Source organism: Leucopleurus acutus, assembly GCF_964270905.1.
Source record: "Leucopleurus acutus genome assembly, chromosome: 11".
NCBI lineage: Eukaryota > Metazoa > Chordata > Mammalia > Artiodactyla > Delphinidae > Leucopleurus > Leucopleurus acutus.
Genome location: NC_139152.1, coordinates 98537174 through 98608391, shown reverse-complemented (window position 1 = coordinate 98608391; position 71218 = coordinate 98537174). Strand labels below are relative to the sequence as shown.

General features: G+C 50.1%; 2 protein-coding genes across 2 annotated transcripts in view; both read right to left on the bottom strand.

Moving 5' to 3' along the window:
• Window positions 1-14838: 14838 nt before the first annotated feature.
• Window positions 14839-47451, bottom strand: SAMM50 (SAMM50 sorting and assembly machinery component). The gene is made up of 15 exons (XM_082850850.1): window positions 47280-47451; window positions 42277-42387; window positions 40751-40852; window positions 39836-39923; window positions 36700-36806; window positions 36090-36220; window positions 35765-35852; window positions 33255-33383; window positions 32684-32755; window positions 31799-31885; window positions 29225-29295; window positions 26217-26284; window positions 21239-21385; window positions 20406-20547; window positions 14839-15044 (listed from the first exon to the last, which is right to left on the bottom strand). The coding sequence occupies exons 1-15, from the start codon at window positions 47298-47300 to the stop codon at window positions 14999-15001; spliced, it is 1410 nt and encodes a 469-aa protein (XP_082706976.1). The 5' UTR covers window positions 47301-47451; the 3' UTR covers window positions 14839-14998.
• Window positions 47452-61296: 13845 nt separating this feature from the next.
• PNPLA3 (patatin like domain 3, 1-acylglycerol-3-phosphate O-acyltransferase) overlaps window positions 61297-71218 on the bottom strand; it is a gene marked incomplete at both ends in the record, with an annotated part of 16859 nt that continues 6937 nt past the window's right edge. Inside the window, 5 exons of the mRNA XM_082849739.1 lie at window positions 61297-61438; window positions 62657-62789; window positions 63909-64124; window positions 67801-67861; window positions 68914-69123. Of these exons, the coding sequence (XP_082705865.1) occupies window positions 61297-61438; window positions 62657-62789; window positions 63909-64124; window positions 67801-67861; window positions 68914-69123 (762 nt within the window). The remainder of the gene's footprint in view (window positions 61439-62656; window positions 62790-63908; window positions 64125-67800; window positions 67862-68913; window positions 69124-71218) is intronic.

Here is a 71218-nt window from a genome sequence, read left to right as displayed (position 1 = left end):
GATGGATGGATGGATGGATGGATGGATGGATGGATGGATGGACGGATGGACGGATGGATGGACGGATGGATGGATGGATGAATAGAAGGATGGATGGATGGACGGATGAATAGAAGGATGGATGGATGGATGGATGGATGGATGGATGGATGGATGGACGGATGGACGGATGGATGGATGGATGGATGGATGATGGATGGATGGATGAATAGAAGGATGGATGGTTGGATGGACGGATGGACGGATGGATGGGTGGAAGGATGGCAAACGATTGATGACAGGAGGTTGGTGGTAGTTGTTGCAGGAGATTACTCCTGCCACTTGGGACTACTGTGCTGTTTGCATCCAAGCAGAAAAGGTTTTATCCATGGATGCAAATTATTTATGGCTCCTTCAAACACTCAGCCCCGGCGACAGATTTGGTGATGAGGAAATGAGAGAGTAAGGTGTGACCTGGAAATGCAAGGAAATATTAGGAAGCAAAGCTTTACTGTCACTTGCTTTCCGGCTGCCTGTTCAGGAAGGAAACGGGGGGGCCGTGACAAAGCCTGTGCTGGTGGGAGACTTGGGGTCTAGTATTTGAGGAGGGGCCAGAAAGGATCAAACTGCATTGACTCCAAACCTCCCAGGAGCTTCTCAATCATTAATGCACACCAGTCGCCTGGGGACCGTGAGAAACTGTAGGTCCTGGAGGAGAAGGGCTGGACCGGGCCTGAAACTCTGCATTTCTAATGCACCCCATGCCTCTGGCTTTTTAGTTCCTGTGTCACACTCTGAGTGGCAAGGCTATACCATACTCTTTTATTAAAGGGTCACCGTGGGCTTCTGGGATAAGACAGCTGCCCGCCAGAGACACCACTTGTTTTTGAAATTTCGAAGTGTATGATGCTAAGAAGACTCCCCTTTAAAGCATCAGCTGTATTAAAAAGACGCACAGCACCAGTCCTACCATGAAAAGAGCACAGTGGGAACCCAAGAGACCAGGCCTGGGCCCGGGAGCTTTCTGGCATTCCCAACGTATTTTTTTTGTTTTGTTTTGTTTTGTTTTTTTGCGTTACGCGGGCCTCTCACTGTTGTGGCCTCTCCCGTTGCGGAGCACAGGCTCCGGACGCACAGGCTCAGCGGCCATGGCTCACGGGCCCAGCCGCTCCGCGGCATGTGGGATCCTCCCGGACCGGGGCACGAACCCGTGTCCCCTGCATCGGCAGGCGGACTCTCAACCACTGCGCCACCAGGGAAGCCCCCAACGTATTTTTATTTTATTTTTTTTAATTTTTTGGCCGTGCCTCGTGGCATGGGGGATCTTAGTTCCCTGACCAGGGATCGAACCTGCGCCCCCTGCAGTGGAAGCACAGAGTCTTAACCACTGGACCTCCAGGGAAGTCCCCGAAACGTACTTTTAAATTATCCAACTACTTGTTTCAAATAATTACTGTTTTAAAATGTATGCTGGCGGCTCTGCTTTTTGTGAAAGGGAGACCTGGTGGGAGCCGGGCCGTGGGATGGCGAGGTGCAGACCCCTGCGAGCGAGGAGACGCCTGGGCCATCTGCGCGAGGAAAGGGCACAGAAGGCCATTGTGAGACTGGTTGGTCATCCCCCCACCAAAGTGTAAAATTCCCTTTGAAGCCCAGCTCCTCGTTTTAGTAAAGGAGCCATTGTCACTGGAACCGGGCTCCAGAGGCCAGGCCGAGGGTCTCTCCCATCCTGACCCCCTTCGCCATCTGCCTCTCTTTTCCCTTCCTGACTCTCCTGCTGAAAGAACGTTCTGTTCTCCACCACCCCCTTCACTCCTCCATCCCGGGCTCCGTACTTCCCAAGGCATGTTACCTAGCGACCTGGTCATGGATTGAATTGTTTCCCCAAAACCTATTGAAGCCCGAACCCCCGTGCCCGGGACTGTGACCTTATCTGGCAATAAGGTCTTTGCAGATGTGACGGAGTTTAAGGTGAGTCATTAGCTGGGCCTTACTCCACAGAGCGGCAGAGCCCAGGTGAAGATGGAGACAGAGATGGGAGGGCTGCGTCCACAAGCCAAGACACACCAAGGGTTCCCTGCGACACCAGAAGCTAGAGAAAGGCATGGAAGAGTTCTCCCAGAGCCTTCAGAGAGAGTGTGTCCCTGTGGATGTGGACCTTGATCTCGGACTTTCCGTCCACAGCCAGCCCTGAGGGAGCAGAGAGGTGCACCCCAGGGGACCACACATACTTAGAGGACAGTCTGCCATACTTGGCGAAGTCAGCCGGCCCCCTGCTGGGAGATGGGGTCACAGGGGTTCCTCCCTCTCCCCGGTCTGTCAGTTTGTTGTCTTCACACCCTCTACCCAGTCCTCCTCTGTAAGAGCCCAAGCTCACAGCCCCGCATCTCTCATCTGGACCGAGGAAAGGATCTGCTAACCAGTGAAACCCAAATCGAATCAAGACACCCCCTGATGGAATTTTTCAAAGGCTCACCAGTGTCTCTGGCCTGGCAGATGAGGCCCTCCGTGGTCCCATCACCACCTAACTCTCCAACTTTGCGTCCAATTCACAGTTGTCCTAAACAAGCCATCCTCGACCCCAAGGCTTTGCACACACGGTTTGCTCTCTTCCCACCTTGCTTCTCTGACCCGACTCCCTCCCAGGCCCAGCTGGTCATCTCCTTCTTGGCATCTCTCCAGTCCCTGGACGCTTTTCTGGTGGAGTCTTCATGCTGGGTGGCAACGGGTGTTTGCGGCATTTACTTAATCCTTCATTTGCTTGTTCATTCATTCAACAAACGTATCGAGTGCCTGCTCGTATAGAGCTTCCATTCTAGGGGACAGAAGCTCACACATGCGCGTGTGCACACACACACACACACAATTGGAATAGTAGGTTGTCATACGTGAAGGGCAGATATGGGTTTATGGGTTTATGGGAATTCCCTGGCGGTCCAGTGGCTTGGACTCCTCGCTTTCACTGCCTCACTGCCAAGGGTGTGGGTTTGATCCCTGGTCAGGGAATTAAGATCCCACAAGCCACATGGCCAAAAAAAAAAAAATATATATATATATATGGGTTTAAACACCATGCTGATGCTAATGATTCCGACATTTCCCTCTCTGGTCCAAGAGCCGCTGGGTTCCAGATCCACGAACCTCAGAGGTCAGCGAACTACCAGCGAAACCATCCAGCCTGTGCCTGTTTTGTAAGGCCCGAGAGCTAGGGATGGTTTTTACGTTTTCAAATAGCGAAAAAATATCAACAAAAGAATGTCTCCTGGCAACTCTTTGCTCTCTTAACAATCAGATTCTTTGCCACTATTGCAGATTTTAATATAGGAATAGTCATTCTCCTTGGAGAAATGAACACATCTTTTAAATGCTTGACTTTTCTTTAATTCTGCTACCAATTATTTGGAAATATTAACCCAGAATATTTGAGAGAACTGTGTTTTAAATAGAAGCTTAAACTCCATAGCAGGGGCCCTTAGACATTACTGGTGCTGGACGAGGTTTACATTCGTTGCTGGATTTTAAACTTGGGCACCTGTACAGAACTTGGAACATTCTTTATCCTGAAGCTTTTTTGCCTGTGTCTAGTGATGCCTTATTAATTTCAGAGATACATTATTCATTTCCCCATGAAGCAGTCAGGAACTTGCAAGAGAATCACTAACTTCAGCCCCCATCACTGTGGTCTTTCTGCATCATCCAGGCTCCAACAGGCACCGGCAGCCCTGTTTGGGAACTGTCAAATCTAGAGGCAAACTTGTTGAAACAGCCACTTTTATGCCTGGCCTTCACCAGTCCTCTGAGCTCTGTCTGCAGTTCAAATTGATTCCACTTGTTTTCCGGGCTTTCCCATCTCATTTACAAAGAAGGCAAGCTATAGATTTTCATGTATACATCTTACGATAAACATCAAGATTGGATCAGACTCAAATCGCTAAAGAATACACACCTTTCCTATCTCATCCATGTTTTTCTTTTAAAACAATATTTTTTATAGAATCTGCCTGACAAACACACCTCAGCCGGGGGATCAAGGTCAACGTCACAGCAATCGGTCACGGTGACAGCATATGCCCTGATGTGATGGGATGAAAATGACAGCTTACCCCTATGGTCGTCTCCCTCAAGCCCGTAACTCCATCTAATCGTGAGAAAAACACCAGACAAACTCCAGTTGGTCCTACACAACCGGCCCAGTGCTTTTCAAAGCTGTCAAGGTCATCAAAAACAAGGGAAGTCTGAGCAACCGTCACAGCCAGAGGAGCTAAGATGACGGGACGACTAAAGGTCATGTGGGATCCTGGACCAGAAAAGGCCATCAGGGAAAAACTAAGGAAATCTGAGACTAGACTAGTTCATGAACACTTGTTCCTACTGGTTCATTCATTGTAACAAACGTACCCAGACTAATGTAAGGTGTTCACACTCGGGAAAACTGGGTGAGAGGTGCATGGGAACTCCCTGCCCTGTTTTCAAAATGTTTCTGTAAATCTAAAACTGTAAAACGGAAAGTTTAGTTTTAAAAATATCATCATCAATTTTTAAAGAGCAGTGGTACTTTTTCCACCTTTATCGCAAAATAAAGATTTCCAGAGCTTTCAAAGCTCACAGGAGGTCAGCTGGGGAATCTGTTATGAGGAAGCAGCAGCGTCCTCCCAAGAACCTTTTCAAATCGATCAGGTATTTTTAAAATCCTGTTGGATCAATGGTTCTTAATTTCCCTTCAAATGGATTTCAGGTGTTAACCCTCCTGCACGTTCTGGCTTAGTCAGCAGACAGGAGCAGTGCAAGCGAACCGAGGGGAGGTCAAGGGGACCCCAGGAGAGCTGCCACGCGCAGACAGGGTCACCTCCACAGACATCACGCAGCAAACGCTAAGAGCCTGATCACTTGTCACGGGGCCCTGCGGCCGGCAGGGGGAATTCGAGTCACAAGAGGCATTTGCCCTTTCTGTGCCTTTGCCTCTGCTACCTGCTGATCGATACCTGCTGCCTAGTTTTTTTTTTTTTTTTTGATTAGTTAAGCCCAGAAATGTGGGACTTATTTCCTTATGTTCTCTGACAAGAGAATGACATGCAGAGAAATAAGCTCTTTTCTAGCTCTAGGGTCTTAGACCTCAAGGACTGGGAAGGACTGTGTATCAGTTGGGGTGTCCAGAGAAGCAGAACCAACAGGAGATGACATACACACATATCAGGAGAGATAGATGGGTGGGTAGGTAGGTAGGTAGATAGATAGACAGATAGGTAGGTAGATAGATAGATAGGTAGATAGGTAGACAGATAGATAGGTAGGTAGATAGATAGGTAGGTAGGTAGATAGATAGGTAGGTAGATAGGTAGGTAGGTAGGTAGGTAGATAGATAGGTAGGTAGATAGATAGGTAGATAGGTAGACAGGTAGGTAGGTAGATAGGTAGGTAGATAGGTAGGTAGGTAGGTAGGTAGATAGATAGGTAGGTAGGTAGGTAGATAGGTAGGTAGATAGATAGGTAGGTAGATAGGTAGGTAGGTAGGTAGATAGGTAGGTAGGTAGATAGGTAGGTAGATAGGTAGGTAGGTAGGTAGGTAGATAGATAGGTAGGTAGGTAGGTAGATAGATAGGTAGGTAGGTAGGTAGGTAGATAGATAGGTAGGTAGATAGGTAGGTAGGTAGGTAGATAGATAGGTAGGTAGGTAGATAGGTAGGTAGGTAGGTAGGTAGGTAGATAGATAGGTAGGTAGATAGGTAGGTAGGTAGGTAGGTAGATAGATAGGTAGGTAGGTAGATAGGTAGGTAGATAGATAGGTAGGTAGGTAGGTAGGTAGATAGACAGGTAGATAGATAGGTAGACAGATAGATAGATGGATAGGTAGGTAGGTAGATAGATAGATGATAGATATAGTCTTCTATATAAAGAGATAGAGAGAGACAGATCCCAATGTGGGCCTCATCCGACTCATTAAGGACCTGAATAAAACAAAGGTCAGAGGAAGAAGGAATTTGCCCACTTTTTCCTGCCTCACTGTTGAGCTGGGACATCTCATCTCCTCTTCTCCTGCCCCCCAACTGCGATTTACACCATTGGCTCCCCTGGTTTTCAGGCCCTTGGACTTGGACTGAATTATACCACCAGCTTTCCTGAGTCTCTAGCTGGCAGAGAGAAGATTGGGACTTCTCAGCCACTGTAATTAAATGAGCCAATTCCCTATATGAAATCTCCTTTTTTTTTTTTTTTGTGGTACGCGGGCCTCTCACTGTTACAGCCTCTCCCGTTGCGGAGCACAGGCTCCGGACACGCAGGCTCAGCGGCCATGGCTCACGGGCCCAGCCGCTCTGCGGCATGTGGGATCCTCCCGGACCGGGGCACGAACCCGTGTCCCCTGCGTCGGCAGGCGGACTCTCAACCACTGCGCCACCAGGGAAGCCCTGAAATCTCCTTTTATATGCATGTATCTCCCATGGATTCTGTTTCTCTGGAGAACCCTGACCCTCTTTCAATTCCTGGAAAACCCCAGCCGCTTTCCATCTGAGGCCTTTGTATCGGCTATTCCCCTTCCTAGCTAGCTGTTCCCTTCACCCCCTCACCTGCTGGCTTACTTCTCATTCTTCACATCTCAGCTTAAGTCCCCCGTCTTCAGAGAAGCCTCTTCTGACACCCCAGACCAGGATCAACACATTCCCCCAGCACCTCGATGGATCTCTGAGACCCACTGCAGAGCCAGCCTGGGCTCCCCCCGACCCCACCCCCGGCGGGGACCACTAGGCTGAGGGGGAGTGGCTCTGAAGGAGGGGGAGGGGCAGGCCCTGCAGAAACAAGGACCAACAGCTGGCAGCTAAAGGTCATTTGAAATGACTGGGGGGAAAGGGGGTACCTGGGGTGAGACGGGGGGATAAAGGGGTGAGCCGACACAAGATGCCGAGAGGCATCTGGGGATAAATAAGGAGGCCAGACGTTCCTCTGAAATTGCAGGGAGGCGGCACCTGCACTGTGCCTGGCACATGTGTTGAGTGACCGAGCAAATGAGCAGAGGAAGTGGGGATTCAAGGCCGGCTCTGGCTCCTGATCACGCACTCTTCCTGTTTCCCACTCCCGGAAGGGCCAGCCGGGAGGAGGCTGTTTTCAGACAGACAGGAAATGATGCCCGGCCGGACCCAGGGCTGAGGCTGTGGGGATGGGAAGGGTCAGATTCGAGGGAGATCAGTCCTGGCGCAGCCGCTGCAACTAGTTCCTATGAGCGCTTAGGTAACGGCTCTGGACTAAAGCTTAGGGATGAATCCTGTCTAACCTTCACTACAGAAACAGCTCAGGAAATTCCATCCCATTGGATTTCAACACTTCCTCTCAGTAAGGACAGCATGTCCATTTCTACCCCTACATGATCAACGTCAATCCCTACCATGGTCTCTTTATTATGTTCTAATATTTCTAGCCGTAGCTCTGCCCACTTAGCATTTCAGGGAAATTACGTTTAGATGAGCTGTAATTTCTGGGTATGATAAGAAGATCGAAGCAATTGTGTTTGGGTCCTGACTCAATCTAGGGAGGTCACCTGTTTCACATGATGGATGGATCTAGGCTGGCTGTTATCTCAACCATGAGAAGTTGGAATATTTTAATAGACCAGCACATCTATCTACTGACAAATAGAGTAGGAAATGCTTCCTTTGTTAGAAACTGATTGACTGAAAAGAGGTGGGTGGGTGGGAACTGGGTAGAGAGGCTGTAATTTTCGTAGTTGATCCAAATTCATAGGATGAACATTCTTCTCAAAAATGACTACTGTTTATTTTCCTAGCAAGATAGTGCTGAATCTCCTTTCACACAAACGTTCTTTGTTCTTTAAAGTTATCTAATGATTTGGCAAAGGAGTCCAGTAATTTACTTGTCAGGAAAACGCCACGTACAAAGTCACAACCAGACTCGGGGACAACGGGATGGCCGTTAGCCCCTCTGGCAAAGCATTGTTACCGCTTAAAGGCGGAGGGTTTGACCCCAGTAAAGCAGTGTTGAGACAGCTTCCCACAGTTCACTTTGCAAACCGAAACGTGTGAGTATAAATGTAAAACATGCCTATGTTTTATTCCAAATTTAAACCAATCTCTTCTCTCTGCGGCACTCCCAGGTGATAAAAATTCGGGAAGACTCAAATCTCTCCCCTGCTCACAGCATCCAAGGCAGAGCCCACCCGCCCCAGCTGTCAGGGACTGTGGCTCCCGTGTGCCGGGCCCTCCACATACAGCTCCTGTTACACACAGGTCCCAGCAGCCCCATTTCACAGAAGAGGGATGTGAGCTCAGGGAGGGGAATATGGTTCACATCCGATGATAAAAGGAGGGTTTTTAATTCCCAGCTTGTCCCTCAGCAAAGACAGAGTCCCTCCTCATTCAGGTCCACACAGAGACCCTCACAATTACTCCAGTAATTACCATAGTCATCTTGCAATTGCTCTAGTGCAAATATCGGAACACCTTCTGGGGAGGACCTCCACAGGCTGAAATAACTTGCTTTGGGCTTTTTAATTTTATTTATTTATTTATTTATTTATTTATATTTTTGGCTGCATTGGGTCTTCGTTGCTGTGCGCGGGCTTTCTCTAGTTACAGCGAGCGGGGACTACTCTTCGTTGCGGTACGCGGGCTTCTCATTGCGGTGGCTTCCCTTGTTGCGGAGCACGGGCTCTAGGTGCGTGGGCTTCAGTAGTTGTAGCACGCGGGCTCAGTAGTTGTGGCTCACGGGCTCTAGAGCGCAGGCTCAGTAGTTGTGGTGCATGGGCTTAGTTGCTCCGCGGCATGTGGGATCTTTCTGGACAAGGGCTCGAACCCGTGTCCCCTGCATTGGCAGGCGGAGTCTTAACCACTGTGCCACCAGGGGAAGTCCCTTGCTTTGGGTTTTTTTTGTTTGTTTTTTGTTTTTGGGGTTTTTTTTGGCCATGCCACACGGCATGCAGGATCTTAGTTCCCCGACTAGGGATCGAACCTTTGCCCCCTGCAGTGGAAGCGCGGAGCCCTAACCACTGGACCACCAGGGAAGACCCTGAAATAACTTGCTTTGGATGATGATAGATCAGGGGTTCTCAACGTGTGGTCCATGGGCCCCTGGGGGCCCCTGAGACTTTCAGGGGATTTGCAAGGTCAAAACAATTTTTATAATAACACTAAGATGTTACTTGGTGACTCAGTTCACTGGGGTGACATTTGCACTTATGCAAAGGTGACAGTGGGTAAAAGTGCCAGGGCGTGAGTACGGGGTAGGGCAGAGCCCCAGCCCACATTTGTGGTCACTGTAACCTGCACCCAGGGACTGAAACGAAAATGCTAGGCTCGGACTTCTGTGGTGGCCCAGTGGCCAAGTCTCCATGCTCCCAATGCAGGGGGCCCAGGTTTTTGTTTTGGGGTTTTTTTTGGGGGGGCGTGGGGCGTTCCGGGTTTGATCCCTGGTCAGGGAACTAGATCCCACACGCCGCAACTAAGAGTTCGCATGCCGCAACAAAGACCCACATGCGGCAACTAAGACCCGGTGCGGCCCAATAAATAAACATTAAAAAGAAAGAAAGAAAATGCCAGGCTCACCGGAGAACATCCTCGAGGCAAAATGCTCAATTTCATTAAATCCCAGCCCTTTAACACTCTGCCTGCTGACGCGGGGAGCACAGAGGGCACATCTGTCTCAGGGAAAAGCTGTGTGGCTGGGCTGCAGGGAACCAGCCGCTCTTCCCGCGGAACATCACTGTTACTTGAAGGAATGACTGACACCCTAGGGTTATTCCGACTTGGGTTATTTTCGCAGATGTTTTCTTGAAAACGAACGAAGTGAGCTTCAAGGAAAGCAACTAACAGTATTTGCTGCCAATGAGAACGTAGGAGCTTTCATGTGAAAACTGGAATTTGGAGAAACTTGTATCCACCGCCATGATCTTGACAGCTTTCAGTACTTAAAAGATTTTTCTGATGAGATCAGTGGTGACATTAATGAACGTGATCTTTTAATTTTGCATCATCATGACATGTGTCGGTATTTGGAAGATTTGCATAATTTGTGAACCAGTATTTCCCAAATGATCAATATATGATGCTACAAAATCATGCCTGGGTAACAGACCCAGTCACAGTGCCAGATGGACCACTGGATTTGATGGAACTGAGCGTGAAAAGTCACTGATGTGGTTCCAGATTCCAAATTGCAACTAACCTTTGAAAAACCATCACTTGTTGAATTTTGGTGAAGTATCGAAGGATACTCACCGTCATCTGAAAAGGCTATTAAAATACTCTCCTCTTTTACAAATACCTATGTGAGGATGAATTTTCTTCTTAAACCACTTCAATTGCAAGAAACTGAATGCAGAAGTAGATGTGAGAATCCATGTGTTTTCGAAGACAGTAGAGAGATTTGCAAAATTGCAAAACAATGCCACTCTTTTCACTGTATGTGTTTGGAAATACAGTTTTTTCATAAAGTGTTGTTTACGTTAGCAAGCAATGAGTTTGTTATTTTTTAATGAATTACTATTTTAAAATTTTTGGTTTAATTTCCAATACGGTAAGTATTAGCATCGACCCACATAAACAAAAGCTCTTTGGGGGTCCTCCACAATTTTTGACAATGCTAAGGGGTCCTGAGGCCAAAAAGTTTGAGAACTGCTGTTATACACAATCATCTGAAGAAATCAGTAAAAAGGTAAAAAAAAGGAGGCAAAGAAATTTATATTTAGTTATTGTTCCTGAGGTTAAATGTTGGATGCTGTAAACAAGCTTTTAAAAACCATCCAATAAGTGGTTATGCAGTGGAGATCATTGACTATGTAAATATTTTATGAATGGGTACTGATGGCTTGGGAGAGAATTTCTGGGAAAGCATCATAATTGATTCAGAAAATGCTGCGTCTGGCTGGTGACGGCGCTGGGGTTCAAGTCCAGTCTGAATCACAAAGTACCCACTGCTCACTCCTTGTAGCTAATGTTCGAAAACAGGCAAAGCGATCTACAGTGTCACACATCAGCTCGCATTTACGCGGGGGCACAAAGCCTCAGAAAACCCACAGGCGGCATCCCTGTGACTGTGGAATCCAGAACTGGAAGGTACCAAACCCTAATCCTCTCCTCTGACAGAAGACCGGCTGCGGCCCAGAGGGAAGAAGGGAGTGGGTTTGGTAAAGAGCCCACAGGGGGACTTCCCTGGCGGTCCAGTGGTTAAGACTCCATGCTTCCACTGCAGGGGGCCCAGGTTCCATCCCTGGTCAGGGAAGTTCTGCATGCCTCGCGGTGTGGTGAAAAAAAAAAAAAAAAGCCCACAGGACTACAGCCGGGATCATGACTGGGGCCACGACTCTACCTTCTGACGGTTGCCCCAGCCCCCTCGGCCCCCAACCTGCCTCCTCCTCCCTGGACATGTTCAGACACTTCCCCTCCTGATGGGCCACAGGCAGGGACAATTTACATAACTGAAGCAGCCAGAGAGGGCCCACGGGCGCCCAGGCTGAAGGAACACCACTCCAGCTCCAGCCCAGTTCCCTGTAAGAATGAAGGTCTCATGTCGTCAGACCCAGTTCTTTAAGAGTAGCTAGAAATGTGAATTTTGAGTACAGCCACCTTATTTTAAACATTTCATTTCAAACGCAGTTCTCCGGTTTTTATCCTAGACTAAGGAATCCGCTCCTCTTTGATGATCTTTTTTTAAAAAATAAATTTATTTTATTATTATTATTTTTTTTGGCTGCGTTGGGTCTTCGTTGCAGTGCGCGGGCTTCTCATCGCAGTGGCTTCTCTTGTTGTGGAGCACAGGCTCTAGACGCGTGGGCTTCAGTAGTTGTGGCACACAGGCTCAGTAGTTGTGGCTCGCGGGCTCTAGAGTGCAGGCTCAGTAGTTGTGGCACACAGGCTTAGTTGCTCCATGGCATGTGGGATCTTCCCGGACCAGGGCTCGAACCCGTGTCCCCTGCATTGGCAGGCGGACTCTGAATCACTGCGCCACCAGGGAAGCCCCTGGTGATCTTTTTTTTATTTTTATTTTTTCTTCTTTTTTTTTTTTTTGCCGTGCTGCACGGCATGTGGGATCTTCATTCCCTGACCAGGGATCGAACCCACGTCCCCTGCAGTGGAAGCTCAGAGTCTTAACCACTGGACCACCAGGGGATTCTCACTCTTGGGTGATCTTTAAACACAAAGTGCATTTGAGCACATCTAGTTACCCTAAAGGTAAATTTATCTGGTCTTTAAAAAAGAAAAAGCAAATGCACAAATTAAAGAGAATTCTTAGCCTCAGGAGCTGCAGGGTATGAGGAGGGTGTCGAAGTGCAGGGCCTTTGCAGGAATCAACCTAAGGGGAAGCGTGGCCTGATCTTCATCAGCGGGGCCTGCTTGACTGTCCTTTGTTCCAGTAACCGAGACACTTGGCAGTACAGCCTGTTTCCTCACTGGATCATAAAAGCCTTGCAGACAACAGACGGGGACACGAGTGGCTCATGGCACTGCTCGGAGAGCACTTGGCTGATAAAACTCTTGTAAAAGGTCAGAGTGTGTGTACACAGACCACCACAAGTTCATAACGGGCGACGAGACCCACCACAGAGGGTTTTCTTCCATGAGCTTTGTGACTCTTAGCTTCGCTAAAGTCAGCCTCTATTACAAGTGCAAGATGACTGACCCAGTAGGTTTCCAGCAAGGGAGACAGCAGCGTTCCCCTTCAGAATGAAGCCACGGAAGGCTTCGGGGCCCATTCCTTGCACAGTGGAGTGAAAGGCTGATTGAACAAGTATGGAACTCTGTTCTAATCCCAAACACTCAGGTATTTAGAGATAAATTAAGATGCAAAGGGAATTCCCTGGTGGTCCGGTGATTAGGACTCCGCACTTTCACCACTGGGTCCTGGGTTCAATCCCTGGTTAGGGAACTAAGATCCCCCAAGCCACACAGTGTGGCCAAAAAAAAAAAAAAGATGCAAAGCCCCACTGAGTCAGGGTGGTACTTTGGGGAGGAGTCTGTGATGCTCTTCATGCTTCTTTTCTATGACGCCAGATGCCCTAGAACAGCAGCTATGAAAAAAACAAAGAAAACTGCAGCTATGAAGTTACCTCCCACAGTGAACTCGCCTGGGTTCTGGTCTTTCATGGAAAGTACTTTGTGAAGGGCTCCTGGCTTTCTGCTCCGATCTGCCCACTTAATACCACCGAGAAGGAACAGAATCCTGATTTTTACCCAGTGTCTCCGCTGTTTGCACTTCACCTTGCAAAGGAGCAGCCTGGGGAGCGTGTTTGCCGTTGAAACCCGGCTCCTGACACGGCAGACGGCCGGACCTGACGCGCTTTCATTATGGATCTGGGCCAGCGCCCTGGGGCAACCTGGCCCTGCTTGATTAAACATGTACCTTTTCAAAAACGACTTCTTTTTGGATACTCCACCGCAGCAGGAGATGAATTCACAAGGTCACGGTGTCTGAGAGGTTGTGTCATCTGGATTTTATTGTTCTTAACTTATAGTCTGAACATGACAGTGTTGTAACATGGGTTTCTTATTTTGCCAAATGCATAAATGTGAAACTGGAAACAATAAAACAACTCATGGGAAAAATGTGTATTTTCCCAGGTGCCCAACTATTAAGAAAGGTAAACTGTTTCCCCTTACACGTTCTCTGCAAAATCCCTATAGTTCATGCGGGCAGTGAGGGTGAGACGGCCCTCGGAGGCCTGAGAGCAGGTGGGTCCTTGGACTCAGGCTGCTCCTGAAACCCCAAGCGCCCTTGGCAGAGACATGAACCAGGTTATGGGAGGATGAAGGTGAAGCGGACTCAGTCCCAGCTGGGAGGGGGGGAAATATCCAACAGTAAGCTCTCTAGCTAAGGCCTATTGGGGCACCACAGGCACCCCTGGACATTTTTATATGGTACCTTTTTTAGAAGAATTCAAAGGAGGTTCAAATTTTTAAAACTCTTTTTCTAATGTGGCTAATAAAGTATATCCTGAAATATTACTTTAAGAGATACTAGGTGTGTCAGACAGAATAACGGTCCCCCAAAGATGTCCACGTTCTAATTCCTGGAACCTGTGAATATGTTATGTAATATGGCAAGGGGGGATTAAGATTGCAGATAGAATTGAGGTTGCTAATCATCTGATCTTAAAATAAGATCAGCCTGGAATGTCCAGGTGGCCCCAATATAGTCACAAGGGCCCATAAGATGGCACTGAGAGGCAAAGATCCGGAGGGAGACTGGAAGATGCTGAACTGCTGGCTTTGAGATACAGGAAGGGGCCACGAGCCAAGGAACGGGGTGCCTCCGGAAGCTGGGGCAGGCTGGGAAGCAGATCCTCCCCTAGAACCTCCAGAAGGAACGCAGCCCTGCTGACACCCTGGTTTCAGCCCAGTGAAACCCACTTTGGACTCCTGGCCTCCAGACTGCAAGGTGACTGCTCTGTGTCGAGTTACGCCTCTAGGCCTGTGGTGCTTTGCTACAGCAGCGACAGGCGCTGATTCCCGCATCTTTATAAACGATGCGGCTGTTCCCTCCAGAGAACACTCTTCCTCTCTGCCTCCCCGTCCATGACGTTACACGCAGCTCCTTCTCGCAGGGCGCTCACACACACGGAGATGACCCTGCGACCGCAGCCCCTGCGGATGCGGGCCCCTCGGATCAGCCGGAATGGAGCCAGAGCGCGCGCACCCCCAGCGGCGGGCCTGCGCCTCCTCCGAGCTCTCTGCCGATCACTGACGCATGGGAACGAACCGAAGAGCGCGGGACGAGGAGGAATCGGGAGACATCTGATGTCCCTCCCCGCGGCGGGGCACACGCGAGAGAACGCACGGCGGGCGACTTGACCTGGTCCTCAGGAAGAGCCGGCGTGGGGCACACTGGCTGCGGAAAGCAAATCACACCCACAGTGCATCTGAGTATTTGTCTCTAAAATTTATTGACATGGTTTCCCACAAGGACTGCATTCAAAGAATCACATGAAACGTGTTTATTTGGAGACAAAGTGTGTGGCACCGAGTGACTCACTGCTGCCCAAGTCCCAGAGCTGCTGCTGGAGGGGACAGAGGGTGCGCTGCGGCTACAGGAACCTTATCCCAGCTCCAAACTGGACGCCATCACAGATCCTAAAAAAAAAAAGTTTGTTGTTGTTTTTTGTTGTTTTTTTTAAGGCAGGAAATCAACACTGTGGTCCGCTCTGCTCACGCTGCCATTTGCACAATTCCAGAAACGTGCACGTCTCAGAAGCAATGCCAGGCTCTTCCTGCCCGCCTCTCAGCTCTTTCCTCCCTCCCGGCTACCCGGCTTCACCAGCTGTCCCCAGGCACTCCCTCCTTTGCTGGTTTGAGAACCAGCCTTTGGAGGATGGAAAAGGGAACAAAATGGAGACACGAATCCCCCTTCCCTGCTCCCTCCTCTACTCCTCTCTGTTTCCCCCCAATCCTGACCCAACTGGCACCTAGACAAGAGAAGGACCTGGGAGAGAAATATTCATGAAAACAGAACTCCTGGGGGGGGAAGAAAAGCTTCGTGTTTATTCCTGAGGCTACCAGAGAAGAGGCACCTTCTGCACAGCGCAGGGCAGAGAGGTGATCAGAGACGAGGCCGTGGAAGGGCCCCTGGCAAAACACAGGACACAGGGAGGCCCAGGAGGGGGCGGGGAGGATGGCAGAACCCACAGCCCCAAAGGGTTTAACCTGCCTCTTTAGAACCTGCTCCTTTGCCAGGAAAGGGAGGATGCAAAGAGGGCACGTGGGTTGCAACACCTGCTACCCGCTGACGCTGTGCTGCTCTTTCACCGGCAGACAGATCACTGAGCCCATTTTCAGATGAGCAAATGGACTGGGCAGTGAGGAGATGGCTGCGGTCATGGCAGGAGCCTCAGAGCAGAACCCTGGACCCAAACGCAAGCGCGCCCGCGGGCCCTGCTGCCTCAGCTGCCTCGGAGGACGCCCTGCTGCAGGCCTTGCTGTTTCCATGACGTCCTGGTTCAAGCCCCGGCCGCACGCAGGGTGAGAATCACCGGCCGCAGCCCAGGCAGCTGCACTCCTGAGACTCCACAGTGATGCTGGTGCGCCGCCAGGCCGAGAACCGCTCCCCCTGTAGCCCACACCGTGGAGGACGGACTCCCGTGCTGCCCACCTGCTGGCTGTGCTCGGGGCAGGGCCAGTACTGTACTCGGGACAGAGGACCTAACCCCGGGACCTGAACACCAGAAAGCATGAGCTTCCAGGGAAAAAACGTTCCGAATCCCAACCAGCAGCTGATGGAGTGTTTGCGGAACACAGCAGTTTTGCAAGTTCTGGAGAGTTTCCAGAAAAACTGGAAGAGAACAGCCCCCTCATTCAGAGAAAAGCTAATGTTTCTACTGTCACAACACTTGTGCTGTCACCCAATCTCAGAACTTACAGCACCTGAAAACTGGCAGAAAGTTTTTCTTTTTCAGCGTGGGAATGAAATTTCTGATCAATTAAGGGACTCAAAAGAGAGAACCTTAACTGTTGTCACTGACCTTCTGCAGGGTCAAGGGCGCTCACTAAACCATATCAGCAGAAGTCACCTGACCAGAAGGGACAGCTACAGTCCCCGTGTGACCCTGAGTAAACCTCACCACCGTCCTTAAAAGGCAAAGATCCAGTCAGAACCGTGGCTGTGTTTGTACAACTTCGTTCTGCTCAGATCTAAACGAGGTGTTTTTACCTTTTATATCATTAGGTCCATAAAAGTAGTCCTGCCTGCATTCGCTGTTTAGAAAAATGTCTGAAAATAGGCTGAGCAAGATCAAAATAAGTCAACCCTGGGTTTACACGATTCAGGAACAAGCAGGCATTCCAATAAAGGCTCGTCTACTCCAACTGTAAACAGGTTAAACACCTTTACAAGCACAGGTTTCCGTTCAGAGACCATATAAACGTGTCACAGGAAAAATACCCACCACACACATCCAGAACAGTGTCCCGGATGCCAGGTGCACGAGACAGCCTCACCAAACGCCCATCTTCCTGCTCTGTGTCCCGTGTGCCTATATGCCTATAATCCAGCAGGCGCCTGGGAAAAGGCCCCGAGTCTCAAGTCTCCCCCTCCCACCGGCAGTCTCAGGGCGGCCCAGCTGCGCCACTCCAGCACCACCCGGAGGCTCCCTGCCTGCACCCGGGCCGCCTCGGACTCGGCGCCAAGGGCTCATTGAAGGCCACACCAGGTCCCCCAGCGCCAGGCGCCCATCCTCCCCCAGCCAGGCCCCAGGAACGCCAGGCGCCCGTCTAGCACGGGGAATTCAGCAGGGAGCAGGCCGATGAGTGCCAGAACTCAGGGGCGCTGGCGTGTGCCCTGGCGTGTGCCCTAAGGGAACAGGCCAGAGAGGCTGGAGGGCAGAGACGGGTGGGGGACAAGAGTGACCGGAACTCAGGCCCCGCCTGCATCAAGGGCCGCCCTGCACCTCACTTCTGCTCCTGCGAAGGGTAGAAGCTGGCGCCCACAGGCAGTCCATGCGTGCACACCTTGGCTCCAGCTGCTCTGCAGCCTGGAGCTATCACCTCCCCCGGGAAGCCCTCCACGACTCCCTGCCTGGTCTTTCTCTGTTACTAACTGTGCGCTGCCCTCCCCGCCAGCTGCCTCAGTCACCAGCGCATTTCCAGGGACCACACTCGGTAAGACACAGAGCATTCGCCGTCAGAGCGCAGAGACAACGGTGTCACACGTCACCTCCGGTATAAAACTCGCCAAATATTTCAAAGCGATTTCCATTTCTGTAAAGATCTGAAATCCTAATTACAAAGCGACTGCACTCACTGGGCGGGGGACCTATGGATGTCTGGCACACATGTAACTCCCCATCCTGCTAGCTGCTTCATTTTAGAAATGAAGATTAAACCCTGGCAAGATCACTCGAACGTCACGAAATTCCAATTTTGATGACAAAACTTCAAACAGAGCCATACGCTGAGTGATGGCGAGCCCCCCTACTCAGGGACACTGCACACGAGAAGCATCTGCTGCAACCACCATGACCCCAAAACAGAGCAGCCTGGGGGGCAGAGGAGCGTCCTTATGTTCTGGTCTTTAAATAGCACTTGCACAGCATGCTTCCTCCTTTCAGAACCCACATGTGAAATTAATGGCTGCCACATATTTTTCAAATTTAACCTGAAGAGAGAGAGCAGAGTGGAGTGGTGAAGTACCCACTCCACCCCCTGCAGAGATTCGGGGAGGCAGGTAGTGGAAGCCGGGCTCCCCGAGAGCAGCACCCGGATTCCGGGAGCACAGCGACACCCAGTGGCCTCCGATGATGCTGCAGCCACACGACGGCAGCGCCTTCCAGTCTGAAGGACCGGAGGCCCAGAGCCAGCAGGGCTTGCCCAGGTCACACAGCCAGGGACGGACAGGGCAGGGGCTGGCCGCGCAGACCACCCGCAGTGCAGCCCACTCCAGACCCAAGCACATTACAGTTTGAGAAGCGCAGGCCTAGACGGCTCTACCTGACCTCATCCCGGTGTTGGTGCAGGCTCATCACCTGCACCTCTGCCGCTCCCTGCAAGGACTCACTTAGCACCTGGCTGTTACGCCAGGGAGCCCCACGCCCATGCCTGTGGTGGGAACAAGGTTTTGCAGAAAGCAACCTGCAACATTAGCTTCATTTCCTGAAGCTACGATGTTACCTAATGCACAAAGCTTGCTCTAGGGAAGGTGCACATTTCCCCACATTTCACTATCCCTGAAATCAGGCCACATCATCCCATCTACGGCATGTCTCTAACACAGCCAGTCATGTGGCGCGCACAGTGCCACTGCGGATGGCGGGGGACACACACACACCGTTTGCTTCCTTTGTGAACAGCTGGCCAGGGCGAGTGCAGCAGTAGCAGCAACAACACGAGAAGTAACCAGCTTTGCTGACAACACGCTGGGTACCGCTCTACAAGCTGCGTGTGTGCTAATTCATTCAGTCCTCAAAACTGCAAAGTAATCACTATCGTTAGCACTTAACCTACAGTTGTGAAAACGGAGACCCAGAGAGGTTAAGTAACTCACCCCGGGCCACACAGCCACGGGGCGGCCAGGCTGCACTCCGAGCCTGTGCAGCTGGGCTCCAGTGCACACTCAGCCTGAGCAACTAGACCTTTCTCAGCTTTTGCTCTGTGCCGAGAACAGGCAAGGCGTGGAGGGGAATTAACAGTCGTCAGAGCAGCAGACCCGTGAGGGTACGGGGAGGAAGGGCAGCACGGCGGCCCCGGGCCGAGCCAGCCTTCCAGGGAGAGCGGAGGAGGGCAGACTCTCCCAAAGCGATGGCCACAGAGGATCTGGATGACAGACACTGATGTGCACCTAAGAACAAAGTTTCGTTAAAAGCTTCCTAATGTGGTTTCCCTTCAAAACACCATCACCCACCATGCTGAAGCAAAGACAGGGAGAGTAAGACTGGTACAGTACTTCCTTAAACGAGGACAAACTACAACTTCACGCTGGAAGCCTGGCTATGACTCAGCATCACAGCTGAATGTAGACAGAACACCGAGAAGAAAAAAATACAGCCTAGAGTCCTGAAATGTATAGAAACACTAGGTTACCAGCAGAATGTCCGTGTCCCCCAATCCTCACAGGCTGAAGCACTAAACGCCCACCCCCCAGCCCTGCCATGTGACAGTATTTGGAGGTGGGGCCTTGAGGAGGTAACTAAGTCACCTTAGATGAGGCAACTTAATTAAGATGGGGTCCTTGGTGGAACTGGTGTCCTTGTAAGAAGAGACACCAGAGAGCCTGCTCTCTGCCCCCTTCAGGTGAGAGCCCAGTGAGAAGGCGTCATCTGCAAGCCGGGAAGAGGGTCCTTGACCCGGAACCGAACCTGCCGGCACCCTGGTCCTGGACTTTGCAGCCTCCAGACGGTGAGAGATACAAGTCTGCTGTTTAAGCCCCCAGTCCATGGTATTATTTACATACTATCATGACAATACTTCTGGACTTCTTGAAATTTCTACAATGCATACCAAATACTTTAAGAAACAGAATTAATTTCTGTAGCTGTAATCGGCCTTATACCATATTCATCCATGAATATTCAGCAGATCTTGTTCAGTAAAATGACTGGTGGAGAAGGGCCAGAAAGCAGGTCCTCTGCGGCCCGAGCAGAGCTGTGCCCACCCAGCCTCCAGGCTCCGGACCTGCAAAGTCCCCACCGGCAACACCTCATTCCGCTCAGTGCAGGACCCAAAACGGCGGCCACCACCTCCAGCCAGGCCGCCAGAGGAGCTCCCTCTACCTGATGACAAGTGCAAACAGCATAAGGTGGGGGGACGGGAACGCATCACGGCCTTTCCTCCAAACTGTATGGAGAAGCCCACGGACAAAAATCCCTGTTTTCATTCTTTTGCTAACTATTCAATTTCTCCTGAAGTCTTGAATTTTAAAGGCCGCTGGTGAAGTGATTAACTATGTCCAAAACAAAGTGACAAGACAGTGCCATGTACCTGTGGAGAGAACCTCCCAGCACGTACCTGTCCCCGCCCTGCACGCCCATGGGGACACAGTAGTTCAGCTCCAGCCGCGCGATGTTGCCCAGCCTGAGGACGATCCCTGCGCCATAAGACCAGCGGATGCACTCAGCCAGCTTTCGAATGTGAGCTCTGGGGCCCTCCCCTGAAGAGAGAGAAGAGGAGGTGTGACCATTAGCACGTGGTCCCCCGCACACGTCCTTGGACAGCCCTGGCTCTCCCCCTCTGTGTGGCCTCTGGTCAACTTTTAAGCCAGGCCTAGATACTTGAGGAGAATGCATGAAGTGAGATTAGGCCCAAACTCAAGACAGGGCTGGGGACCTGCCTTGGGTACTTGGGTACTTCCTCACCGTCCCAGAAGAACGCAGGTCCTCTCAATTCTCTGGGCCTGGCACGTTCTGTTCCCTTTAGCTATAATGGCATTTGCCCACCGCTGACGGCCCGGGAAGCCCTACTCCAAGCCTTGGTTTCCAGACACCTCCCCAAGCCAGGACATCTGAGCCCGGCCCTGAGCTCCTAGGGGAGAGACCAGGTCTCACTCAGCTCTGTGGCCGTAATGACTGGCACAGAGTCACTGCTCGAGAAATGTTTGCTAAACAGACAGGTTTCTCTTTGCAAGGCAGCATTCGATGACGATTCGTTATGCATGTTCTAGCCATTCGACCAACAGCTTCACTCTGGGCACCACATCAGGCGTTGCAGGTGTCTCAGGTAGGCACAGTGCCTACTCTTAGAGACGACGCAATCTAAATGCGACACAGACACCCACTTGTGTCCTGTGCTTTTAAACATAAGGTCAGCTGTGCCGAATGGTTGCTAAATAGTCCAAATTTTACCATAGTTGAGGTTGCAGAGGTTTCCCGCGTTGAGGAAGAAGTGAGTTCTGAAGAGCTCTCCAAAGCCGCCCTGGCCCGGTCGGAAAGGTAACGGGGTGTACAGGTGCAGGCCACCGGCCCAGTACGCTTCTCCGCCCAGGTAGTCTCCTAGTCAAGGAAGGAGTGCGGATCAAAACAAGGTCACAGGTTCAAAACCACACTGACGTCCCACCATGTACATGAGCAAGGTGTGTGCTGTGAACACAACACACTCAGTGCCCGAGCTCTGTGAGCAGCTGCCCTTATAACTCCTGACATTGTCGGCCTTTCTTAAATAATCTTTCTTCTTCTCCTGGTTTGTTTTATAATTTGCTTTAACTGGAAAAAAAAAAAAAGCTAATGTGTAACTTAGGAAAGAATGAAGCCAGTAATTTACCATATCTATAAAATGCTTGGAATAAAACAAGTAAACTCCTGGATATCACTTTTTCCACAACTGCAGATACCAGATCACTGTCACTTGGTAAATGAAATGCATTATTTTGCAAAAGTGTCAAGACCACAATATAGAGAGACAAAATGAAGAAAATGTCTCTGCAGCTTCTGGAAGTGGCCGGACATGCGATTAATCCAAAGGTACGCAGTGTCTGCTCCCTGCTGCACAAGGACACTGTCTCAGCTCAACATCTTCAGAGAAGAGGCTCGTTTTTAAAGGTTCGTGACCACTTGGGTTTTTTTTTTTGGTTACTTTTGCCAAAATTCAAGACTATCCACTGAGAGTATAATTTGCATTATTTCTAGAACTGTCCCTACCATTTCATTTTACTATAAAGAGCCACAACGTTAAACAAACAACAAAAAACCCTGAAATGCTTGTACTTTGTTACAAAATGCTAGTTGTAAAGTGCCTTAGTCCCTTTAATACAAAATGACAGACCATGAAAAAGAAAAATATGGCTGTCTCCAAGATTAACCTCAAGGAATGAACTGCTTATTCACTTAAAGGCCCCAGCATCACCTCAACCACTATTAATACTGAAGTTCTAGAGGAAACAAAGAACGGACTGGAAGCAGGAGGTCAGCTGGGTTTGCTTCTCGTTTCTCAGCAAGTGTTCCTCTCTTTTCTTAAATAACTTATTTTATTCTAATCATAAAAAGTAATATACTCATTGTACAAAATGGGATAAATGTATGGAAGTAGAAAAAAAGGAAATCCTCCTTTAATTTCTACCATTAAAAAGAGATAACCAGCTAACATCTGGTGTTCTTTCATCCAGTGAATTATAATGAATAATTAAATAAGAAAACAAAATGTAAGTCATTTTATATTTATACATTTCAGTCCTGATTTTTTTTTTTTTTGCGGTACACGGGCCTCTCACTGTTGTGGCCTCTCCCGTTGCGGAGCACAGGCTCCGGACGCGCAGGCTCAGCGGCCATGGCTCACGGGCCCAGCCGCTCCGCGGCATGTGGGATCCTCCTGGACTTGGGCACGAACCCGTGTCCCCTGCATCGGCAGGCGGACTCTCAACCACTGCGCCACCAGGGAAGCCCCCTGATATTTTTTTTTAGTTTACTATATTATAAGCACTTTCCTTTTATACTTTATATTCTTTGAAAATGTGATTTTGATGCCTGAATAATCACATATATGTAACATAAATAATGATCTACCCCTTGACTACTGTCACGTTGGTGTTGAATTTCTTGATAGTGGACATTAACCCGTGATGGGCTTCCTTGCACACACAGGTATTTTAAACCATCTTGAAGTATAATATACACATAGAAAAGTATACACATCCTAAGTGTACAGCACAGTGAATTTCCAGGCACAGAACACACCATATAATGAGCACCAGACCAAGAAACAGGTAAGTGCAGCCCCCCAGAAGGCCCTGTTCTCCTTTCTAATCACTACCCAGCACCCACGCCAAGTACAGCACTACCTGTCTACCTGTTCCCCCGACAGTACAGATCACTTTACCCACTCGCTAAACTCTGCACAGGTGGAATCATACAGTATGCATCCTCTGGATCTGGGTTTGTTTTTGGCATGTTTCTGAGGCCTGTTCATGCCACCCGGCCAGTGGCTCTAACTTGTTCATCCTCATTGCTGTATAATATTCCACAGTGTGAAGACACCACTGTTTAGTTGCCTATTCTATTGTTGATGGGCATTTGGGCTTCCAGTTTTCAGTTTGGTTCTATTATCAATAGTCCTTGTATACACACACACACACACACACACACACACACACACACATATATACGTTTTAGGCTCTTGATAAATATTGTCAAATTTTTTCATGAAAAATTACAACAATTTATATTCTTCCTCATATAATCTTACCAATAGCCTTTTAATAGGTAATTAAATGAAATACCACTGTGTTTTAATTTTCAGGAAAATGGAAGACTCCAGAACTTGCATCTAATCACTAAATAATACTTGTTATAGTGAAAAAGAAATTATGTTACTTTTCAAAAAAAAAAAAAAAAGACACACTAATAAAGCACTCTAGGGGCTTCCCTGGTGGCGCAGTGGTTGAGAGTCCGCCTGCCGATGCAGGGGACACGGGTTCATGCCCCAGTCCGGGAGGATCCCACATGCCGCGGAGCGGCTGGGCCCGTGAGCCATGGCTGCTGAGCCTGCGCGTCCGGACCCTGTGCTCTGCAACGGGAGAGGCCACAACAGTGAGAGGCCCGCGTACCACAAAAAATTTAAAAATAAATAAATAAATAAAGCACTCTAAAAACAAATGAAAAGAAATAATTTATATTTTGTACAAAAATTTAGGCCCAGAGCAATCACTATTTATAATAATATAAAGTGGGAACAACAAAGATGTAAAAAAAAAGTTAAGAAAATCAGGATAGAATATTTTACAATGTCATAACATGAATCTACTTAAATGATGTTTTTGTAGTTTTTAATAACACGTGGCGATCCTCTGATATAATGTCAAGTACTGGAGAGAGTTCCAGAAACCAGAATTCTCACACATTGCTGGACATAGTATGACTGAGACAAGCTTTCTTGAGACAATATAAAACCTTAAGGATGTTCCAGGATACTCAAAATCCTTTGACCTAGCAATTCCACACCTAGAACTTTATATTATAAAGTAAAACTTATAGATGAGCACAAAGATTCAGTTAGCTTATTCACTGATACACTGTTATATAAACGTAAGAAAAAAGAAAACAGACTAAGTGTCTAAAACTTGGATTTGGTTTAAAAAGATCGCAGTAAGGCAAGAAGATGAAATATGCAGCCATTAAAAATGATAAGGCTTTTATCTTTCTGATTCATTGCTGGTGGGAATGCAAAACGTTAGCTATTTTGGAAGACAGTCTGGCAGTTTCTTACAAAGCTAAACATAGTTTTACCATACAATCCAGCAATTACACTCCCTGGTATTTACCCAAATGAGCTGAAACCTTATGTCCAGATAAAAAACTGCACATAGATGTTTATATCAGCTTTACTCATAATTGCAAAAAATTGGATGTCCTGCAAGTAAGATGTCCTTCAATAGGTGAATGGATAAACACCCTGTGGTACAGCCATACAATGGAATATTATTTGGTGATGAAAGATATGAGCAATCAAGCTGTAAAAAGCCACGGAGGGCTCAATCACTATATTGTACACCTGAAACTAATACAGTATTGTAAACCAACTACACTTTAATTTAAAAAATATATACATACACACATAAACAAAAATTTAAGAAGTACACTGACCAAAAAAGAAAAAAAAAGACATGGAGGAAACTTAAATGCATATTATTTAGTCAAAAAGACCAGTCTGAAAAGGGTACATACTGTATGATTCCAAGCATATGACATTTTGGAAAAAGCAAAACTATGGAGATAGTAAAGGTCAGTGGTTGCCAGTAACTGAGGGGGAGGAAGGGAGGGAGGAATGAATAGGTGGGAACACGGTGAATTTTTAGGGTGGTGAAACTATTCTATAAAATACCGTAATCGTAGATACATGCTATTATGCAACTGTCAAAACCCATGAAACTTTACAATACAAAGAGTGAGCCCCGACGTGAACTATGGAATTCAGTTAGTAGTAACACATCAGTGTTGGCTCATCGATTGTGATAAGTGTCCCACGCTAATGCGAGATGTTAATAATAAAGGATGCTACGGGCACGTACAGTGAACTCTGTACTTTGTGTCCAATTTTTCTGCTAACCTAAAAGTGTTCTCAAAAATAAAGTCCATTACCCAGGGAATATAGTCAATATTTTATGAATCACTATGTTGTACACCTGAAACTTATATAATATTGTAAATTGACTATACCTCAATAAATAAACAAACAAGCTTAATGTAAACTTGTGGAAAATTTGGAAAGTGCAGAAATGCATTTTAAAAGGCTTATTAAAATTATTCATAATTCCCAGCACCCAGATAAAACCATAATTAATGTTTAGCTGTATTTTCTCTAAGTCTTTTAAAAACAATGCATGTTTATTGTTTACTGTAATATTAAAGTTATTATATATATGTATTTTAAAAACTTTTTTTTAATAAAGTGCATTAGTTTAAAAAAATTATAGTTTGTCAGTAAGAAGAAATAAGCCATTAAAAATGATAAAGTACTTATTCCTATAAAAATCTATTCATACACTGTTACTGTTACTGTAGGAGAAACAGGTTAGAACTGTTATGTAAACAACACACGTGTGCACGGATGTGCATGTCTAAACAACAAAATGCTCACACACGTCATCTCTGGCCAATGGGATCACAAGCGACTGTTGTGTATCTTCTGCTTAGCTATCTTTTCTCATTTTCTACAGTTTCCTCAACAAACACCTTTCTGTGCCTGCTGTGTGGATGCTGTTAGGTGCCAGTTCCACTGGTGAAATACGAGTATCTATTATTGCGGTGATTTAAACCAATACATGCGCTCAAAAGTGAGAAGTAACCGTAATTTCGATTTTTTCAAGTTGGTGTGCTGTGGGGAACGACAGACCTTCGCTCTGTGGCCCAACGCTGTGCATGTTGAACCCTCGCACACTTGTGGGTCCCCCGAGGTAAAACCTGGAAGAGGATGCAGATGTCAGAGCAAGGCCGATGGAGAAAGTCTCCATCGCATGACAAAAGTGCAAAAGGCGCACACTCGCTACTGGGTCGTCCACATCTCCACGTGGTGGAACATTTCAGGATTAGGAACACGCACGGGAGGATGGTAAATTTCATAAAGACCCAAGCTTGTAATCTAACCTAAGACTATACATCTAAACAAACACGTCAAACTTCTGGGGACACAGGTGAGATACAAGGCACAAATAGACACTTAGGTGGACTGTCTGTTATAAAGGAATTATCTGAAGTCTATGAGAATTCATCACGCAGCACCTTTTCAAAACAGCCTCCTACATGCTCACAATAATTAAGTTAAAAATTAATTAAGTTTTTTTAAAAAAGCAGGATACAAATTATATAATAGTAATGATCTGAATTTTACAAATAAGAGGAAAATAATACTAGAAGGAAATAGACCAAAATAGAATTATTGTTATCTTAATTTTTTTTATGTTATTACAATGATTTTTAATTAGAAAAAAAGTGTATGTTAAAATTTTTTTTAATGAATTCCTTGTGTTCCTTAATGGACTGGGTTATCATACTCTTTAAACTATATCTGAGTAAAATGAAAACAATGAAATAAAAAAATATTAAAGGGACTTCCCTGGTGGCGCAGTGGTTGAGAATCCGCCTGCCAATGCAGGGGACATGGGTTTGATCCCTGGTCCAGGAAGATCCCACATGCCACAGAGCAACTAAGCCCATGCGCCACAACTACTGAGCCTGCGCTCTAGAGCCTGCGTGCCACAGCTAATGAGCCCGTGAGCCACAACTACTGAGCCCACATGCCTAGAGCCCGTGCTCTGCAACAAGAGAAGCCACCGCAATGAGAAGCCTGTGCACTGCAACGAAGAGTAGCCCCCGCTCGCCACAACTAGAGAAAAGTCCATGCACAGCAATGAAGACCCAACGCAGCCAAAAAAAAGAAAATTAGAAATCTCATCTATTTGCTATAAAATCTAACAGCTTCTTAGAACCCGATTTTAGACCATGGTAATTACTAGATAATGAATTAAAATGACCGGAGAAGCTGTGTATGGTCTTTCCAACACGGCTGTCATGGAAGCCACACCAGCTGACGCCCCCAGCCTCTCACTGACCTGTGGTGCCACAAATGTCCCACGTCTCAGCACAAAGGGAACAGGGCACTGTTTTTCTCATTGTCCCACTGGATAAAAGCCTTTATGAATTTATTCATTTGAACTTGAGTTTAAAAGTCTAAAAATGTGTCTTTACTATCTGAGATTTCTAAGCAAAGCCTTTCTGAATACCTCATTAACATTAATTATAGAAACAAAGAGCAAGGTCCCTTTATTATTTTTTTTAAATGATAAATCACACACATTCTTTTGAAAGAATTAAAATGATCCAGGAAACACAAAAAGTGAAAAGGCTCTTCCCCTCCCTACTGTCCACTGTGTTCCAATCTCCAGAAGTGACTACTGTCACTGGTTTGGTGGTTGACTTCCAGACCCCTGGTGCTACCTGCAAACACACACGTGCACACAGAAGCTTTGCCCCTGATCAGAGGGCAAGCAACTCAACATACTTCCATGCAAACTTTAACTTAGGGGCACCTACCTCATCCTTTCTAATGATTACACAGTCCCTTTAGAATGGCTGTGTTTGAATTTAATCACTTCCCTACGGGTAGTTTTAGAATTTCTGCTGGTCTCAATAATGCCCCCAATGGACACCCTTGTACATAAATCTCTGTACTCCTATGAATGCATTTCTGTACCTTAGATTCACGGAGGTGAAACTGTTAAGTCTCAGAGTTTAGAAATTAGAATTTTTTCTACTCCCAAACTGCCATCCAAGAAGGCTGAACCAGGTTAAGCTAAAGCAGCAGTTTACCTAATGCAAGATTAAAGACAGAGCTCCTTGACCCCAAGACAATTGTGCTATTTCTACTAATAGCAACTAATAATAGCAACAATGCAACTTCACCCTCTGCTGGCAGGAGCAGAAGCTACTCCTAAAAAAGCAGGTTTTCGGAAAAGCAGGCTCCAGCGATATTGTTTGTGAGCCTTAAAAACATTCCTATTCTTTTGAGACAGTAATTCCACAGTGAGGAATCTGTCCTCAGAAAATAAAACGAACAAAAATTATTTACAAAGTTAGATTCTTCACAGTGCTACGTATATGCAAATAACGAAATATTAAAATGCTGCTTACGAAACATTGCCCATGACTTGGTGAATTGATTTACTGTATAATTTTTAAAAAGCAGGGAGGACACAAAATTGCATGCAAAATACAGTATCTCAACACTTTAATACAGATGTGTACATGAATTTATATGTATACACGCTCACACAAATACACACCCGCAAAAATACTGGCTAACAGGAAATACAGCTGACTCTTGAACAACGTGGGTTTGATCACGTGGGTCCACCTACGGGTGGATACCCTTCAACAGCAGATGCTACAGCTACACCACCAGTGGCTGGCTGACTCTGGCTGTGGAGGGAGCGTGGATACGGAGGGCCGACTACAAGCGTCACTGGGATTAGCCCTCAGGTTGTTCAAGAGTCGACCGTAGTCCCAAATGTTAACTCCGCTTATCAGTGAGCAGGACTCCTTCACTTCCTTAAATGTTTCTCTGTTTTTATATTTCTGTAACATGTATGAACTGTATTCTTTCATACTCAAAGAGAATACAAAATTGTTAGTATAATAAAGTATCTCTCTGCTCCAAAAGCGAAAAATATTAAGTATGAGGTATACTGGGTATTCTGAAATTAGCATAAACATAAAACTAAATTAAAATTTGAAATATCTGCTTTCCTAAATAGTTAAACTTCTCTAAAATATCTTCTAATAAACCAAGCAGAAAGATCCAAAGGAAACCATGTGCAAACCACCCATTCATTTATTATTACTTACCGATCAGCAATACTTGACGGTTTATCACCAATGGGTACCAACATTCCACCCCAGAGAGATGCTGAAAAAACCTATCGAAATATAAACAAACAACCGTTTTCTTCCACTGTTTCTTTCCTTCCAACGAGTATTAGCAGACAGAAAACACCCTGAGATCTGGTCGTGCCCAGTGCCTGCAGCGTGCAGAGCTCTGGGTCGGGGCACAAGGGCTGCGGAAGGGGAACACCTGGCTCCTGCAGGGGAAGAACTACAGCTCGAAGTGTTTTGTGGATACTTTTATAACTGGCAACTTCAAATCTCGAATAAAGACATACTATGCATAAGCCCAAAGCCTAAGCAGGGCCTGGATTCCGTGCCGACACAGGGCAGCTCCCTCCTCTCCGAGAAGCCAAACCCAGTGGGACAAGCCATGGCCTGAAGGGGGAGACCAGGGCCCTGGACAAGGGATTCTGCATCCACCCAGGCCTCTTTGGCTCGGCCTCAAAACCTGAGAGGACTGAGTGCGCACGGCATCTCAGGAGAAGGAAGGTAGCGGGTGCAAGACTGCTACGTTTAAGAAATGCAAAGAGACATACTTCCAATCCAACCCTCGGGGACGGAGCCCTGCCTCTAACAGGTCAGGGGCAGTGACCTAACCCTAGGTCAGGGATCCAATCTCCACACCCACGTAATCCATGCACAGAACTGACCCAGGGATGCCTTAAACGACAACGATGCTCTCTGGGCTCCCGACCCCAGGCCTCCGCCGTGGCCCCCACCTACCCATCTCTCCTGAACATCCCCACGCCTCTGCCCACCTTGTCCTCTCTCGGACATGCAAAGTCCCACGTCCTTCAAAGCTGCTCAGATGTCTCCTTTTTAGAAGCTTCCGTAGGAAGGATTACAGACGAAAACTGGGACAGAGTGGGCAGAGCAGGCCAAGCGAACGCTCTATTCTGAGAAATTCAAGTCTTTGTTCGACAGCGTGACAGATGCCGCGGAACAAAGCGAGGCGCCAGAGCCGCGCGCCTCTCGAGCAGCTCCCCCGGCGACGGGGCGCTCCCGGCACGCTGTCCTCCTCCCCCCGCCTAATGGTCCCAACCTAAGGAGGGGCAACAAGGAGAACTGATTCTCCACCTGAGACAAGCCCACCGGGCCTCGTGTCCTGCTGACCTCGGCGACCACGAGGGCCCAAGGCCCCCAGGCCCCCCCAGCTGCTCCCTCTAGCCCCAGCCCAAGCCTTCAGTGCCAGCAGGACCTGCGGACCGGCCCCCTCGCTCTCTCCTGCCCTTCCCCCCTCCTCACCCAGCTGAAACTCCACGGTCGGTCACTAGAACTCACCGACCTGTCTTCAGCTCAGCGAGCAGCACCCTGGGCCTGGGCAGCCCGCCCTGCTCCCTCAGCTGTTTCTGGGAGACCAGCTGTTGGGGAGACGCCACTGAGGGTGGAGGGCTCACCTTAAGTCGCTCTAAGTGCTACGGGCCTCATCCAAGACGCCTCCCCTGGCCCTCGAAGATAAGGCAGCACCCCCTTGGCGGCATTCTGTCCCTTAACTCTGCTGGATCGTTCTTCACGTCACCTGTGAACCCCTGCCGAACTGTATATAAATCTATTTGCGTGTAGGTCTTCCTTCACTAGCATGTAAGAACGGGAACTGTGTTTATTTACTGAGGTATTCTTAGCGCCCGACAGTGCCTGGGAGCCAGTATATGTGGGAAGGAGGGCGGGGCGGGTGGGGGCATGGATGGGGGGAAAGGAGGCTGAGAAGGAGAAACCGAGGCGTGGAAGGAGAAGCAGTCATAATGGAGCCAACAATGGCTGACAGCGCGCCATGGAGGGAGCACAGAAGGGGACCAGAAAGGGCTCGCCGAACGAGAGAGAAGCCCCTGGCCGCCTCCGGAAGAGCAGTGGCAGGGGAAAGGCAGGAACCAAATCTGAAGTGCACTGAGTCCAGGACTGACCGGCAGCAGTGATAAATGATTCTAAAACAAAAGCATGTCCCACTTCATTAAAACTCACTCCTGGTCCCCAGGGTCTAAGGAGGCAGTGGGGGTGTGGAGAGCCGTCCCTCAGTCGCCCGGGCGCTGGGAAGACTGGAGAATAAGCATGGTGTCTCCCAGCCTGGGGCTCCACTGCCTCGGTCAGAATCCAGTCACTTACTCCTAAGGTCCTGAGGGAATCAGGAGGAACTAAACCAAACTGGCTAACACAGAAACTCCTGGAGGCACCCAGAGCCCTGACAACCTAGCAAAACAAGGTGAAGACACAGAATTTCTCTGGAAGTAACAGCAGGAGACGAAGAAAGCGGCAGCCCCAGCCTCCAGACACACGTGCTTGACAGCCCTGAGCGGATAAGTGGGGAAGGGGCTCTTTTACGTACAATGACTGACGGATGAGTTTTAAAGGGACTGCTCATCGCTTCTCCCCAAGGTAGCTTCAAGTCTGGCTAAACTGAAAAGATTAAGCGCTTGACTTTCAAGCATCAGTGTTCTGACCTCTTTAGTGTTTTTGATATTTGGGAACTGAGATCTTCTAATAAGATTCCAAAAACAAGAGATAAAAACACAGGTGACAATGTTCTGGCGAGATACTCACTGAATCAAGTATGAGTTGCTTATTCAACTGAAGCTCAAAATCTTCTTTTATGAAGCTCACATCCCCTCCGGTGTAGCCTGCCAGCTCCTGTGGGCGAGGGTCCTCAGGTCAAAGGGAGCCAACAGACCTGTTACAGAGGGTTCTAAACAGCGTCACTGCGGTTAAGTCTGCTGTTCTGTATGCTTAGAAAGGCAACACGCCACTTCTGTCTCCTAGAAGCTACGTCCTAGTTGTTCTGGACGGTACCAGGGGCCTGACAGCGGTACACAATCACCAAACACACTGAGTAACCGCAGAGAATGGCATTCCTTACGTGTGAGAGCAAAACACTGGCGACATCAACACTTCATTACAGAGCTTGCTAAGGACGATACGGCTTGTTTGGCCTAATCAGTGTTTGCGGGGAAAAAAAAAATCAGCCTACCTTTTACAATTTGGCACATTTCCTATGAAAATCTGATTTCTAGCTGCTCCTCTGACACTGAGATCAGGCAAACAGAGCGTCGGAGCCCCGCTTCTCCCCAAGGTCACCTGTCAGGCCCTCCCGGCATGTGAGTTACAACCCCTGCCTTGGGTGTTCTTCAAGGGTCACCAGGGAAGTCACTCCCATCAAATCACAACTTTCCTCCTGGCCTAGTAAGTGACACCACCAAAGAGACCGGAACCTTATCCTGACTCTGTGCTCTGTGAAGGCAAAGCCTGAGCTACAGGGAGCAAATCCAGGGCTAGGAACCCCGACGGGGACGGACACCCTTGCAAGCCATTCTAGAAGGACTTTCACAATGAGAGGAAAATGTCAGTATTAAAAACGTGACTACCCTTGCATGATGCCCTATCCCTCCAGGGTCACAGAGCCTGCAGAGGTCACAGGGGAAGGAATACTACCTGGTTAACCTTCAGCAAAGCACCTCTTCTCGGTAAGATGGAAGGGTTCCGAGAGTCGATGACCATCGCGTGCTGAAAGAAATGCGGATCGGGGGTGTCTGCACGTCAAACAGGCCTCTGACACAACACCACACACTCACTGGGCACTAATTGTATGCCAGGCACTGTGCTAAGCATTCCATAACTCTTCTGACACTTAATCTTTACGGAAACCCCATATTACATGTGAGGGACCTGGGAGAGTCGGGGAAACAAGTCACATCCACTGGTTGGGCCATTCCGACCCCATCGCCGGCTCTGTTCTCTCAGGGAGCTCGACATCCTGACCAGTCAACTCAGCCAGCTCCCGACTAAGATGCCACAGTCAGCTCTTACGCACGCCACTGCCCGTTACCTCTGATGTTACTTAGAAAAAATGACATGCGGTTGTGTCCAGAAATTCAAGTGACCAGGAGGCACCATTTTAGCCTCCCAAACTGTGACGATTCTCAATCCCTCCCGATGCAGGCGAAGGCTATTCTCCCAACGTAAGGCACGGCTGCGTCAAAAGTATCTACACATCTGCCCTTACCGAGAGAGATGACTTCAGCGAGTGCCCGCTCTCTTTTCGGACGGCAAAAGACACTGTCCTGGCAAGGCAGCCCAGCTCTCGCCACACGCCCTCCCACTTCACAGTGTGGCTGGTCTTCCAAATGGGAAACTGCAGGCAAACACGGGAAACCGTCAGCCTTCCGTGCTGTGCGGACAGGGGGCCGCCCCAAGTCAGGTCCTGGGATGAGGTGGCACTAAATGGACGGACTAAAAGCTAAGACACAATGTTTTTAATGATGGATGGGAGACAGGAAGAGAAGAAGGGAAGCTGGGGAAGGAGGGAACAGAGCAGGCAGGCAGGAGGGAGGAGGGGAGAAAGCCATGGCCACGATCAAAGGGAAAAACTGCACGAGGGGCAGGGCTGTGCTTTGGGTGCGGAGACGGGGTGGCTCGTCTGAAAGCTGCATACAGCTTTGTAACTGACTGCTTTCTTTTCCAGTCTAAGACCATCGGACACACACCCCGCCGGCTGTCTGCAGCCAGGAGAGGTGACCCAGATGACCCACATCAGCCCCTGGAGAAGAGCCAGGAGACAAGGTTACACATGAGTGAAGAGCTTCCTCCCTGCGGCCAGAGAGGCCTGAGCCAAGTGAACGCTGAGGTCCGGGCAAGTGGGACCCGCCTCTTGGCCTGACCCTCTTCCCTCGAAGCCAAGCCAGCCTGTCTTAGACTTCCGTCTTAGAGAAATGTCCAGGTTGGTTGTGAACACCGAATGACGTAGTTTGGTGGCCTTGGGAAGGACAACAGTGATGCAACCCTTACAAGGGAGCCAGGCCACGTCACAGTCTCCAGAGGGAGTCCCACGCTGGGCATTCTCGTGGCACTCAGGCCCAGACAGCCCACGTGGCTTCCAGGGTGACAACGTGGGGCCACTACCTCAGCACGATTCCTCGTGAAGCCGCCACGAGGCACCGGGCCAGGCCCTGGGGAGGCAGACGGTGGGAGGGCAGGCCTGCCCAGCCGCCTTTTCTGCAATGAGGGTCCCAAGATTCAGCCACTTTCCCAATGCCTGTGGGAGGGGGAGAGCTGACGTAAAGCCTTCCTCCCTCCCTTATAAGGCGGCTCTTAACGGGAGAAACACTGCTGCTCAGAGGAGACACATCTGTGTCTCTGGATTCCCAGCAGGAGGACGAGGCAGGGCCCAGATGATGCCACTGGGCTTGCGTAGCAAGCACCTACTTGGTGCAGACCCCGAGGACACACATGAGGAGGATGCGGTTTTCTCCTCCACAGCCTCTGCTCTCAACGGCAGGGCTGCAGCTGCAGGAGCTCCAGCCCTTGCATCCCTTTGCCTGCCCTCCCTCGCGGCCTATTCCAACACTCTGACGTCCTGCATCTCTATCCCATGTGGACAAACAAGGTGCTTCTACTCTCCTGAGGATCTGCTCTTTCAAAAAGGCTTAAAAGAAAGAGATAAAAGGGGACTCGGGAGAGAAAGGTGGGGAGAAACCTCCCACCCTGTCGGTAGCCTCCGCGTCCTGCGGGAGGGCAGGGCTGGAGAGAAGAGTGTCTGCCAGGGTGTCGGCTGCCGCGTCCCCAGCACTGGGCAGGAGGGTCTGGGGCAAGCCCCTGCACATGGAGTAGGGCGGCCACACTGAGGTGAGAATGAACATGCGTCTCCATCCTGAGCTGCACCCTCCTGGCTACCTCGGAGCACTCAGTTTTCATGACTTTGGGCTGCAAGGGTAAGAAGCATGAGTGGCTGATGCGTCTCGAGTGCCCACAGGGGGCTGAGCGCACAGCAGGAGGCAAGCCTGGGCAGGGACTGGGGACTGTCAGACCACAGTCCCGGGGCAGGGGCGACGAGGGGCGTGCTGAGACAGTTTCCTGGGCCCCACTCCTGGCGATGCTCACTCGGCAGGTCACTTGGGACCATGAATTTGCAGGTGAGCCCGAGGCTGCTGGTCTGAAGACTTGGGGAACTATTTTTATACGGGATTGTGTCTCAAGGTCTTTCCTCGTTAACTAAAGCCTAGAACAGGACGGGAGGAATAAGGATGAGCTAGAAAGGAAGGAAAGAAAGAGCAGCGTTCATCGTAAAGCCAAAAAATGGTCAAACGATAGTAACTCCATGCGCTGCATCCTGCTAGACGTCAACTAACTGTAAACCAATGATGAAAGCTTCCAGAAACCTGAAGTAACTTTCACTGGCTATCAGGTTTCGATCTTAGCAGGTACAGGAAGGACAAACAGATGGTGCCCCAGGAAGTCAGGAGCAGGGAAGAAATCTGACCAGGTCAAAGGAGCTGCCACCATGGAGATCAGCCACTCTCTGGGCCCGGCACGTGCACTTGGCTGGTGAAGAGGTGGCCGGCCGGCAGGGCAGAGAACAGAGGGCGACCCCAGCAGCAGTGCCTGAGGCTCCGAGCATCGGACCACACAGTGGCTGTGCGCGCCCGGCCCCGCCCCCACTTGCTGTCTTTGGGAATCAATCAATCAACAGACTCTTTGGTCCCAGTGTCCGAAGGGAAGGACTGAAAAGCTACTTACACTGTACTCGGCTGACACTCCTCTGTCTGTCTCGCGCAGTGAGCTCCAAGGGAACTGTCCCGTAACTTTATATACGTTTACAGAGAAACTAGGAGACAATGGGACAGAGCTTTAAAAGCTGAAACAGTGATTATAACTTGTACACATTTAAATCAACAGATTTAAAAATATACTTCAGGGGTTCATCTTCATGGGGAAATCTACGGGCTTGTTGTAACACTGCAGAAGGGTCAGCTGATTCTGCAGAGTTTCTTTTCACAAACAAGCCACCTATTTTAACTTTTAAACAAGGCCACTGAACTCAATGATCTGTTTGGCTTCCTACTTTCTTTCGAAGTTTCCAGGCTGTGGTTTGAAGAAGGACAGGCCATACGAAGTTTCTTTTGTTCCATAGGAAAACTGAAAAGTCACCTTTTCTGCACGGCCTAGAAGATTAGGGAGTTTGAGGCCAAGTACCTAGGAGGAAAAAAAAATAGCAGGGGTTTAAATGGAAGGAATGATAACTGTTTAGAAAGCCTGCGTGAGCTAAGGGACTCACTCAAACAGAACAAAACTGTAGATGCGGGTCTGCCTTTCATTTGTGGTCGCTCTTCATCCTTCAAGCGTGCCTCCGCTGAGCGCACACACCTGGTGAATTCAAGAAGGCTAAACCTTCTGACTGAAGCTCAGAGAAGTCAACTCTACGGGTTTGGAGTTTACGGGAATTTCCACAGGAAACTAGTAACATGAACATGTGATATGCCCACATCACTCCCAAACAATCCACACTTATAACAAAGCATGTTATAATCAACTCTAAGATTAATGAGGACCACGGGATAGTTTACAAATAAAGGTTGAGGGGCGTGAAAGAGTTCCCAAACTACCATCAGTCGTGTCTTCAAAGCTCACGATTGGAAGTTCCACTGTTAGGAAGGGAAAAACCTGTATCTCACCATGCTGCCTTCGTTGTTCCCAACCATGGTGTTATAACTGCCCGTTAATCTCCTTAATTCAGTTACTTCAAAGGTAACGTCTAACCCGTTGGGAAGAGCATTGTCACCTAATAAGTGAAAAAGATGAAACAATTCAGACAGCTCCAGTATGCAGTTTTATGTTTGGTCCCACTGCTGTAAATGACAAAACGCTTGGGTTTAAAGCCCAAGTACATGCACACACAAAATCCCATTACACCTCGACGCCAAACGGAAGATATCAAAAACGGACTTTGCTGCAAGGAATCAGCAGCAGCAGCATTACTTAAACACACGTTATTTACATTATTTGCCAAACGTACTTGTTCCCCTACTAGTGAGGCCCTTGAGAATACCTGGGGCCTCAATTCAGCTGACATTACAACGTGGAATTCTTGTGACAAGAGGGGCCCTAGGAACCCTGGCGGAGAAGCAACACGTCGACACAGGTGGAGGAGGTGGATCTTCCTGTCCTTCCTCAAGCGGGGGGTGTGGTGCCTGAACTCAGTGCAGCTACCCCTTAGCCACTGTGGGCCCCGGGGGCAGGGGAGCAGGGCTGAGCGCCGCAGGAGCCTGGGCGCCCCTGCGGCCCTGGCTGGACACCAGCCGCATCTGGGAGCTGTCAGACTCACAGACGCCCAGACACTGGCTCGCAAACACTCAGATTCAGCTGGTCTAGGGTGGGGCCCTGACACCACTTTTCTTTTTGATTAGCAGACTTTACTGTTCAGAGCGGGTTTGGGTTTATAGAGAAACTGAGTATAAAGTTCGCACCCCCCCACACACATTTCCCCTCTCATTGTCTGCACTAGTGTAGTGCGTCTGTTACAACTGACGAACTAACAGTGAGACGTTACTACGAACTAAAGTGTGACTTGCACTAAGCTTCATTCTCAGCGTTGTACATTCTAGGTGTTCGACAAATGGATGGCGTCCATTCTTTTTTAAAAGCTCCTGGGTAATTCTAAAGGCAGCCAGGGCGGAGAACCACTGACAGAAGTGGACCAGCTGACCACATACACGTCACATTTACGACAGACAGGAGAGCGCTGAAACTAAATGCCACCCACAAGACTTGCCACGAAGCAAGCCCTCCGGAGCAGCGGCAAGGGCCACTCTGTCACGCATTTGTTCAACCAGGGGCAAGTCGCTTAAACCTCTCTGAGCCTGTTTCCTTAGCTGAAAAATGTTTTTTTCTAGAAGAATAACCGTGACACTTCACCAGGTTTTTGTAAGGCCCCAACTGGGTCGTGTACAGAAACCCTCCCCACGGAGCCCAGCACAGACACTTCTGTTATTACTACCGCGACTCCAAGGGGCAGAGACAGCCGGTGGTGTCCCAGCACCCCTTCTTGCTGCATACCAGTCCAGCGGGTCTCATGCTTCAGCACTCATCAGTCACCTGCAGGGCCCGCCGTGCCAGACGGCTTCAGTGGGATGTGCCTTTCTGCCAGGTCCCCAGGAGAGCAGAGCTGCTGGTTGGGGGTGCACTTTGAGAACCATGGTTCTCATCGTAATTGAATCCTCGCGTGTTGGCTGTGTCTGTGGCCACATAGACTTGACTTCCCAGCCTGCCCTATAGCTCCATGTGGCCGTGGGATGAGAGGGGAGAACCGTGTACAACACGTGGGACAGGCGCTCATGGAGAGTGGTGTGCCCTTTCACCCTTCCTTCCTCCTTCCTGAGGCTGGAACGTTGCTCAGCCATCGCAGGGACCAGGGGACCCTAGAGACGGTGAAGTGACAAGCACCAGGAGAAAACCACACCAGCCCCAGGTCGTGACCTCAGGGAGCAGAGCTATGACGACACCAGCCCCAGATGGTGGTCTCCCACCCGTCATGGAGAGAGATCTCTTTTGCCTAAGCCACTGGTATTTGGTGTCTCTGTTAGTCACAGATGAATCCATATTCCAGATAATGGAAATCCCTTTCATTCATATAGTATTTTATATTTTTGCAAGCACTTTCATATACTGTTTCCTTTTTTTTTTTTTTTTTTTTTTTTTTTGCGGTACGCAGGCCTCTCACTGTTGTGGCCTCTCCCGTTGCGGAGCACAGGCTCCGGACGCGCAGGCTCCGCAGCATGTGGGATCCTCCCGGACCGGGGCACGAACCCGTGTCCCCTGCATCGGCAGGCGGACTCTCAGCCACTGCGCTACCAGGGAAGCCCTACTGTTTCATTTTTATCTTCTCAAAACTATCTTCCACTCAATCCTGAAGAGTTCACCTGTTCCTTGATTCATTCCACATATGTATTTTTCAGCAGATGTCTACTCAACTCAGAATGAAGTCTGCAGCCATGTAGTAAGTCCTTCACGATCCAGTCTCCTGATCATTTTCCTGCCTTATCTTTCATCACTCTCCTTCCCCACATCTGCACTCTGGCTCTACGGAGCCCTGTGGTCCACCCAATGACCCTTTCTCTCTCTGGCCACTGGGCCTATTAAACACTCTCTCTCTCCCTGGAGCATTCCTCATCAGCCCTGCTCCCCAAACGAACTCACACACATCTTTTAGGTCTGAGCTCATGTATCACCCCTTCCGGGAAATCTCTGATCCGTCTTTCCCTCCGCCCCACCAGGAGAGGCAAAGTTTCCTCCTCCAGCATCCCCCGCTTACAGCACGACTTATCAGCTGAACTGTCCTCACTTCTCTGTCTGTCCCCGACACTGTCCCACTTGACCAGAAGCTCCTTCAGGAGACTATGCCTTGTCTGCTACTGTCTCCCCCCATGGCAGGGACTCATTAACGAAAGAATAAACACTGACCAAGTGGACAGAATTGCCCAATATCACACAGCAAATGAACAAAAACCAAAAGTGAAATCTGACTCCTACTGCCCTCCTCTTTAACACACATTTAGGTGGACTCTGCTAAGAGCCCATCCGGACACCTGCTGGGGTGGGTTATTCAGAAAAGCCTGGCTCTCTCCTTCTCGGAGCCCTGGTACCATCCAGGGGCTCAGACAACAGCATCTTCAAAGTCACCCGTCCTCCCTCGGCCTGACGTAAAGATCCAGTTACTTCCTTGAGGCCACAGGTGCTCTCTGCCTGGACACAAGGTGTCTGTGATCCTGGAGGACGGAGGGAATCAAACAGAAACCGCACCATAATATGCACCTTGACATGTATCGATCAAGACATCCACCTGTCTAAATATTCCCAGACGAAGCAATTTCTCACGGGCTTCGTGAGATTTCCTCATTACCTGTAAGAGAAAAAATAATAATAATAAAAATAGAGACTGTATTCCTCTAAGATACGGGAATGTAAATGGTGGCTGTAGCATTTAGGCCGGCGGCTTAGCATGTGGTGTGAAGTACTGATCCCCGAGAAGAGCGCCCCACTAAGACCAGACAAGTGAGCCGTTACTTGAGTAAAAAGATTACTTAGTAAAAAGTTACTTTAAGCTTAAAAAAAAAAATACAGTTTTTTAAAGTGGGAATGGCCGAACACTGCTGAAAGGTCAAGTGAAACGGGGACTGGGAGAAGGCAGCTGGGCGTGGCCTTAGGAGGCTGCTGGCGACTCCGCCCAGGCTGGGAGATGTGGTGCCGAGGGCAGAAGGACAGAAGGAAGCCATGGAGGAGAAGACGACAGTGCAACCCGGGAAAGACCCCAATGGATAAACAGAGTAAAGCCCCGAGGAGACGGCGAGGGTGGGTAACTACCAAGAGCCCACGCCCCCGGTCGCTGAGGGCCCTCAAGGGGAAGCACACTGAGTGCTAATGGGGTGCGGGAAGGGTCAACACCTACTGCCACCAGCTCTACGGCAGCACTGGGACGGCTGTGAGGAACACAGAGAGGGGCCAGCGGTGGACGGGCGGACAGACACCTCTTCTCCGGGATAAGGGCGAAAGCAAACGCATGTCAGTATGTGGGAGGCTTCTGGGAACTGAGGGGGCTCAGCCCCCTTCAGCGTAGGCGACAAGGTCATCCGTGGAGGCTGGGGCGGGGTACTCAGTGTGTGAGCACACAGAGCTTCATGGGATCTTCAGAAGGAATGCACAAGAAGGCCAAGCAGAGGGAATACTTGCCTCGATAAGGTTTTTAGCCTTAAATACATCTCCAATTTCACACATGATGATGTCATCTTTAGTCCTTCCAAGCCCATCAAAATGAACGTGTTGGACGACCACCTAGACGTGACAAGGGGACGCAGATTACTGAGTATCAGACAGGGCAAGAGGTCAGGCATCGAGGCTAAAGACAAATGTCTGAAATTAGTTTCAAAGACTTTTTTTTTTTTTAATTTAATGATCCACGCTTCTTAATTCCTCACCTTTTCAAAAAACTGGTCACTTGAACTGACTAGGTCTTTACTTCCTGTGAATGAGATCAACAAGGTCTCTGCAGCCAAGTGACCAAGGACCAGGTCAGTCTTAACCCCAGGCAGGGTGCAGAGGTCCCCTACACATCCTTCCCCAAATGTTCCCCGAGCACTGGCCTCTGGATGACGCTGACCGTGACCTGGTGTAGTAACGGCATGTATTTTACCAGAGATCTTGTGTGGATTTCAATGTAGCCTGATACATGCTGGCTCAGAGCCTCTCACCTGTCTATAAATGCTCACTTCATTCAATAAAAATGCACTGATTACCTATGAACCACGTATCACTCTGAGCACTGAGAACATAGCAGTGAGCAAAACATAAAAATTCCTGCCTCTACGGAGATTATATTCTAAAGGGGAGAGAAAGAGGCAACGCACACAGTGCCGTAGATGGCAGTGAGCACGAGACGAATCGAGGCGGGGCAATGGGCAGCGGCAGGGGTGCACGACTTACAGGCCATCGGAGTGCTATACTAAGACCTTAAGCAAAGAATTAACGGGGCTTCCCCGGTGGCGCAGTGCCTGAGCGTCCGCCTGCCAGTGCAGGGGACGTGGGTCCGAGCCCTGGTCTGGGAGGGTCCCACGTGCCGCGGAGCAGCCGGGCCCGTGAGCCACAGCTACTGAGCCTGCGCGTCTGGAGCCTGTGCTCCGCAACAAGAGAGGCGGCGACAGTGAGAGGCCCGCGCACCGCGATGAGGAGGGGCCCCCACTTGCCGCAACTAGAGAACACCCTCGCACAGAAACGAGGACCCAACACAGCAAAAATAAATGAATTAATTAATAAACTCCTACCCCCAACATCTAAAAAAAAAAAAGAATCAATGAAAAATGTGCTTACATTTCTCCCACTGTATTTAATTTCAAAGGCAGCCAAGTTTAGAAAAACTTTTATTCAAGACCCAAGGTCTGTTTTCTGGGAGCAGGGAACAAAGATTAACTTAAGCATAATTTGAGTTTCTCTTTGAAATACTTTTGGGTTTTTTTTTTGTAACATAAATTCAAAAATGTGTTTGTTTACACTTGCCACGTAAATAATCACCAAGGAAAAACGATTCCTTTAAATCCAGAAACTATTTCTCCAAGTGTCCAGTCTTTCTGAAATGTAGTTGGCTGCAAACTCTCCTTTGATAAAGGTGCTGACACAGGTTAATCCCTTTATGTTTCCCCAGCGGCTTGTGGAAGCGAGTGTTTCTAGTAACAACTCTATCCAGCCCTCAACAGGATACTCACATCCTTGTTCTCAAGAATCTCCTGTTTAGCTTCAGGTTCAACTTCAACAAATTCAGCTTCTTCTCCTAATGCTCCAAAATCAGGTCCACTGGCTGGAAGAGGCTCCAAACTCTGAAAGGGAGGGAGGAACCACAGATAAATGAACTTATATTAAAAAACAAAAGCTTGGGGGCCTCCCTGGTGGCTCAGTGGTTGAGAGTCTGCCTGCCGATGCAGGGGACGCGGGTTCGTGCCCCGGTCCGGGAGGATCCCACATGCCGCAGAGTGGCTGGGCCCGTGAGCCATGGCCGCTGGGCCTGCGCATCGTCCGGAGCCTGTGCTCTGCAGCGGGAGGGGCCGCAGCAGTGAGAGGCCCGCTTACCGCAAAAAAAAAAAAAAAAAAAAACAAAAGCTTGGGACTTCCCTGGTGGCACAGTGGTTAAGAATCTCCCTGCCAATGCAGGGGACACAAGTTTGAGCCCTGGTCCGGGAAGATCCCATATGCCGCGGAGCAACTAAGCCCGTGCACCACAACTACTGAGCCTGCGCTCTAGAGCCCACATGCCACAACTACTGAAGCCCGCGTGCCACAACTACTGAAGCCTGCGCTCTAGAGCCCGTGCTCCGCAACAAGAGAAGCCACCGCAATGAGAAGCCCGCACGTCGCAACAAAGAGTAGCCCCCGCTCGCCTCAACTAGAGAAAGCCCACGCGCAGCAATGCAGACCCAACACAGCCAAAAAAAAAAAAAGGTTTTAGTTTTGTCTTTAGACGGTGCCCCAGAAAACTCAGGACCGTGGTGCCCTCTGGAGCTGAAGGCAGCAGGGTGGGGGGCACACGGGCAGCATAAGTGGCTGTCGACGCACAGGTGTTAGGCTGGCGCTGACCCCTCGCTGTCCAGAGTATTGTTAATTCATAAAGCAAAGACGAAAATTCATCAGCGAAAGGGTCAGGCACAAACCCACGATGGCTGTGCCACGAACCGAGGACTATACCGCACCCAGTTCTGTACACCTGACGCCCATTTGAAGACCAAAAAAAAAAAAATTTTTTTTTTTGCTTTCCCGTTATAGAAAGTATCCTAATTTTTTAAATCAAAACTGGATACATTCTAGGATAATTATATTAACCAGCCAAATTAGTAAAAAATACGTTTCTGGACTCATAATTCGTTTTGGTTCAGAAAGTCTCACAAACTAAGGGGAACTGCATATGCTCATAAAACGGGCCAGCCAGAAAGCAGTCCCTTCCTTCAGTCTGAACTGACATTGTCTCAAAAGCATTCTAGCATCTTCTGAATAAGGATTCTATAATAATAATTATGGAGACATGATAATATAATAGTATGTATAATAATGAACACATAACAGTCTGTATTTATTACATATATACGGGGATTGCCAGACACTCGTGGAAATGGATTCAGAAGGTCTAGTGTGGCACCAGGTGATGGGAGAAACAGGCAACTCTGGGGAAAACTATGGGAACTAGTATCCGGCTGCTTCCTCACTCTACCAGTTCTCTACAGATAAGCACTTCTGAAGCGCACAGGAGCATCTGACATCTGCAGAATGAGGAGCAGTGGGGACTCGGGGCCCCTCTCACCTTCTCCCTGGAATGTTCACGGTCTCTTGTCAGCACATCCTCCATCACGCCACCAGTCCTCCGGAAAGGTAATGGCCTGACAGCGCCATGTCCTCTCTCCCATCCTTGCCCTAAAAGACTCCGAGAGTCCTCAAAGGTGCCCTCAGGGGCACATGCAACTAGATTCCTTAGCAGGGCACGTGAGGACCTCCACCATGCGGCCCCCACCTGCTACTCCAGATTCAATCCCCACCACCCCCGACCCTCACCTTTGTGTCTGTGCACACCTGGTTCTCTCCGCCCAGGTTAACTACCTGCCTCCCCCGAAAGAGCTGAAAGAACCACCTTCAGTGCCATCTCCTCTGTGAGCCATCCCTGGCTTCTTCAGGGAGAATCAGTCCCTCCTTCACAAGACACCTCTTGGAGGAAATTTATGACCCTTACAGGTACTGCTTTTTCTTATTTTTATCTGCCCTGCTATATCAGAAATACTCAAATATTTATGGAATGGGTGAGTGAATGATTTTTTTTCTTTTGTTCTCACATTTCATAAACATCTGAGTGCCTACTGTCCCCTAAAGAGCAGGGAATGCAGCCGTGAATAAGACAGAACCAGTCCTTCCCTCAGCGGCAGAAGTGGATTATTTACAGAAGTAAAAAGGGAAGATAATGCTGGGCAAAGAAACAGAATTTATTTCACATAATTATCCTTTCGTTTTTGTTGTGTAAATTTTTTTTTTTTTTTTTTGTGCTACGTGAACTTCTCACTGTTGTGGCCTCTCCCGTTGCGGAGCACAGGCTCCGGACGCGCAGGCTCAGCGGCCATGGCTCACGGGCCCAGCCGCTCCACGGCATGTGGGATCTTCCCGGACCGGGGCACGAACCCGTGTCCCCTGCATCGGCAGGTGGACTCTCAACCACTGCGCCACCAGGGAAGTCCAGTGTGTAAATATTTTTAAAACGACATCATTACTATATTTCTCAAAAATATGAACAAATTAAAATAGTAACTTTTTTTTTTTTTTTTTTTTTTTTGTGGTACGCGGGCCTCTCACTGTTGTGGCCTCTCCTGTTGCGGAGCACAGGCTCCGGACGCACAGGCTTAGCAGCCATGGCTCACGGACCCAGCCGCTCCGCAGCATGTGGGATCTTCCCGGACCGGGGCATGAACCCGCGTCCCCTGCATCGGCAGGCGGACTCTCAACCACTGCGCCACCAGGGGAGCCCAATAGTAACTTTTTAATGCAACATTTCATGAATATGCTTTCTATATTTAAGTTTATGTAGTGCAAAAAAGTATATTATAGAGGCGCAGATTGTCTATGCAGAGCATATACTATGGTTAGGAATATACGCACATATTCATTCTTCTGAATCTGAATGCTTGACAAATAGACTTTGGGCATAAAGTCTATGCTAAAAAATTTCCATTACGGTTCCTAAAACCTCAAAAGCATGAAACACACCTCACCAAAGACATGCTAGACCCATCTGTATTCTTAAATCTGAAATTTAGCCCTTAATTCAAAAGGTGATGTCTTTACAGTTTCACCACTGCACCAAAGCCTGATGTCCTAAATGAACTACTAGAGATTCATTCAATCTCCAAATATCCACCCACTATGAGACAAGCGCTTACAAGGTCCTCACGCTCACAGAATTTACATTCCAGTGTCCGGGTACGCATTTAGTGAAATGAATTAAAATAAATACTTGGATCTAGCCTCTATCCTTTAAGCAGATCGGTCTACTAGTGAGTGGACAAATTTTATCGAACGCCACGTGCCAGGCACTAGGCAAGGCAGTGCTAGCTGGAGAAATAGGACACGAAATAAATCTAATTGAGTTATGAGCAGCATCCGTAAAGTGATATAGACTAGAATCAGATAGAAAATACAAGAAAAAATAATAGGTATCAAGGGTAAATACTGTTTCAGAAAACTTTTGTTTCACATATGCATGAAGGTACCAGATACCAAATATGGGATGTTTTCTTACTGTGAGTCCTGACCAAAATTCAAACAACGCTGGCTAGTGAAATGTAAAGGTCAAATTAAAGAACTGAAATTACTTCTTGTCAATACATTCATCAAAGGAGCAGCAGTTTTAGTGTCAAAGGAGCTTAATAAAAGCAGAGACTTTTTTTTCCTGTACTCCTAGCACCTACAAGAGCGCCAGGCACAGAGTTGACCATCGGTAGATATTAGTTGAATAAACGAATGAATGCTTACTCTGCGAAGATGCTACAAGGGATGCAAGGCAAGTAAAATGTAGCTCCTACCGTCATCTAGAAACTTAGACTTTAAAAGGATAAGTCAAAAATGCAAAGCTAAGACAGGGCACCAGAGCAGAAATGTCAAGGAGGTTGGCAACACATCCAAAATGAGGAGAGATAAGGAGGTTCATATAGGAAGTGACTTGAACTGAGTTCTAAAAGATGGGACTATTTTGCCAGCTGAAGATGGGAGTGGGGGTGAGTGATGAGAGAGGAAGCTCCGCCCAACAGCACGGTCCAAAGAGTGTGTCGAAAGAGGAACGGTGTTTCATTTGCAGAAAGTATCCGGAAATGGAAGTTAAGTCCATTCCCGCACACCAGGCTGAGAAGTCTGTGCTAAACTCTTTTGGGAAACTCCTGACAACTTCTCAGCAGGGCAACTCAAACAACCACGTTGTAGAAGAGAAGTTGTGTTGAGGGCTGGGACTCAGGAGGTCTGAGTTTTAGAACATTCTGAGGCTCTAACGGTATGACCTTGGACAAACAGTCACTCTGTGGGTCTCAGTTAAGATTACGATAAAGAACAGCTTGGGTGCCGCGCTAAGCACCCAGGCAAGTGCTTTCCGTGTATTGTCTTTCAATTCTCCTAACAGCCCGGCGAGTGAATACTATCACTGCCTCCACTTCAAAAGGAAGTACTAAAGCTCAGCGAGGTTCCGTCTTTGCACGGTAACCAAGAGACACGAGGACTCCTAACTGGGTCTGGGTTGGAAGACACTACTTCGTGCTCTGAGTCTAGCAAGACCCCGGGAGCGGCTGGGCGGGAGAGTTCGGAAAAGGTGACGGGTAAGGAACTAAGACGCCCGAAACCGCTAAGGATAGAAAGAACTTATACCTCCGCTGTAGGACATCACGCAAAGCCCGAGAGTCCTTTCCGGGCCACTGCCTCGCTAAGTGACCTTGGGCAAGTCACGCCCCTCCTCTGAGTATCCGTTTTCTGCTCGAAAGCCTGCTGTACCTGCTGGCGGCATCTCTGCGGCCTCCTCCACCCGGCCCGCGGCGGCCCAGCGCTGGGGCGCTACAGGCGGAGATCCCCGGCCCCGTTCCGCACCGGCCTCGGAGCCCTGCAGTCCCCTCACCAGGGCAACCCTGGCCGCAGCCGCGACGGCGTCCCCCGCGGCGCCCACCCAGAGGTCACGCAGCCCGCGGGTCGCTGGGCCTCTTACCCTGGCGTGCACTGTCCCCATGGCTCCTCTTCTGGCCGCCGCCTCCCAGAGCTGCCCTGGCCCGACGAAGGCTCAGCGGGTGAGGCAGACAGCGAGTCCCCAGTGGCGGAGCTACCGGTTGGTGCAACACCCACAAGCCCCCGGACGCGGCTGAATGGGGGCGGCCATCATGTCCCGCCTTCGCCCCGCCTCCTGGCTCACGGTTCCTCCACTCATTGGTCCTTAAGAATCTATGACCCGGATGTTCACGCCTACCCCGGGAAGCTCTGCGACTTGGAGACCGCCCGAGCGCCGAGCGTTCTGTGGCGCCCGGGAAGCTGCTGGCGCGTGGTGGGGGCCTTGCGTGAGGGTCCCGCTGGGAGTGCCGGAGCTGCCCTGGGGGAGACCAGACCAGCTGGTGGCCGCGCCGGGACTTCACTCACGTGTCTCCCTTAACCCTCCTGGCACCTCGGCCCAATGGTGCGGCGCTTGTCCCCGCGCTCTGGCCGAGGCTCGGCACACGCGGCTGCAACAGTGGCCTCACCCGGCGTCTGGAGCCGCACAAATCCGGATCGGCGCCCTGCTCCTCTCCTGCTGGCCGCACGGAGCTTTCAAGTCACTGAACCCCCACAGGGTTCAGCCTCCTCATTGGCAAAATGAAGTGTGACGGTCTTATCTGCTTCGCAGGGATGGATTACAAGGCTCGCATGAGAGTGTTATTAACGCCTGGCGCAGGGCCGGGCACTTAGTGAGCAGCGGATAAATGACCATTATTCTTTCAACTGCAGTAAATGTCAGTGCGTGTCATCGGGGGTTCGCATGGCGGCCACTCACATCGGAGAACAGGACAGCCCTGGGGCTTCGTTTGGGTGGTGGAAACAGCTTTCCCCCCGCTCAGAAAACAGTATATAATAATAGTCACGTGGCGATAAATGCAATGAGAGAAACAAGTAAGAGACAAAATGAGAGAAGGATTTTCAGTATCATGTGCACTAATGTTTCCACCCCTTCCCAGAGACCCTGACACTCTTTTCTGTTTGATTAGTAGCACCGGAAGTCCTCCAGCATCCCTGGGGTAAATATTAAGTCCACATTCCCCTTCTTGCCTCCCAGGCCCTTCTCCTTCCCACACTGCATCCCTTGCCAGGTGACCTATCCATCTGTCTTCGCAGCTGGGCTGTCAGTCCCCAGAGGTGGGGACCAGCCTGTCTGGTTCCCTCCAAGAGCCCAGAGGCTAGCAGAGTGCTTGGCGTGATGCAGGGACCTGGTGAGTATTTGCTGAATTACTGCTCCCCTGCCGTAGGCTAGGGCAAACCGACACACCCTGCTTATTGAAATTGCACATTCCTGGGCCTCAGCCCTGACCTACTGAGCCAACTTCTGGAAAGCAGAACCTGGAGATCTGAATATTTTTAAAGCGTGCCAGGTAATTCTTTTCACAACTAGGTTTAAGAACCCCTCATTTTAAAAAACTCTTTAGGGCTTCCCTGGTGGCGCAGTGGTTGAGAGTCCACCTGCCGATGCAGGGAACACGGGTTCGTGCCCCGGTCCGGGAAGATCCCACATGCCACGGAGCGGCTGAGCCCATGAGCCATGGCCGCTGAGCCTACGCAACAGGAGAGGCCACAACAGTGAGAGGCCTGCGTACCGCAAAAAAAAAAAAAAACCTCTATGTCCATGTCTGACTTCATTACTAGTTTCTAACGTCTTTGAAGACATGGGGCCGCGAACCTGCTTATAAGGAACTTGGCCAGAAATGGGTGGAAGAGGAGCTCAGCAGGAGGGGAGGCAGAGGCGCAGCAGGGCATCCGCGGGAGATGGGGGACAAGGATGCAGGGCCGTGATACAGGCAGGCAGGAAGGCCTTGCACGAGAAGGGGAAAGGTGTGCAGGGCCAGGCCTGCGGCGAGAGACGTCTGGGCCTGGGCATGTGTTCAGGAGGCTGCAAGCTGATGAAAGAACTGGGCTATACGTTAGCTGTTGGCCCCAGGCAAGTCACACCCGTTTTAAGGGTCACTTTTCTCCACTATAAAATAATGAGATTGCTAAGGACCCTGCCAGTTGTACAAAAGATTTTTTTTTAATTGGCTTGCGTTTCACACTAGGAAGTAATAGGTCCTGGGCGTTTGCAGGCCTTTAAGCCATTTTGGATCACCACTTGCCAGGGAATCACAACCAGATTAGCTCCCGTTTAGTGGTTATGACGCTGGCTTTATGGACAGACCCGCTGGCTGGGGTTCAGCCGTGATTCCGCCACTGCTAAGCTGTGTGGCTGTAAGCAGGGCCCCTACCTCTCTGGGTCAGTTTCCTCTTTTGTAAAGTGAGGGTAGTAATGGCATCCACCTCACAGGATCGCTTTGAGGATTCAGTGAGTTAACAGATGTAAAGCTGTGCCTGGCCCAGGGAGAGTGCCCCCCCCACAAGGATTAGCTGTCCCTATACCCACATGCCAGGCCAGGTGCCAAGTGCTTTTCGTAAATGGTCTTATCTAACCATCACAGTAAGGTAGGCTTTGTAGAAGATGAAACTTAGGGCCAGAGAGACTAAGTGACTTACCCTAAATCCAGGTGGGACCCAAACAAAAGAGAGTGTGACATGGTCCCACCTCTGGCTCTTAGCCACCTCTGAATGATGCCCACGTGTCCCAGGGTCTCGAGGGGGTGGGGGGCGTGGGGTGGAGTAGATGGTGGCTCAGAAGCCTCCCGACCCTGGATTCCCCTCTTCTGGCAATTTTTAAAGGGGGGGTGGTGGGTGGGGCATACATAACAGGCTGCAGCCACCAGGTGTCTGAGTGGGAGAAGCTCAAAACACTGCCCAGTTGTTACCCAGTAAGACTCCGAGTGCCCAGGGCTCAGGGCCCACAGGCCCGGCCAACCTGCCTCTGGCCACCAAAGTGGGGCTTCACGGGTCTCACTGACCCCCAGCTCAAACTCAAAAGGCTGTTTTAGGTGTGAAAACTTGGACAGAGATCTCCAAAGATAGTCTAGGAGACCAAACAAATTTTAAGCACAAGTCACAGAGGCTGGACACTTATTCCAAAATTCATGCTCCTGGTTCCCTGAAGCTCAGTTTTCTCATCTGTAAAATGGGGATAGTAGTTCTTAAAGCATAATGGTATAGTGAGGATTTAACGAACTAGAGCATGGGGCCTGGCACACTATAAACACCGAATAAACTAGACTTTTCTTCCTGCATTTCCTTGTTATTCTCTTAAATAAGCCTCCTCTCAAGGAGAAGCCATGACTTTGACCTGCATATTACAGCAAGAGCCCTGAGCCAAACACAGCATTTGAGAGCCCTACTGCCCTATGTGCGCAAGGGCCAGGGTGGCAGAGGACACGGTAGGAGCACAGCGACACAGCTCTACCCTCTCTGACAGTCACAACGTACATTCCCTTTTTTTTTGGCCTCGCTGCACAGCGTGCGGGGTCTTAGTTCCAACAACCAGGAACCACCCCGTGCTGTGGCCCCTGCAGTGGACGCTCGGAGTCCTAACCATTGGACTGCCAGGGAATTCCTTGTACATTAACATTTTAAAGGCTCTCAGAAATCCTGCATTTCGCTTTCTTTAACTCGGTATCTCCTGGGTTATTTATTCTGTCTTAAAGACTTTTTGGGTTTTGAGGTTTTCTGTGGCTGTCAGTGGCACTGTTCACCAGAATCTCTGCTGTTCCTCTTTTGGGCAAAAGGTAGACTTACTTGCATTTCCCCCGTCCATGTGACTTGCTTTGGTCCACTAGCTATAGGCAGAAGGGAGAGGTGTCACTCTGGATGGAGACCTTTAAGCACCGTGTTCCTCCCCCACCGTCCACCCCGACCCTCGAGGGCCTGGGACAGGCTCAGCCTGGGTCAGCCAAGTCTGATGGGCATGTAGTCTGAGGAGTGAACCTTTTGGGAGTCTGGGAGTCTTTGTGAAACACAGCATAACCCCATCTATCCTAACTGATAAAATCCCTAGCGCCATCTGCAAGGACACAACATTCCAGAAGAGTTGGTTTATGAAGTGCTGATCTGGTCCCGTCACTCAGAGGAATGAAGATTAGTGACTACACTGGTCCCCTGGATGAAGTCAAACCCCAAATCTCAGAGGCCACGAGGAAGGGACGCTGGGTCTTCACAGATCACTGCAGAGGTCACCCCTACTCTTAGTTTGGGGCACTCTGTGGTATGGACTCCCTGAGGCTGCAGCCTGGGTCTCCTTATTCCTTTCCCAGAGGGCGGGCACCCTGAGTGAGGGGCTCGCCTCCATCCCCCATGTCCCCAGCGCCTGTTGCCTGAGGAGTGAAGGTGAGCCAGTGAGAGGAAAGGGCACGGGCACTGGCATGAGGCAGAGGCCCGGGGTGAGCAGGCAGGTGCCGGAGGACCAGGCTCCGAGCTGCCGGGGGCACCGAGGGAGGGATGCCCAGGAGGAAGGCGGCTTCTCCGTGTGGGGAGGTGGGGGTGACTTGTCCGGGTTTGAGGCGGGGTGCAGGCCACGGGAGCCCACCAGGAAGTCGTTGCAGCAGCCCAAGGCAGGGGCGGGCTGGAGGAGAGGGTGGGGGGACTCAGTGCGTCCCCAGTTCCTGGCTCAGGTGACTCGGCTGTTGATAGAACCAGGGCAGCTGATGAGGGAGCTGAGGGGCTCTGCACTGGAGGGAGGATGTTGGGGAGCCGATGGGGGGGTAGGTGGGGGGGGGGGTAGGTGGGCCCTCACCTGAGCCAGAGACCGGAGGGGGAGGGGGTTCCTCGGAGTGAGCGAGGCCTCCCCAGGCGCGGTTGTGTGCACGCCCCAGCCCTGGGGAAGAGCCCGGTAGCCAGGATGGCATCGGGGAGTCTGCAGTCCCAGAGGAAGGAGAGGGATCTGGGAAGGAGGGTCTGGCCCTCCGTGTCCAGGACAGAGCATGTGGAGGCCACCTGGCCCGGCAGGGCCGTCTGGGGCAGCAGGACCATAAACCTTGGGGGTGGGGAGGTCGCAGGGGACTTTAAAGGAGCCTGGCTGTGAGGCAAGGACAGCAGCGCTGTGGCTCCTCGCGAAAGACGCAGAGACGAGGGAAAGCACTTTCACGATCACGTTTATTATAAATGATTTTCCGATGAAAGGAATACTTGGAAATTTAATATACAATGCAATTACAGATAATGGCGTATTGCTAACCACCGTCGGTGTCCTGGCATACATCCTTTCAGTCTCTGTTCGACACATACACGCCCACACACGTCTTCATTTTTAACAGGACTGGGCTCATGCTTTGCACCAAGTTCTGCTGTTTACCAGATAGACTGTTGCTCCCTGGCATTAAACAGACTGCACTGATGATTCCCCAGGGCGTAAATGGACCATAAATAGAGGGAGGCTTTTATTTAACAAGGTGAGGGGAACATGAGCATGTTTTGCATGCTGATGAGAAACCAGCCGTGCTGGAGAGGTGAGGGCCTTGGTCGGGGGATTGGTGAGGATGTGGGGTGAGTGACTTCTGGGAGCACAAAGACGAGGAGATGGGGTAGCATTTAAGGCACAGGTGGGAGGGCAGCCTTGCCTGTTTCTAAGAAAGTAATACACTTCCTTGTCTCACTGTCCATTTTTTAAAAATTATAAAACATATGCTCATCATAAGAAGGTTGAATAATTACAAAAAGTAGCAAGAAATAAGTCCCATGTAATCCTATCTTAACATATTTCTTGCCTTATAATGATCACAGAACTGGTGTATAGAATACTATCTACATGGAAGTATCCTGGCTACTATAAAACACTGCTGAAGTGCGGTTGTATCTGCTTAGACCTATGCTGTGGTTCTGACGGAAAAGGCCGCTGGGAACCCTGACAGTCGGGCTCGGGGAAGGTATGAGGGTGTGTCACCAGGAGTCCAGGTGGGTGTCAGGTAGGCGACACCTCCCTCACTCCAGGCCAGCTCAGCATAGGGGATAGTGCTTTGTTCTGGGGCCCAGGTGGCCAGGGAAGCCCACCACTCACAGCCTTGCCTCACTCAGGGAGGGAGCGCTACCAGCACGGGAGCCCCTGCAAACTCTAGGAGCTCAGCTCAGCACCGCATGACGACCCCGTATTTTCACGAGCAGCCGCTGCCTTCTAGGTGGTCATGACCATATCAAGTCTCGAGCAGGCTTTGCCCCCAGAACCACACTCTCCTCTAAAGTGTACGTCCTCACAGTGGAGTGCTGGGTTTGACCTTGCTGGTTCTGCAACTCCAGGACACATACACAGTGTGGGTGAGAGTTGCAACTTTTTGGGCCAACATTTACGATTTTGAGCTTACCATTGTTTCTTTTCTTTTTGTTATATTCAAATGCATAAATAAGAAAAACAGACACACACATTTCACCTTGGGTCATATTGCACTGTGCTTGCCAACAAATTACCACCCTGGAGAGAAGGTGGGTACCTGCCTCTCGCTCATCTCCATTAGGGCTCTGCAAGTGGAGAGGACAGGTGAGGACCTGGGGGTGCCAGGGTGAACGTCTTGTGCACTGGAGTTTTTTTCTTCTTTTTTCTGGCCACGCCGCACAGCATGCAGGACCTTAGTTCCCCGACCAGGGATCGAAACTGCGCCCCCTGCGGTGGAAGCGCGGAGTCTTAACCACTGGACCGCCAGGGAAGTCCCTGAACTGGATTTTTTTTTAAGGCTTCTTCTGTTAATATCTCACTGATTCCCATAATATGTAATTCAACAGGAAATACGAAGATTCCCTTATAATTAATATAAAACTTTCAAATATTTAGAGTAGGTCAAAAAGATGTACCAGAATGTAAATAAGTTACCATCTTTTAATGCCCCCCTAACCGGGGTGTCCTTGGAGGATGGCAGCCCCCTCGCCCCACAGTGACTGCTTCCTGTACGGAAAGATGGGACCCTACTCCTTTCTTCCTTCCAACCCCCAAGACTGCACAAAGGGCAGCCCAGCCCCCAGCCACAGGGTTCCCTCTACCCACCCCACACCCCCTCCAAACACCAGCCATTCTAGGACCTTCCACCAGGACAGCTGAGTGGGCGGCGAGTCCACTTGCGGGTGGTCGGCCTCCTCCACGTGGCCACCACCGTCACTTCCCAGAGCAAACCGGATCCCTCCGCTCCCTGCTTCAAACACTTCCGTGTCTGCTAATAGCGAAAACAACCGTGGGCTCCTCTTCCGAGTGCCCACCACGTGGCCGGGACTGTGCTAGGGGCTCCCCGAAGCCTCGCAGAAACCTAATGAGGAGAGGCGGGTCATGGTACAGCTGAGGAAGACGAGGCCCACGATCTTCAGGATAAGATCCCACCCTGGTAACTGACACCAGGCCCTTCTTCCTCCGAATTAGTTTTCAGAATTCAGAAAGCAGGAGCAGCGTCCGGGCCACGTTAACGACACGGATTGCCGGGTTCCATGTGGAGAGACCGTGATTCAGACGGGAATCTGCATTAACAGCACCTCATCCCACCCTCCGCCCCCCAACACACACACACTCTGAGGGGCCCTGCCTCTCTTTCCGTACTCCACCCCCTCCCTGTGCTCCCAGCACCCAGAGCTACTTCCTTTAGGCAAACCAATGCTACCTGACCCTCCCTGACCTGCACCTGTCCCTCTGCCCTGCCCCAGCTCCATCGGCCGGCTCTCTCCCCCTCTGCCGTCAGTTAGGCCCAGTGGACGTGCTTCCCCGCCCCCTCCCTGGGCTTCACCGCATCCTGTGCAGCTAAGTCTTGGTTATTAGCTTTCAGCAGGTGCTCTGAGACCTCTGATTTGCTCAGCCACCTCCCATAAGACAGGACCTCCTGCACCAGAGGGTAAGCTCCTTGCCACCTATCCGGGGCCCGACGACGTTTCTAGAATGGCACATGAGGCCTGAGCAGATGAGAGGGTGCCTGTCGGACTCACAGCCCCACAGCCTAATCACCTGCGTGGAAGCGGGGAGTGTCGCGTCCACGCGCGCGGGTTGGAAGAAGCATTTCCAGACACGAAGTATCTTAGGAAAGAGTGAGTTTACTGAGAACAAGGCGCAGAGTTAGTGAGGGGCGCTGCGGATACAGCGGGCCGCTTCCTGACAGACCACGGAGAGCCGACCCCTCTGTGGGCTAGGGGCCAACTTTTATAGCCTGAAGACAAAGAGAATTCCTGCTGGCAGGATGGCATCAGGCGGTTGGTCAGGGTACTTCGAGGCTGCTACGAGGTGAATACTTTACCTACTGTGGCGTCGTGGGGCTGTGCGGTTAGATTAGGAGCGCCCATGGCAACAGTTGCTATGAGGGCTTGGTTAATTCAGGAGTTTTTGCCCCTCGTCCTTGACGTAGGGCTCCACATTCCCCCCTCTTTTTATATATGGGCCAAATCTTTGGCCCCTTAACACCCTGCTCATGACTGACTATCTGCCTATCCCCATCTCGGGCCATAGGAACCCAGGTCACTGGGGAAAGGGGCGATGACCGTTCCTAGCTTCTTCCTGCTGGACAGGGGCGTCGTGGCGCCCTGGGTCCCAATGCCCGCTCTCTGTCAGGGTGTGTTTATGGAGGGAGATGAGGGCCCGTGGAATGATAAGGCAGCTTGTTCCGACGTAGTCCATGTGCCAACTGGCTGGTACCCTTGTTGCACCATCTGGAATTGAATCTTTTGAACCTGTCAGGAAATGAACTTAGATAATGCGTTAATAATGCAGGGACGAAACAAGGGCTATCAGGATTAATGGTCCCAGCAAGGGCAACAGCCACGTCCATATCTGGATCCTCAGAGAGGAGAGGAGGCTGGAAAGCCAGCTGGGGCCCGGTCCTGCTCTCTCTTTTAAATCTTCTATTAATTTGATGTTTTTCTTTAGAATCTGGAGGTCTTCTTCAGCCTGGCCGGAGGTATTAATAAAGAAGCAGCCTGTCTCATTCAGCTGGGCACAGACACCCCCGCCTCAGCTGTTATAACATTAAGGGCCCTCCTATTTTGTAAACCCACCTTGGCCAGAGAGCCTGGGGCTGACTGCTGTTCCTCAGTGGCTGCTCCCGTAGCCTTCCAAGGTTCCTGGACCGTGATGGTGAGATGGAGAACGCTCCTCTCTGAGGGGTATGCCTGCAAACCAGGAGCGCCCTCTGAAGACACTATGCATTATTTCGGGGCAATCAAAAATTGGCTTATCGTAAGCATGTCCCCCCCCAATCAGCGGTTTGTTTTTTTTCTCTCCAGGACAGGTCTTAAGGTCTCCTGGAGGAAGGACCCAAGGTTGGGAATATCTCCTAAGGAAGCTAAATCCTTTGCAGTCATAATGGTCGCCTTGGGACCACAGCAATTATCGTGCAGGGGCTCCTCCAAAGTGTGGGAAGATCCAGATTGACCCCGTTACCGCACAGAAATGAAAATCCGGTGCCCCTCAAGGATACCCCTGCTGTGGGTCCCCAGAGCCAGGCTCTGACCTTTTGGGAGTTTTCCTCTGGAAATAGACTGGGGTCCCATGGCCTAGGATTATATTGGGAAGGCCAAACTCCAAGGAAGTAATCATCTATACATAAAGGGGAGAATCTGGGCTCCGACTGACTATGAGTGTGACAGGGGCATCGGCATAACAAATTTCTGAATATTAGCTGAATTATGTTATATTTTGGAGGAGAATCTTGCCGGGAGGTTAAACTAAGTAAGTGTCTGGTGGTCACACCGATCCCCACATATTTAGTTCCCAGGACCGAGCTGTTTATGGGGATATGGTCTTCATTAATATATTTCTTAGTCGCATTTTTCCTTGAATTTCCCCAAAATAAAGTGAAATTACCTTCACGTAATACATCATATTCATCCTCCTCTGACCAGGGACCCCACTCCAGGCTAGTCTGATTAAAACTGAGGGTGTAGTTACAAAGAGAGTCATTTAGCCAGCCCCCAATGGGTCCCCATCCGTCCAGCTCGCAGACAGTCCTTTAAATTATGTCTTTTCCAGTATGCATAATCCCCTGATTGTAGGTCATGGGGCCCCTGGTCTTCATCTGAAAATAGATTACTGAGATAAGCTTTAGAAACAAACTTAAGAGTGTCCTTTAATAATTCAGTTAAACTTTTTAGCAATCTAACATGACAGCAAGGAACTAACTGAGAAGTGAGTCTTGGTAACACAGACCTTAATTAACAAAACTAGAATTTAATATTCAGTGAAATGTAATTTTTTTTTTTTTTCATTGTGAGGGAATTAACCCTGCAGCCAGGGAAGGCTTTATCCCATCAAATAAAAACATGAGCTTTGTCAGGGAGCCGAAAAAAGCCAGGCAGCCCTCTTGGATTTTCCACAGCCCCGACTGTTTGACTGACAGCTATTGTTTACCCAGTTTAAATTCCCTGATTTAGGAGTAGACTGTTGTCATGTTTTAAGGACATCAGGATGGGAAAAGTCTGGCAATGAGGGGTTAATTTTTGTAGAAGCAGAATGAACTTTATCTATGCGTGCCGCGATCTTCATAGATGATTATGAAATAATATTTATTTACTTTACTAAAGTAACAAAAGATTTTAAAAGTAAATACAGGGCTTCCCTGGTGGCGCAGTGGTTGAGAGTCCGCCTGCCGATGCGGGGGACGCGGGTTCGTGCCCCGGTCTGGGAAGATCCCACATGCCGCGCACGGGCCACTGGGCCTGCGCGTCCGGAGCCTGTGCTCCGCAACGGGAGAGGCCACAACAGTGAGAGGCCTGCGTACGGCACCAAAAAAAAAAAAAAAAAAAAAGTAAATACAAATCACTTAAAGGCAAAGGAACTTACATAGTTTGTTATTAAAAGCAGCATTCCAAGAAAACTTCGTTCTCAACAGAGAGAGAACCAAATTTCAGCCTGGTCTCAATAAACTTTTTTATTTTTAAGTTTATTATCATATAGGCTTTTTGCTTGGGAAAATTTTCATAAGGAGTCTCAGACTGAACTTTTAAAAGCCCTCTCAGGGCTAGGAAAGTCACACCAAGGGCTTGTCACAGATTTCGCTTACCAGATCTAGGTGAATTCCTCCCTTTTCAAGGTTCCCAAAATACCTTGAGATTTCTGTACCTGTTAGTGAGGTAGCCTTCCTAATTTATCTGATAAAGCTGCTGGGAACCTAAGAGTTTCCCATCTCTGGAGTGAGCAGACAGACGAAAAATGTAAATGTTTCAATTTTGCTTACAAAGGTATAATTTACCAAATTACTGTAAGTCAGAATTAGTTTGAGGGGAAGGTTTTCCTTACACCTGGAAAACACAGATTCAAACCAGTCATTTTTCAGATAGAACCCATAAAATTATAACCATATTTACCGGTTCATTCAGTCGTTTGTAATTAATCCTCTCTGTTAACATTTTTATGAAGCCATCAGGTTTTTCATTAGAATTCTTCAATTTCTTACCTAGTTATCATTATAGTCTGAAAGTCAGAAACTTGTATTTATCCAAAAGTCCTTTTTATAAATCTTCTTGAAGAGGAAGCATTTTTGCAAAGGCATTAGAGTGAAATTGTTAGTGTCTATAATGACAAAAGACTTTTACCGAAAAAAAAAAAGTTTCTTCACATTGAGTTATTTTCATTGCTGACAAATTTGTGACAGTTATAATAAGATCTTATTTAGTTTATATTAAACCCAGGCACAATAAAAGTATTATACTTAATCTTGATCGCTCTAAAGACATGTCTATATTAATTAGATCAATAAACTTAAACATTAATACCAGGTATTAATTTAATATTGAATATTCCCCAGTTCACGTGAATCTGAAATTTATTTAGCTTAATTTTTCTTGTATTTAGAATTTGATTTGTATTTAGAATTTGATTTGTTGTTTTGTTTTTTTTTGGTACGCGGGCCTCTCACTGTTGTGGCCTCTCCCGTTGCGGAGCACAGGCTCCGGACGCGCAGGCTCAGCGGCCATGGCTCATGGGCACAGCCGCTCCGCGGCATGTGGGATCTTCCCAGACCGGGGCACGAACCCATGTCTCCTGCATTGGCAGGCGGACTCTCAACCACTGCGCCACCAGGGAAGCCCCTGCCTCTTTTTTTTTTTTTTTTTTTTTCTTGGCTTGAAGTTCTACTAATTAACCCAAGGCTGAAGTCTCAGGCAAAGTGGGCTTTGCTTGTAGTTCAAGGACATGATAAGAGTTAACTTCAAGCTTTCTCCTAGGCATATTTTTTGTTCTCTCAGGGTCAGAATTCTGAAAAAGATATTTCAACAAGCTAGCTTTCCCTAATTGCATATGCATAAAGAACTGGTTTTGCAATTTCAAAAAATTTTTATCTTAACCAATTTTCTCCAGAGTCTAAAGAATACTGTGGCCATCCTGACTGAAGGAACCGAACTTGTTTTTGAATTTGGGAAACGTCAGACACGGGAAAGGGAACATGGACTCTAATAGTGCCCATGTCTCCATTTGCCACTTCCCTTAAGGGAAGCATATTAGAATCTGTTTCCTGGCGTTGGGCAGTCCTGGATCTTGTGTGGGGAGGGGAGGGGGGCTTTCGCCCTGATAAGGGGGTACCTACTGGGGAGCTGTGCTGAGGTGGATGCAGGGGCTGAAGCAATGAGGGTTCATGAAGCGGGGGACAGGAAAGGTCGAGTGGAGGGCCACCTAGGAGATCTGCTGGAGAGGGAGGCAGAGGGGGTCGGGGGGATGAGGTGGCAACGGAAAGACACGTGCGGCATGAGTCCCTCAGCTCCGGATTCTGACTAAGGGCCATAAAGGTCTGGACGTAAGGAACCTCTGAGTCCTTTCTTTGTTTCCGGCAAAAGAGATTAAGTTGGAGGATCGTGTTATAATTTAGTGTCCCATTAAGAAGCCATTGTTCTCGGTCCCCCAGTTTATACTGGGTCCAAGCCGTGTTATGAAAGAAACTGAGCCTCTTCTTTTTGAGATTTTCAGGGTCAAATTTTCCCAGTTCCTGAGGATACAGCCGAGGGGTGAGTCTGAGGGAGGCTCCCGAGACATCGCAGAACCCATTCTTAGCCTGTACGCCGTAGAACGGGGGTACTGAGAGTCACCGGCTGACAGAGAGGCGTCCCCTTTGTCCCAGTGATCTCTCCGTGCGACTAAGGCACCAAATGGGCCGACCGTCCCAACAATCGCGTCCGACTGTGAGAGGTGACCCCTGAGCGTGCGACTGAGGCACCACGCGACTCAGGCAGGGAAAGAAAGGAAAGAGAGGAGATTCCCGGGACCCACCGGGTGACTCACCGTTTGGCGATTCCCTGAAACGTGAAAGGCACTCCGGGGATGGCTCAGAGGCAATGCCTAGGCTCCTGTAAGTCAATCCGGACTGAGAAAAAGGTGAAAGTAACAGAGAAGACAGGCTGAGGAATCGGCCTTGTAGTCCTGCTGGGAAGGCGGTGGCCAGGGGGAGGGGGCTCAGTGTTCTGCTTGAATCAATACGCGCCTCGCATCGCACGGAAGTTGTCTTGCTGGGGGCAGACGCTCTAACAGCCTGGTCTGTTCCGTGACCCCCTTATCCTTTCACGGGAGTCTTCAAGCGGCAGGCGCCCTAACGGCTTTTAAATGCCTGACCCGTGCCCGCAGGATACCAATCGGCCTAGTCCACAGTCGGGAGGAAGACAGAGGGATCCTCACCCGTTCTGGACGGCAGTTACTGGGGCGAAGCGAGCCGTGGAGCCTTCGGAACACGCCAGGATGTGGCCCTGGCCAGAGTCCTCCATTGCTTCCACGGCAGCTTGCCTGTTCACAGAGAGTCCCAAGGAATGAGGAGAGGAGGTGGGGGAGGAGATCCCGCCAGGAGATAGCCCCGTACAGGCCACCAAAATGTCGTGGTCCGCACGTGGGTTGGAAGAAGAATTTCCAGACACGAAGTATCTTAGGAAAGAGTGAGTTTACTGAGAAGGAAGCGCAGAGTTAGTGAGGGGCGCTGCAGAAACAGCAGGCCCACTTCCTGACAGACCACGGAGAGCCGACCCCTCTGTGGGCTAGTGGCCAACTTTTATAGCCTGAGGACAAAGAAAATTCCTGCTGGCAGGATGGCATCAGGCGATTGGTCAGGGTGCTTCGAGGCTGCTACGTGGCGAATACTTTACCTACTGTGGCGTCGTGGGGCTGTGTGGTTAGATTAGGAGTGCCCATGGCAACCGTTGCTATGCGGGCTTGGTTAATTCAGGAGTTTTTGTCCTGTGTCCTTGATGCAGGGCTCCACAGGGAGCAAACGCGTCACCACTCGAGAACAAATCCGGGAGGTCGTCCACCACAGCCACTGGATGTCGCTGGGCATGTCTGGAAGCCACATCACCAGTCTGCAGGAATAAAACAGAGAGACGCCCGCGTCGTACGAGCAGGAAGAGAAACCAACCAAAAAGAACAAAACCAAGCCCTACCCAAAGGCAGACATCTTACAACGGCATCATGGTCCAGGGACACTGCTGGGGTCACCTCTAACCCCGATGTGGTAAATTCCCAAAGACAAGCCAACCTAAAAGCCCAAAGGAAAATCAGCACATTTTTTGATTTGGGAACGCTCAAGGGACTTACGTGGAAATAAAAGGAAAAGACCTTGGTTTTCCAGGATCCTACTCCTCTGTGGCAACACGGCCACCGACGCAGAGCATCTTGCGGTCGAGAACCACCCCCTGCGCCCAGGTCTCCTGGGCTTGGCCACGTGCGAGCGCAGCAGAGCGAGCCCCCAAGGAGGCCTGACCACTGCCCTCCAGACTCCCAGCACCCAGGACATGTAAAGGACCCCACATCTCGGGCCTTGGGAAATGCCAGAGCAGCCCTCGACCCAGGGCAAGGCTGTGCAGGAACGGGTGGCTGAGTTGGCACAGTGGAGAGGGGCTCCGGGGAGGATGGCCAAAGCTGGAGGACTGAGCTGGATTTTGAAGGACGGTCGGGACTTTGAAAGATGGACTGAGGGACATGTTGACTAACTCGCTAAAAAGAAAGTAAACACCAAAGTACATCAGAAGAAAACTGAGGGGAAACAAACGCTCAGGAATCCAGTAGGCATCCCAGCGTTGGCCTCAGATCCTCCAACATACCAGGAATAAAATCCCCGAATAGGGGCTTCCCTGGTGGCACAGTGGTTGGGAGTCCGCCTCCCGATGCAGGGGACACGGGTTCGTGCCCCGGTCCGGGAGGATCCCACATGCCGCAGAGCGGCTGTGCCCATGAGCCATGGCCGCTGGGCCTGTGCGTCCGGAGCCTGTGCTCCCAACAGGAGAGCCCACAGCAGTGAGAGGCCCGCGTACCGCAAAAAAAAAAAAAAAAAAAAAAAAATCCCAAAATAGAAGTGCAGACCTACAAGAAGTGACAGACATGTAACAGCAGCGAGAAAGGAGGAGGGGTGGGCAGGGGCTTGCCAACGAGGCACCTTTCCAAGGTGTTCCACGCTGACAGTGAACTCCACCCCAATGTATAAGGAGCCAGGCCCCAGGCCGAGGGCCTTCCACTGCTTCTCTCACTGAATCCTCGCCCCACTTCCATGAGGATGCCACAAAGCCACGTGAAGCGCTCACCTCTGGACCACAGCAATTGCGGACTCCACGGGCAGCGTGCAGGGCAGCACCAGGTAGGACATGACCTTAATTGGTAAGAAGTTGCACATCTTGTTTATGTACCCATCTTGGTTTCCAATTGCTTCCCTCAGGGCTGAAAAATACAATTGGGAGGTCTGTCTCTCACCAGTGTAAAAACCAAACCATCTTCCCGGGGTGGTGCTTGGAATTTCTGTGAAATATACAAATCCTGGCAGCCCAAGCCATCAGAAGCCTCCACAAATGAGATCAGGTGGGGAACGTGCCCAAGTAGCCCTTGGATCCTCTACAGGGTACACGGTCCCTTTTAAAGACTCTCTTTTAAACTGGCTACTTTTGGAGGCGTACACAAACTTCTCAAAGTGCCCCTGGCCCCAGTTTTATGAGCTCTTCTTTGCACCTGCAGCTGGATTCCATCTCTTCTGCCTGGAACCCCCTAGCCTTCTATTTCCCCTTTGTAATGACCTCCCGATGCCTCAAATCGCAGGAATCTGAGCAGCTGCTGGTTAGTGCAACTCCTGGGGTGTCCGTGCCTCAGGGGCAAGAACCGGGCATCCCATTCTTCTTTGATTTATTCTATTCTATCTGGCCACATCCTGCGGTGTGTGGGATCTCAGTTCCCCGACCAGGGAATGAACCCTAACCCCCTGCATTGGAAGCTGGCAGTCTTAACCATTGGACCTCCAGGGAAATCCCTGTGCAGTTCATCTTTGAATTTCCCCAAATGCCCAGCTGGAAGCTGGACGGTGCATTCGTCTATCCATTATATAATCGATGACATGATAAAATAACCGGATTCAGTGAAGGTTCAAAACTGTGATTTTGCAGGGAGGGAGAAATGAGGAGGGGCTCCTCGAGAGAGAAAAGGCTTTGAGATGGGAGGACAGGCGGAGAACGGCGTTCTCAAAGAACAGGCCACCTCCGGGGGTCCCCCCCACAATATCCAGCGTGCCTGGACTTTAGGAGCAGAGAGCACAGCCAGTTAACACAAAACTCAGCTGGAGGTTGTTTTCCTCTGGCCAGGCCCCATGGGAAGGGAGACTGGGCAAGGGCCCAGGGGGATGGGAGGCCCGTGCTGGGCGGTGCGGGTCCCAACGGGCCTGCCCTGGTCGCTCCGCCCCATCTCTTCCCACGCGGCGGCATGATCTTCCTCCACAACACACAGGGAAGCCACCCTTTCTGCCTCATAAAGGGTCACAGAGAGCCTCTGCCGTCCCGCCCCCAGAGCCGGCACCTATGGTGAGCCTGGGCGACAGGGTCTCCAGGGTGCTGTCTTCCCAGGGCAGGATGCTGAGGTGTGGGTGATCCAGCAGCGTGGCTTCCTCAGGCTTCGCCTCCCCGGCGGCCATGCTCGGGGAAGACTGCAGGCTCCCGTGCTCCCGGGGGGCCTCAAGGACTTCCGACTCTGCTGGGGATGCACTCAGGCACAGAGGGGGCCTGTCACAGATGCCTGCGAAGGGCACAGGAACAAACCCGTCAGGTAATTTCGGGCGGCAGGCTCATGACTCACTCACACACACCTGCCCACCAAATTAGAGGGAAGCTGCAGGCCTGTTATTAGTACAAGGCGGAGATCAGTCCCCGACCAGGGATTGAACCCTAACCCCCTGCATTGGGGCAGGCAGTCCTAGCTGGGAGAAAGGAGTGCGGGGCTTTGACGCCGGGGGGGTGTGACGAGGGCGCCTGGCTCCATCACTCACCAGCTGTGTGGGCTCTGCAGCCACGTGTGGATTCTTGATGTTCAAAGCTAAGGGTTACAACTAATTTATAGTAACGGAACCACTGGTTAAGCCAGCGGTCCAGGCCCCGCAGCAGCTATTCAACTGCTACCATGACCATCATCTCCACTTTTCAGCTGAGGAATCAGAAGCACAGAGAGGTTAAGAGATTTGTCCAAAGCCACACAGCCAATACGTGGCACAGCCAGAATCGAACCGAGATGTGATGTCAGAGACGGCACCCTTCCATCACACGGCCTCGAAGGAAGCATTAGGTCGGGGGTTTGTGCAGGCCCTGCCCTAGGTGCCGGGGCTCAGGAGCCAATGCCAGTGGGTGGTTCCTGCTCGCACACTGGGTGGGGGCAGTGGGACAGGTAGTTTCGGATGCCCACGCCTGCCTCGGCTCACCTCTTGCTTCCAACCTCAGATTAAAAGACCTGGGGCTGGACCTCCCTGGTGGTGCAGTGGTTAAGAATCCGCCTGCCAAGGCAGGGGACGCGGGTTCGAGCCCTGGTCTGGGAAGATCCCACATGCCGTGGAGCCACGAAGCCTGTGCACCACAACTACTGAGCCTGAGCTCTGGAGCCCGTGAGCCACAACTACTGAGCAAGCGTGCTGCAACTACTGAAGCCCACGTGCCTAGAGCCCGTGGAGAAGCCCGCGCACCGCAACGAAGAGTAGCCCCCGCTCGCCGCAAGGAGAGAAAGCCCATGCGCAGCAACAAAGACCCAGTGCAGCCAAAAATTAATTAATTAATTAAAAAAAAATAAAAGAGGATGCAAGAAGAAGAATTCACAAAAAAAGACCAGGGGCTGCCCCTGGATGCCCACACCTTGCTCCCAAGTTACAGCTCCCAGTTACGCTCCCCTGGATCTTTCCGGCCTCTTTTAGACACACAGCTCACACCCTGGGACTTACTTTCCCTTAGGCATGTTTCAGAGAATCTGTTCCCAGAGGACACCTGGCCCAGCCCCACGCGTCCTCTGCAGGACCCCGAGGCGGCCAGCCTGGCAGAGGGAGGACCTCTCTTAGATCATTAAACCCAAACCCAGCACCGATGCCGCAAACACCCAGCCGCATGCCAGTCTTTAGAATTACTAAGAAGCACCTGGCGTCATTTAATCCAAATGTCTTCTGCTGGAGATGTGGAAACGGAGGCCCAGAGAGGGGAGGTGGCTTGCCCAAAGTCACCTAGTAACTTCCACAGGGTCCATCACTGTGCTTCATTCCCATGTTGCTTCCAAATTTCATCCCCAGTCCAGACTGCTTTCCAGAACCTCAGACTCTGACATCACTGTGCTTCCTGCACAACCACCCAAATGTGCCCCCGGGGCACGGCACACGGGGCCTGAGCTTCCCTGCAGAACCCTCGCCCTCCTGAGGGCCCGAACCCTGAGCAGAGCCCCTCTCCCCCAGTGCCGGCTGCAGAAGCCAGAGGCCAGGTCTTCATCCCTAAGTCTTCCTCCTCCCGAATCTCTGGTTGGTTACCTCCAAGTCCTGTCCCCTTGGGCCCCTTCCACCACCCTTGCTGCCGTGACCCCGGCCAAGCCCACGGCGGCCTCCTTGACCTCCTGGATGCTGCCGTCACACTCTCTGCACTGCGGCCAGGGGCGGGGCTTCCAAATCTCCCTCTGACCGCCCTCACTCCCACTCCGGCAGCCCTCCGTGGCTCCCTATTGCTGTGGGATGCAGACCCTTTCACCCCATCCGCGAGGCCCAACCTTGTCCCTCAACTTTTCACTTACTGCCATTCCCGCCCCTCTCCTTTCTGTCCATCTCTCTGGGTGCCCCACTCCCGCCACTCCAGTTACACACGCCTTCTTTGTACCTCGTGTTCATGTCCCCCACACCTAGAATGCTCCTGTTCGCCCTCAGAGTGTCAACACGGATTCACACCCTCCTGAAGCCCTGCTTTCCCTTGCCTTGCAGATCCCCTCGCTCCCTGTGTGATCCTACAGCATCCTGTATCTTCCTGCCAGGGCAACCGAGCACACCGTCAGCCTTCTCTTGACATATCTGTCCCCGACCATGTTGCAGCAAAAATAGAAATGAAGTTTTCCCTCTCCTGAGAACAAGGAAAATAAAGGGAACAGTGAAACAGACTAGAGAAAGAGAAGAATCATAACGTGGCCTGGAAGAGTTCATCACTCCTAGTCGTGTTTCTTAACTGTTACTAACCTGTAGTTTCTGTAACTAGATCTGTACTTCACAAAGCTAACCTACTACTCTTTAACATTACATGAATTACATCCTGCACTCCCTTGTAGCAGATCACCCCTTGCAGCATCTGCATTTCAGAAAAAAGGTCACAGGCCGATAACCCAGAGACAAACGGACCCAATTACCCGGCTGCCTGACATGACGCCAGCTGTGACTATTTTGAAATAATGCAGGAAGAAGAAGAATGCAAGACCTTCACTACTTTGATCCTTATCATATACCCCAGACTGCGAGCCCCACATATAAAATCTTCTCCGATTCCCGAAGGAGGGGGACACAGTTCTTGAGGCCCTAGGCTGCCGTGTCTTCCCTTCTGCCTGGCAGAAAAATAAAGCAATCTCTGTCTTCCTCCAAAATCTCTGTCTCCGTATTTCTGTTCGGCACTGGTGCACCGGGAAGCCGATATTTCGGCAACAACCCCGGGACTAAGCTCCAGGAGGGCAGGGGCCACATCCGTCTGTTCGCTGTGGAGTCGTCAATTGCTTGGCACCTAGACGGTACGCAGTAAACATTTTCTGAGTAGATAAATACATGTATGTCCCGTGAACCACACCATCTCCTTGGTCTTGGCCAAAGGCTAATTCAGAGGATTAATGCATGAACCAACCTTTAGTATCGAAGAAAAATAGCCCCAAACGTATTTGGTTCCACTCTAACCTTTCCAGAACCCAAGTCCCCCAGCCTGGACGAGCCAGGATGAGTCAAAGGCAGGAACCTTCCCCAGAACACAGCTGGGCTAGTGGGCGTGGCCCACACCTGCCTCGGGGAGCGGGAGCTATTCTGTCACCTGCGGCCCAGAAACTGTTTATCTTCCTTCTTTATCAAACTAAAGGTTCACAATTGTCCAAAAGCAGAAAAGAAAAACAAAGGAACTGCCTTCAGCACACAGACAGGTGACACTGCAGAGGGAGAGCTAATAGCCCTAGGGCTGTGACATCCGGGTTCAGGTAGGTCCCAGCTCTGCTCCCCAGTGAGTGGAGTGCGGACCTGGGCTGCCTCTCCAAGCCTCTGTTTCCCCATCTGTAAAATGGGGCAAATATTTCCTATCATCTCGCGGGACTCATGAGAGGGCCGAGCGAGACGGTGGGTGAAGGTGCTGAGCGCTGAGTGATGGAGTCAGGACTGTGGACCAAGACTGTGAACAGAAAGCTTGTTAAAGGGGCACTTCAGTTGCCCTACCATACATACCATTCTCTTCCAAGAACCTGACCGTGTCTAAATATCCTTGACAGCACAGCTCTCCAAGCACCTGTGGACAAATCAATTAAATTAACTGCAGGGGGCAGTCGCTAGGCACCATTCCTTTCAACAGCACCCGAAGACGGCAGACCCGAAGCCGAGAATCCCCCAAGCTCCAAGCCGCTGCCGCGTGCCCAGCGCAGCCGCTGTGGGGTGGGACAGGGCTCTGCTTTCCTGCGGGACTCAGCTCGAATGACACCTCCTCCGTGCAGCTGGTACCCCAGCATGACGGGTGCCTGTTTCTCTGGTCTCCCTGGGTCCCTGGACGAGCCTCCACCCTAACAAACACCAGGGCCTGATCTACTTGTCGTGGGACAGTAAGAGCTGCCTCCTTTGCTCCTCGGTGTACAAACCGCACGGGCAGACCAATCCTGCCGTCCAGCCTTCCCCCTCCCCGCGAGCACACGCTGACGTATACGTTGCGTGGCACGGCCTTCCTTCTCCCCAGAGAACTGGCACTGTGCAGTCTACCCACTTTCTTACTACGTTAGGGTGATAAGGTCCACCACGCTACGACGACAATCAAAACAAGATTAAACTGGGAATTCCCCAGCGGTCCAGTGGTTAGGACTCCGAGCTTTCACTGCCAAGGGCCCAGGTTCAATCTCTGAAGATCTCACAAGCCAAAAAAAAAAAAAAAAAAATTAAACCACCAAGTGCAGTGTAGTTCTTTTTTTTTTTGGCTGCACTGAGTCTTCATTGCTACGCGCAGGCTTTCTCTAGTTGTGGCGAGCGGGGGCTACTCTTCATTGCACAGGCTTCTCATTGCAGTGGCTTCTCTTGTTGCGGAGCACGGGCTCTAGGCACACCGGCTCCAGTAGTTGCAGCACATGGGCTCAGTAGTTGTGGCTCATGGGCTTAGTTGCTCAGCAGGCGGATTCTTAACCACTGTGCCACCAGGGAAGTCCCGCAGTGTAGTTCTTGACCATGGATGCAAATAAGAATCATTGGGGTAATTAAAAAAAAAAAATCCTACTATCCAGGCTGCCCATACTTAAGCTATAGCCCCTGGAGGTGGGATCTGAACAGCAGCGCTGTTTAAATGCCCCCAGGCCCCCTCACCTTGAGATCCGAAGGGAATAGCACCCGGGTTAATAGGTAGAGGTTCTCGGAGCAGAGGCGTACACTGAGCTTGGTGACGTTCACGTGAAGAAAGTTCGTGGACTTGACTTTGGGGCAGATGTCACTCTCCCCATAGAAGGGGGAAACAGTGATGGTCGTTTTGGTATCAAAGAAGGGTATGATGTTACTCACTGCTCCATCTACGTATCGCTTTTAAGGGAGAAAAAAAAAAAGTACATACTGTCAGAAGCTCTGGGCTGGGGTTTTCTGTGTGTTTCAGATCATGGCCAGAGGCTTCTCAGAGCCGCAGGCAGATACGGTGAGGGGCTCTGGGATCACTCTTCCAGCAAATCCCTACTGAGCATTTCTGTGCCAGGCCAGGCTGTAGGCTGGCGCTCAGGGTTGCCACATGCTGCTGTGTAGTTTGCACACTGCACAAAAAAGTGCCTGGCCAAGAGGCAGACGGAGGCTGGCGTCTGGCCCACGTTGTGACGGCCAAGTCCCGAGCCCAGGTGGGCGTCCCTAGGCATACCCATGTCATTTGCTTAGACCAGGGGCGCTGTGTGCACTGGGGACAGAGTGTGATGTAGACCTGGCCCTAAGGGAGACAGACGGTCATGGGTTCAATTCCAGAGGCCCTTGCTGCTTTAGGTGTCTTGGACAAGACACTTAACCCGTGAGCCCGTCCACATCTGGGAAATGAGAAGCTGCACTGGAGACTTAAATGACGCAGTGAACCTGGGACTCGAGCTCTCTGAAAATGGCATCTTATCCCACAACAAAGGTGCATTTGGGGTAAGTACTGGGAGAATCAGTTTTCCTGTAGCCATATCCTTGAACAACCTTAGTGCCCACGGCCAGGCTGGGGCAGGCAGGTTTGGGTACAATTTGGACTGAGTCTACACCTATGAAACCAATGTCTAGAATGATTCCCAAACCCACGACCATCATAGCCCAGCTGTTGGTGCCCACAGACGGGGGGGGGGGGGGGGGGGCTTCAAATATCACAACTGGGAGAATTTCCCCAGCCAATCCTTCCAAAGGGAGAAATCTCAGGGCACACCTTGGCCTAAAACAAGTCCAAAAAAGAATCAGGCACGTTCAGCCATGGCTTAGCTATCAAGAGATTCTTGCCTTGAGTCCAAAAATGATTAGATGTGCACGCACAGAAGTAGTTTCTAAATTGTCGCCATGTGATTTCTATGGAAGATACAGGAAGGCATCAAAACCCTCACTGGCAGAAAGGGACGCAGGACCAAATGCCGGGAATCTTTAGTTAAGACTGAGGAGGGAGGAAGGAGCTGACTATTTTTTAATTATTATTTATTTTTTAAAATTAGTTTTTATTGGAGTCTAGTCGATTTACAATGTTGTGTTAGTTTCTACTGTACAGCAAAGTCAATCAGTTACACATATACATATATCCACTCTTTTTTCACTCAAGGGATAAAGTCCAATGACTCCTCTGTCCTGTATAATTTTCCCTCCACCCTGAACTTTTCTACAGGAACATTCTGAGTTCGCTCAGTGGAAGCTCAACGTTTTGCTCTAATTATCGGCAGGTTTCATCTGAGTACACTGAGGGGGGGTGACTGTGTGTGCACCACAGCTGGAGCAGCCTGGGGGAAATGGAAAGATAACAACAATGACAAAACCACCCATATGTACCGAATACTTACCTGTGCCAGGCTCTATGCCGCATCTTCACTGCATGATCGCATGTAATTCCCACAACAATGCTACAACTGTGCGCTACTGTTAACCCTCATTATTATTAACCCTCCTTTGCCAATTCAAGCTCAGAGAGGTTAAGAAATGTGTCCAAAGTAGTCCAGCTAACGTGGGCTAGAGCAGACATGTGATTCTAGGTTTGTCTGCCAGGCTGGCGCTGTTAGAATTGCTCCAGGCCTCAGTTTTCTCATCTGTAAATAGGGGCAACTATGTGTCTGTCCCGGCGATGCTCTGGGGCATGAGTGAGGCTACGTGTAACCTGCCTTTGCAACTTGCTTTGCCAATTGAGGACCGTGCTGCTGTTAAAGCATGAACCAGGACGGTTTCTAAAGTGCCTTCCTGCTGACACACTGGGATGTTGTGTCTTCTCTCCCACAGCTGTAACAACCTAAACTGTCTCCAGACATCGCCAGATGTTCCCGGGTGGGAGGACAGAATCATCTGATAACTGCTGCCCTAGAAGGAGGCTGCCAGGTGGTCCAGCACAGCCCAGCATCCAGTCCAGAGCCTGCAGGACAAACACCTCAACTTCTGTTTTTCCACCAGAGGCAGGGCTCGGGAGTAGCCACGTGTG

Excerpts from the sequence above, each read along its gene's own strand:
- SAMM50 (XM_082850850.1), bottom strand. The coding sequence starts at position 47,300 with ATGGGGACAGTGCACGCCAGG. Across the intron at positions 40,853-42,276 it reads AGATTCTTGAGAACAAGGAT|GTGGTCGTCCAACACGTTCA; the intron begins GTGAGTATCCTG and ends TGTCACGTCTAG. Across the intron at positions 15,045-20,405 it reads GGCGTGCAGGGCGGGGACAG|GATCTGTGATGGCGTCCAGT; the intron begins GTACGTGCTGGG and ends TTTTTTTTTTAG.